This window comes from Carex rostrata, chromosome 27 (assembly GCF_964058835.1).
Source record: "Carex rostrata chromosome 27, lpCarRost1.2, whole genome shotgun sequence".
NCBI classification, from domain to species: Eukaryota; Viridiplantae; Streptophyta; class Magnoliopsida; order Poales; family Cyperaceae; genus Carex; species Carex rostrata.
The window spans coordinates 2,844,176-2,916,264 of record NC_135944.1 but is presented as its reverse complement, the minus strand read 5'-3'; the positions used below and the strand labels follow the sequence as shown (position 1 = coordinate 2,916,264).

At 31.0% G+C, this 72,089-nt stretch overlaps 4 protein-coding genes across 4 annotated transcripts; 1 reads left to right on the top strand and 3 right to left on the bottom strand.

Moving 5' to 3' along the window:
• Positions 1-1,342: 1,342 nt before the first annotated feature.
• On the bottom strand, positions 1,343-4,283 carry LOC144545351 (uncharacterized). The gene is made up of 4 exons (XM_078293945.1): positions 4,188-4,283; positions 2,344-2,445; positions 1,819-1,973; positions 1,343-1,517 (listed from the first exon to the last, which is right to left on the bottom strand). The coding sequence occupies exons 1-4, from the start codon at positions 4,270-4,272 to the stop codon at positions 1,392-1,394; spliced, it is 468 nt and encodes a 155-aa protein (XP_078150071.1). The 5' UTR covers positions 4,273-4,283; the 3' UTR covers positions 1,343-1,391.
• A 17,356-nt stretch (positions 4,284-21,639) lies between these two features.
• Positions 21,640-24,684, top strand: LOC144545101 (glucan endo-1,3-beta-glucosidase 8-like). The gene is made up of 3 exons (XM_078293679.1): positions 21,640-22,525; positions 22,895-23,409; positions 23,847-24,684. Exons 1-3 carry the CDS (start codon positions 22,197-22,199, stop codon positions 24,443-24,445), a joined length of 1,443 nt encoding a protein of 480 aa, XP_078149805.1. The 5' UTR covers positions 21,640-22,196; the 3' UTR covers positions 24,446-24,684.
• Positions 24,685-27,980: 3,296 nt separating this feature from the next.
• On the bottom strand, positions 27,981-44,325 carry LOC144544838 (BTB/POZ and MATH domain-containing protein 3-like). Its single transcript, XM_078293378.1, has 2 exons — positions 43,416-44,325; positions 27,981-28,192 (listed from the first exon to the last, which is right to left on the bottom strand). The coding sequence occupies exons 1-2, from the start codon at positions 44,323-44,325 to the stop codon at positions 27,981-27,983; spliced, it is 1,122 nt and encodes a 373-aa protein (XP_078149504.1).
• A 12,962-nt stretch (positions 44,326-57,287) lies between these two features.
• Positions 57,288-61,726, bottom strand: LOC144545150 (ATP-dependent 6-phosphofructokinase 6-like). The gene is made up of 14 exons (XM_078293736.1): positions 61,356-61,726; positions 60,665-60,711; positions 60,504-60,543; positions 60,285-60,347; positions 60,053-60,190; positions 59,625-59,783; positions 59,461-59,514; positions 59,274-59,342; positions 59,061-59,190; positions 58,804-58,844; positions 58,441-58,662; positions 58,053-58,101; positions 57,811-57,965; positions 57,288-57,630 (listed from the first exon to the last, which is right to left on the bottom strand). The coding sequence occupies exons 1-14, from the start codon at positions 61,692-61,694 to the stop codon at positions 57,433-57,435; spliced, it is 1,704 nt and encodes a 567-aa protein (XP_078149862.1). The 5' UTR covers positions 61,695-61,726; the 3' UTR covers positions 57,288-57,432.
• Positions 61,727-72,089: the final 10,363 nt, after the last annotated feature.

The following is a 72,089-nucleotide window of genomic DNA, read 5'->3' as shown; positions in this document are numbered from 1 at the left end:
TTAATCTCCAGTTCTAGAAATCGGAAATTTAATCGAACTGCTTAGAACCAAAAATTTTATTTGCAGAAATTTTGTATGAAACCGGAGATTTAATCTCCGGATTGGACAAATTTCGAAATCCAGCACACCAATGTATAGATCTGTAAGTTATTTATTAATTTTGAATATTTATAAAAATTTCGGAACAATTTATAAAGAGGATGACAAAAAAGTGAATATCAATTTCTTTCGTCTTATCCTCGGTTGCAACTAGTTCTGATGTGTTTCAAACAAAGTCAATAAACTATAAGTTTCAGCTGGTACAAAATGTACCGTACCTAACTAGTAATGTATCACTCTGGTCCATAGACAGAGAGTAAATAAAAACTTTTTTGTCGCATATTTGGATATTAAATTTCTTAAATTAATTTTCACAAACAGCAGAGCTAACATTTATCCGCCAAGTACCAATCCTACCTTCCCCTCCAAAGAAAATTATAATAATAAAATGAAAAAAAAGGCACAGACGCACACAAGCAATAATCAAGTAAACATGCAGGCACACAATGTTGCAGACCGATCGAGTCTTAGATATTTATGAGCAGTGGTATGACAAAATATGCAGTGTGTAGAATATGTGTTGAGATAAGTTGAATCACTATCTAAGAATATGTTTCGAACTATGTTACCACCTTGCTGTTTACTGTTAACCACTCAAAGTTTAACACACCTTGACATTTCACCAGATAATTTGCAGTTGCTTTTAACATGACCAACTCAACTGTATGCGTTTCTTTCTCCGATTATTTGGAGATTGGAAGCAAACACTATTATGATTTCGAATGAAATCGGTGGGTGACCACTTTTTCAAAAAAAAAAAAAACATGACCAACTCAACTAAATTGGAAAATAACAAATCCTGCCTTAAATTATTTCCAGCATATGTAAATTCAAGGTGGTAACATAATTTGAATTTTGAAACATATTGTTAGACAGTGATTAAACTTATAACCATAGTAGAAATTATCGGTATTGGGATCGGGATCAGTCCCGGCCGATACCGATACGGGATCGGAGTATCGGCTCAAGATTAGCTCAGGCTTGGCTCAGGATCGGAGTTTTTTTTTTTATGATTTGTTACGTGAGGATCGGCTCAGGATCGGATCGGATCGGACTCGGCCGATACCGATACGTATCAGCCGATCCGTATCGGTATCAGTCGATATTTCCTACTACGCTTATAACAACACATATTATACAAACTGCTTATATATATTTTATTTTTTTGGAAAAATAGGCATAAGCCCTTCCATTAGAATAAGATGCAAAGTACAAAAGAGTCAACAGCAGAGAAGTACTGATACGCGCAAGGAATGACAGTAAAACTTCAACACTACTACAAGATTTAATAATTAATACAAAGCAGAAGATTGTATATCTTTAGCAATCAGCGAGAAATAGATATGGAAGTCAAAGGTGATGCATGTCAGTTTCTTCCCGTCTTCTCCAACCATTGTCATTACATTCTTGTATGTGCCCTGTAGAAAGAACATTATAATGAAAATATGCCAAACTATTATAAAATAATATGGAATACAATGATATCATATGGCATATACAAGTATAAAACAACTCTTGGTATCACTAGTGTACTCCTGCACAATGAATTAGTATTATATATTTATATCCCTGATGTAATCAGAGTATCAGACATACTGTAATCCAGTTGAAACCTCATGAGACTGCTATTACTGTACACCTAACAGAAAAAATAATATGGGTCCCCTTAAGGGAGTAGACAAAAATGGTAATCTACAGAATATTCCAAACAATTCTTACAGGAGGGCTGAGAATAGGTAATGATTCCTTGTGAACTAGTACAAAATTGCCGGTGGCTGGGCACGAAGTCTCTTTACAAAGGTCTATAGTCTGTTGAATATGGATGCCTAAGATTTCGACATCCATCAGCAGCTTCCCATTTGTTATGTTCTCAGCTGCAATAGGAAATAGAATTATCACAGTAACAAATTGGGAGAAGCAAGTGACAAAAATGTATCATTTATTAGTAAATGCATCTGAAACAGACGCAGCAGCTAGCAATAGGTTTGAGTGAAATAGCAATGATTTTAAGCATTTCTTTAGTGACCTGTGTCCGATTACTGTAATACTGAACCATACAAAAAGAACAGGTGCAACCTCACACAACACACTAGCACAAGACATCTTGCTTTGCCCAACTTCTAGCAAAGAAAAAATTGCAACATAAAAGCTGCTTTTGTTCCCTTATACGTCAGCTAGTGCGTGCCAATATCACAATTGCCAAGCTGGTATGCAAACTGATAACTTATTTATAATTTTTTGTACCAGTAGAAGCTGAGATGGTGAAGGTTGTCTCCCTGCCAGGTTTGACTGGAAATGGGTTGATCCCAAGTCCATTGACTTTAACAGCATAATCCGCATTATTATCTGTAGTATTGAACAAATATTTGAGTCAGAGAAAAATTTTAGGGGACCAAAAAGTGTACCGAATGTTCATATCTTTGTACTTTAAAAAGTGTACTGAAAAGAGAAAACAAAACGAGGGCCTATTAAATAGAGAAGTTGCTAGTAGATGATTTCGGCCCATAATAACCATTTTACACTGCAAGCCCAACAATAGCAATCCTATTAGATAGAGAAGTTGCTAGTATATAAATGTATGTACTGTATTTGCTTTCCATGTGGGACTAAGTAAATTGAGCCTCTTTCAACGATTTTTTTTCCTTTATATATATATATATATATATAGAGAGAGAGATGGACTTGGGTGAGACGCGGTGTATACGCGTTTATACTTCACGCCGTATTTTCATTTTGAAAGTCCAAACGACCGATCCGAACCGTTAGATGTTTAATCCATATTGAAATGTGCTTGGAAACTAAATTTTACATTTTTTGGAAATTTTTTACTATTTATTAAGCATTTTTGAAAGTCTGAAAATCCGGGTGAACAGTAAAAAACAGTAAAAATTTCTGAACCACCGGATCAGCGATTTTCAAAGTGGCTTAATAAATAGTAAAAAAATTTCAAAAAATGTAAAATTTGGTCTCCAAGCACATTTCAATATGGAGATCGTGTTGAGCGGTTCGGGTCGGTTGTTTGAATTTTCAAAATGGCTAAACTGTACCATGGAGCACCAAACGCGTATACTCCACGTCTCACCCAAGTCCATCTCTCTCTCTATATATATATATATTTGCATTACTAAATAAAGAGGATACAAGTAGATTATAATATATAAGTGGATAATTTTAATGTAATATTTTGTCTTGATATTATTTATTGACAAATTAATATATTTTCGATTTTTATCATATTTGACTGATTCGGATTTTTATCTATATATAGGCCAAGAATTCTGATTAATCATTATAATTAAAATTAAAATATTTTTTTGAATTCTAATTGGTAATTAGAATTAGAAGTTAGAGCATTGAACAAAATAAATTAGAGTATTATTTTTTATCTAGTGCTCGATTAGCTAATGGGTTTGAATTAGACTAGTTATTTAAATCCGACTCACAAGTGTCTTGTCTACTAGACAAAAATCATGGATCTGCCCCTAGTGACAAATTCCGAGTCCGATTTTGATTTTGCGATGGATGATGCAAATGTAAAACTAATATACAGATACTCACATAAACAAACAAAAAGTTCTTTAATTCATCCGATAATACTGATAAAAATTGTGTATCATTGGTAAAATTCGTAAAATACATGCGTAATACAGGTATCAGACAAATTACTTGCTAACAGCCTGTTACTTCGTTTATTCGTTCAGGAAGGTGTTAAAAAATTAATACGGTTATAATATGGATATTAATTTGGGACCTCCTTGTTATATGCTTTGAATATATATATAGGCCAGCCTCTTGCCAGACTGAGTGCCAAAATAAAATATGATTGAAATTCTATTAATTGCTCTTTAAACCGTTAAGTTATACATTGTAAGATATAAGATTGCTTGAGTTCAAATTTGACTTAATTAAATAGGACGGAATCATTTCCACATTGTTCAAAGAGTTACACTTATAAACCAAAGAATAAATTAGCTTTCAAGAGGACTTTGCAATATTAAATTTTTTATTTTAATCCTATCCTAACCAAAATATCTGGTAATATACCAAATCAAAACAAATCAGAGAGAGAGATCTAAAAAATAACTTACTGCAGTAGCTGACATCGATATATACAGTAGAAGAGACAAGGCTTGAAGCCAGAAGAACCAACGAGAGAATCAGAAGTTTCGTCATTTTCCTGTTCTTTATTATTCTGAAAGGAGAAAGATGAGAAGCGGAGAGTTATAATTGGGTATAGAAGATATGCTACTTAAATATAAAGAGGAGAACTAGGGTGTTCTTAAGTTTATCAAGTTTTGTGGTGAATTCAAGCCTAAAACTTATGAAATTAACTCCAAATAATGAATTCAAACCGTTTGAAACCTGTCTACCTTAAGAGTTATAAGTCTACATGTAAAAATTAATAATTTTAAAATTAATTTTGCATAGAGTCAAAAGATCAAAAAACATTTAAAAAATGAATGCATTAAAAATAATTTATTAACCTTCTAATTTTGACTGCTTAACTTTATACTAAATTAATTTGAATGATTAAAATTTTCACATGTAGACGCATCACTCGTAAAGTAGACGGATTTCAACAGTTCGAATTTATCATTTGAAGACGATTTGACGGCTTTTAGACTTAAATTCATCAAATAACTTAGTGAACTTAAGAACACTCTAGTTCTATTCAAATATAAATATTTTATATCTTAAATATCAACACTGTATTTATAGGTATCAACATGCTTTATACTAAATTAATTCGAATGTTTAAAATTTTCACATATAGACGCATCACTCGTAAAGTAGACGAATTTCAACAATTCGAATTTATTATTTGAAGACAATTTGATGGCTTTTAGACTTAAATTTATCAAAGAACTTAGTGAACTTAAGAACAATCTAGTTCTATTCAAATATAAATACTTTATATATTAAATATCAACACTGTGTTTATAGGTATCAACATGCGTAACGCGTGGCAATCGTTAAATTGTTCAGATAAATTTACAGAGAGGACTATTATCATGTTTGTTTATTTTAATGGGGGCTTCTGCAACTTTTCCTCTAAAGAGTCATTACGGAAATATAATTTATTTATTTATTATTATTATTTTTTTATTCTTACATGGCCCGTAGGCCTACAATCCATCAAACAGCTAGATTCAATTGTGAATCCGCTGAAATACCTCTATTTAATCTACCCCTATTAAATTTCTGTGCAGATCACATGGTGTGTGAAGAGATATGGATAAATGTTAAATTTCTGTGCAGATCACATGGTGTGTGCAGAGATATTATGGATAAATGACAACATCGTGCCACATGCAGTGAAAATATAATATTTTTTATTAGCTCATGTGTAACACTACAAATTAGCAGAACTACGAGTGTCTTTTTGGAAAATTGCAACCGTTTAATTACGTTGTGTATCAATCTTAAAGCACAAATAATACCGGTGCCTGCGCTATCTTAAATAGGCACCTTACACGTCAGTCATGCAAAAGTTGATATATCTCAAAGAATATGAGTTGGATTTTCTTCATAAACTTATTGAGTACAAGTACGGATAAATTAAAAAAAAAAAAGATCAATTATGCAAAAATTGATATATACGTGTACGATAATATATAGTAGGTAAGAATAAGATATGAAAAAGAACAATTTGTAATGAGTACGGGTATGAAAATGCTTCTACCCGATTCTTATCGTACCCGTTGACACCCGTAACTCGAACACTACCGGAATATTTTAATTTTGATTAACCTAAAAATAAACGTCAATTTGATGTGTACTGGACATTTCACAGACCTGACATTTAATTGACAACCTGTTGATTCCAAAGTGGCTGTGTTATGCTTGCTACAACAAATTTGGGGTTGATATTGATTTTAACTTCAGGGGGATAGCTCAATGAAGGAATTTTCTTCATATTTTATTTTGTAGGGGGTGTCTATGCAACTTTTCCACATTTGGTTACTTCCATGAAAGATTCATTACGGAAATATAAAATTTCTGTACAGAGATCACGGAACATTTTTTAAAAATATAAAATTTGCATGTGCAACTCATAAGCCAGTTTTTTTAATTCTATTCCGAATCTGCTAATTAATTCAATGAACTAGAATTTGCATTTGAGTACTCATTTTTTTTTTAATAAAATATAGATTCCCACATCACTCGTGTTTAGTATTCTCACATCATGTCTGAATCTGATACAATTATGATACATCAACCATACTTAATCTTTTCGGCAACAACAACAGCTTCAAACTTCAGCACCTATTAACAGGCGCAGTTTTACAGTTTTACCCCTTATTTTTCGAAGTATTTCCTTTACTGTCTTTACTGTTTTTAAATTGCAACAGCTCAAATGTTTGAGCTTTTTCTTTGTGTTTATTTACTGGTAGTTACTACCCTTATGTAACTGAACCTGATTTCAATACAAATGAGGGCATGACCCTGATTTTTATTCAATACTTAATCTGACGCATGCAGCCATCTTTTATTTATGGATATCACAAGGTCCAAACCACCGATCATCAATATATAATTTGGTGATTTATTAATATCTTTATTTCTAAATCATACCTATCAATACCTTTTGTGGTCGACATCGTGAGCCAGCTCTGATTTATCAATATATAATTTTGTGATTTATTAATATATAATTGTTCCCCAGCTCTGAGCTCGGATCCGTATCCTCCGAGGTACCTGACTCAACACAATTGCAAACGGACGGTCTAGATTTATTCTCAGCCAGTGCTTGCTCGGAATGGCTCAGGGGGAGTATTATTTGTGCTTTGAGATTTGTGTCAAGTTAAAAAATAAATAATAAATAAATAAAAAACAATTTTCCGATTCAATTGTACTCAGTCTCGTAACATGAGGGGATTTGAATTCTCTGAGCACTCCCCAACCTTTTATGCATAGCACTGAAAATTTATATAAAATTAGGAGTAGAACTAGGGTGCTCTTAAGCTCACCAAAATTTTGGTGAGCTTAACTCTAACTCATCAAATCGATTTCAAATGATAAATCTGAACCGTTGAAACCCGCCTATCTTACGTGTGATGCATTTACATGTGAAATTTTTAAACATTCGAATTAATTTAGTATAAAGTCAAGCGGTCAAAATTAGAAGGTTAATAAATTAATTTTAGTGTATTCATTTTTTGAACGTTTTTGACCGCTTGACTTTATATTAAATTAATTCGAATATTTTAAAATTTCACATGTAAATGCATCACACGTAAGATAGGCGGGTTTCAACGGTTCAGATTTATCATTTGAAATCGATTTGATGAGTTAGAGTTAAGCTCACCAAAATTTTGGTGAGCTTAAGAGCACCCTAGTTCTACTCTAAAATTAGTACTATTTTCTAATTAATTTTCTTAAAAAAAAAAAAAGCAAAACCGGAATGAAATTATACGACCATCTGGCTGTGACAAAACTTATCGCTCAACATGATCTTCATATTAAAATATGTTTAAAGACCAAAATTTATATTTTTTGAAATTTGTTTACTATTTTTTTAGATAGACACAAAATCATTGTCTAAATGATAATGGATCATCCAAAATAAGAGTTACATGTCTCATGGTGGTTCCTAAGTCAGAAAGTGAAGACTAATTAAATACTTCGCATGATCTAATACTTAAAGACAGAGTATTTTGTGTAGGAAGTTATAAGTTTGAAAGCAATAGTGTCATGAGTATTAAAAGGTGAGCAACTTAAATACTTCTCATCTTTATATTAAAATTAGTTAGATGGCAATGCACAAATCTCTATATCATATATGATGACTTAATTTACCTCAACGTTCCTAGAAAAATATCTGATAACTAATGAAGGGCCCAGACCAACCTATTTTTAGCAACCTATATATGTTAGCGGATCGCTATCACAAGAGAATTTAATATCAGTTTTGAACTCATAAATCTAGCTAGTGTACTAATGCTCCATAATACTGATATCATGTTAATTAAAAAAAAAACCTATATCTTTAGTATTGTTAATTATTTTGCGTAATATAATTCCACATTTCAGCAATACATTTTGCAACATAAATGGTATATATATCCAACAACGGACCGAACACAAGTAATTAATGAAATGGGATTTATAAGGGCCTCAATCTAATGATGAAGAAAAGAGGGAAATATGGTTTAATTTATAGCAGAGATTGGCGTAGTTTGATTTCGGCTAAAAATGCAGCCGACAAGGAAATGATTTTTGGGCCAAGTAGATTTAAAGATGTGACATGTACTGCATATCCCTATTGAAATAATTTTCAGCCCAAGTAGCGGAAGATACCGAAGGAAATGATTTTTGGGCCAACTTGATTCTGAGAGTGTGCGTATCTCATAAATTTGTATGGAATGTCTCAGATACACATATTTTTAGAAGTAGAGTTAGTTTTTTGAATTATATATGGTGGTCAAATAAAAAGTTCATAACTTCATATTGAGAAGGGAATCAATTTACAATATTTATGATATTTAATTTTACTCTAAATTATATAAAATAATATATAAATACAAAAATAATAAAAATGAATATTAATTGATCCCATTCAATGTTCTTATTTAATTCTTTTTTTTTTAAATGCAAAATGCCTATTCCATTGATCGGAATATGAATTATTACACCATCACATTCACATTTGTCCCAAGACTAGAGTCAATGCATGATCTCTTTAATGTTCTTATTTAATTCTACCAATTGAACTGTTGGAATCGGAGCCGGTTGGTACTGCCACCCTGATTATTTCAAAGATATTAATTTAATGGCACCAGTATAAACCCTAAACCAGTATAATCCTCAGGCCTTAATTAAATGACATTAATTAAATTCTAGAATGAGAGAGAGAGAGAGTTTGAACCTTTAATTCTGGTACTATCATACGAAATAACCATCCTCCACTTATAACAAATAAAATTGCAAATTTGCAATTCTGAAAAAAAAAAATTAGGCTTACGTAAGACTTGACGGCCTCCTGAGCGCATTAATTGATTTAAAACATCTGAATACCAAATCCTTTCTAATAGATACTACTTCCAATACATCTCTCAGATGCCAAACAAAAGGAATGCTACTAAATTTTGGAAGGAACCAAAGTTATGTCCGTGACCTTTGTATAAAATTTATATGCATTAAATCTGTACAAAGAGTCCTTCACAGAAAATGCCAAACCTTAGTACAAAGTGAAGATAGAGATTTTGCTCTTCTCACCAACGAAGTTCCCTTCCATGTTCAGTGGTCTCCTCTCCTGAGCGGAGCCCGAGCCGGCAGCGACAACAAGTCGGAATCGAGAGAGAACAACGGCGATTATGTTTTTCTTCTTGTTGTGAAGAAGGGATCGGAATCAAGAGAGAACAACATCGTGTTGGTCTCATCGGAGAACAGCGGAGAGAGGATGTCGGGGAGGTAGAACAGCGGATCGACGGAGTCCTGTCTCCTCCTCTCTCGCTCGCTCTAGGGTTTTTCCTTTTTTTGGAAGAAGGGAGCGGGGAAGGGATCGGGGAAGGAGATGGGACAAACAAAAAAAATTGTTGGAGAAAGAGGCGCAGCTCTAGCGAAAAGAATTGCATATCTGAGATTCAATCTGCACGATTTTTGATTCAGATCCAACGGTGCAGAATAAAAATATTTGTGACAAGATGTGTGGCTATACATGTAGCGGGTCTTATTTGAACTAAATTTAGATTTCTACACATATAAAAGATGTATTTAATCAAAGGAAGGCTAATTATTTGTTTAGATGGCTCAGATTCAATCCGAATTTAGATCAATAAATCTCAGCCGCACGACTTTCTGTCATCCATTTCAATTTAAGGTGCATAATATAGAGGAGAGATGCTAGAAGACAAAATTTTATATTTTTTGAAATTAATTTACTATTTTTTAGATAGGTAAAATAAATCACTGTTTTGGGTGGTCCATAATCTTCTAAAAATATTGATTTTGTACCTGTTACATTCTGAAATTTTAAAACTTGATTAAATTGATAAATCGATCAATTGACTTAAATAAAAAGTTTAATTAACTTAACGATCGTTCAGAAATTTTCTGACCGACTAAAACGGAACTAAAATTTCGTAATATAAATAATGTATGAAATTATGTATAACAAAATTTAGAGATTTAGAAATAAAATAAAATATAGCACTAGGAATAAAATTATAATTATTCGGTAAATTAGAAACTCAGAAAATCCGTGACAAATTTCTTTAAGTTGTTAGAAAAAGAAGAAATTTATTTAATTAGATTCGTGTGAATAAATAAATAATTTAATTCTAAGTAAGAATATAATTATACGAAATCATTCGTACGAGATAAATTATATAAAAGTTACCGATTTCGTTTATTTGAGAATTTTAAGAATTTGATTTGATATGTATATATATAGACATAGATACTATCCGATATCGATTTATTCGAATTCTAAAATTGAATATATATAATTATATAAAAGGAAAAATCAAATTATTCGAATCTTAAATTGAGAAATAAATATACGAATTTTATGTGCGAACATAGTTACAAATTTACAAAACTTGAATTCGAAGTTATACAAGAGAATAATTCATAATTAACATTCAGGAATGACTTTGCACCATATACATTTATGTATATATATTTGTTTTTCTTGGAAAATCTCAAACGTTCATTTTTCATCTAGCACCAATCTCAAGGTTTGTTTTATATTAAAGAATTGGAATTAACCAAATCAAATTTTGAGTTCGGGTCCACCCTCAAATTAATTCACCTCCGAGATATCTCATATTTGCGTGACTTTTTGGAAAATCTCAAGCCGTTTAGATATGTTCAGCACGAATCTTAAAGCAGTCCAAATAATAAAACCTTTCTCTCTTTCTCTCCTCTCCCTCCCTGTCCGTGAGACCCCCTCCCCTCTCCTCTCTTCTACGCCAAAGAAAGAAAACAGAGGGGCTCCGCCCCCCCCTCTCCGCCCCCTCTTCCGTCGTCGGCGAACCCCACCGGACCCGCCTCTGATCTCTCCTCTCTTCCTCTCTGCCCGTGAGAGCCACGGCCCGCCCCCTCTCTCTCTTGGTTTCTGCCCCCCTCCCCTCCCATGAAACCCTAGTTTCTAGGGTTGAGGATATGGGCTGCCTCGGTTTGATTGGTGCTGTCCCGGTGCTCACTTGGTGCCGTGTTGGTGTTGGCGTGGTGCTGCCTTGGTGCTTTTTTGGAGCCGTGCTGGTGTTGGCGTGGTGCTGCCTCGGGGTTGGCTTGGTGCCATGCTGGTGTTGGCTTGGTGCTGTCTCGGTGCTTGATTGGTGCTATTCTGATGCTTGGTTGGTGCTGAGCCGTGTTAATTGCGGGTTGTTATTGCTCCGGTGTCGATTCCCCTTTCCCCTTTGCTCTCTCCATACCAGGCTAGCTCTAATCGGATAAATTATCGAGCATCTTGTTCAATTGATTGTATTTTGTTGAGGGAATTGTAGTTAATTACACCTTTTTGCTCGGGTTGTTGATTTTCCCGGCAAAGGTGCTGACTTGTGGCTTGTGCCTTGTGAGATGTTTCTGTTTTACTGGTTGGTGCTGATCTGATTCTGGTTTGTCTGTCTGGTTTCGCTGGTGAATGTGGTGCCTTGTATCTGACCTATGCTTGTCTCTGTTTTGCTGGTTTTATTGTGCATGGCTGTGTTGTGTTGTATGAATGGCGAAGTGCTGGTACCAGTGGTACCAGCCCAGTATACTACTGGTATGGTGCTGAATTTAGCATGATTACCAGCATTTGACCTGACAGGGACCATATTTCAATTATTGCAAAACTTTGGTTGATTATGTGAGAAACCAGCCCTTGTAGAAATTTATTTAGGAGAGAAACTTGACAGGGACCATATTTCAATTATTGCAATTATTGCAAAACTTTGGTTGATTATTTCAATTAAATACAAAACTGTTATGCCTTGTGGATGAATTGATTAAATGAATTGGGGGCCTTTGTTTATGTATGCATTGGACTAAATTAAATAAGTAGGCCATTGGATTAAAATGTATGACATGCATGACAATTTTATACATGGGCTTTGAAAGTGAAAATAGTTATAATGAACCTGAAATGAATTGTAAATTTTAAATAGGAGGCTTAAACCTTTACTAAATTATGGGTCTTTAATTAAATTGAATTGGAATAAAATAATTGATACGTCCAATGGACCAAAGTGTAATAAGGTGAAAGTTTATATAAGGGCCGACCACATATATATAATTTTGGAATTGGACTTGAATTAAAATGATTATAAATGAGTCGAAAGGTATAAAAGAATTGACGAATTGAAAGACGGCTTTTGGAATTTAAGTTTTGAGAATGTAACCGAACTAAACCAAGTAATCGTATAATATAGGTGTAGGCTCAGTCGAGCAAGATATCGCGAGGTAATTCGAGACGCCTGATCCGTAACTAAGCGGTACGCTCCTCATAATAAGGTGCGGGATTCTTGGACTTGTTTGATACTTTATTTTCAGGAATTAAACTGTGTTTTCGTTTGTCATGTTGAATATCATTGATTGCATCATTGAATTGTGTATAGCATTTGCATAGCCCAATCAAATTAAACTCGAATTGATGTGACTTGAGTGATTTGCATGCTGGTATGGTTGTAGGTTGTGTCGATCTATTATGATCTGATTTGATTGAAAGTCACCACGATTTGATTTGTTTTGATATGTATGTGAATGGATTTACGAAGTTAAGCACTTGGATCCAATGAATTTGCCAAGTCGGGCTGTATGCTGACTTGGATTCCCAAGATCCTAAATGGCCTTAGGTGAACGGCCCTCGATATTCCCAGTACCGGTTGGGACGAGGGAGGGTGATTATGTGATGATATGAGATATGTTATGATATGTGATTGGAAATCGTGGGTGACTTGTGTAACGTCTATGGCTCGGTGGCATTCTCCTACGTGTTAATGCATTTGAAAGGTCAATTTAATATTACGACTATTGGAATGATTCCAGAGAGGATTTTCTTTATATGATTCAAGCCAGACCTTAATAAACTGTTAAGCCAAGCGATTGCAGATGGGTGTCAGATAAAGGGTCCAGCGGTTGGCCATCTGTAGGTGTCAGTAACCCTACAGATGTGGGTTTGATAATGGTTCAGCTCGAAAGAACATCTGTAATTGCTACAAGCCCTATTGAATTGAGTTAAGCCAAAATATATGTTGTGTTTGAAATTCATCTTGGAAATTCCGTAAACTGTGTTTCAGGTTGATTAAATTGTTGTCGAGCATTGGCATTCTGTTATTTATGATTATATATATATCTGTTTGAACTGTTATTGTTTGGGTTTCATTTTTGAATATAGAGTCTGATTGCAAGTCCAATAGTCTAAACTGTGGCAAAATTCGCACTGAGAATTTATTCTCACCCCCACTCCCGATTATTTTCAGGTTTATTTCGGATCTTGAAGCGAATGAGGATACTGGTAATGCATATAAAAGATCCACTGCCTTGCGTGTATATGTGACGCTTGATTTATACACGCGGCAGGCTGTCAGACCCGCGGGATTTGGGGTGTGACAGTACCTATTTAAAAAAAATAGTAATCAAATTTAAAAAAATATAAAATTTGGTCTCCAAACACATCTTAATACAAAGATTATGGTGAACGGTTCGAATTAACTGTTCGGTTTTTGAAAATGAAGATAAAGATGTGGAGCATAATTGGAGCACAAAACCAATAATGAATTTGAACCGTACTATGATAAATATTAATTTGTAGAAATAATATTATAATTTTCATTAAAAGAATTCCAACTCCGACATGTAAATCCTTGTTTTATTCCCAATAAAAATACCATTTTTCTAATATTTAGAATAACTTAAAACAGTCACCTTATTTTTCCTATTCCACCTCAAACACTGTTTTTGGAATGAGAATAATTAAATTAGTGGTCCAATTTCCAAATTTAGTCAGATGTGTCATTCAAAAGTAACTGTGGAATTATTAAAGGGTGATATTCCAATTTGGTTCTTCCTTGTAATTTGCTAGCCGACATGTTGTGCAAATTTCTGTAATATGCTGTTGCATGTTTTAATCATTTTAAAAACTATGGAGAGAAAACGATGTCATGAAAATGGACATGTAGCAATTTGTTTGTTTTTACGTGTGATTGTACTTTGTTTGAACTTTCAAACTAAAATCAATCTTATCAATCAACTTTATTTTTTAATGATTTGAACAACTAAATCTGACACAAAAATTTTGTTCATCAACAATATCAAGATATAAAAAAAATGGAATTCATTATTTGAAGGTGATAAAAATGAACAAGTCATAATTGAAAATATATGGAATATTAAAACAAGTCATAATTTTATTTTATTTTAAATCTATGAAATATCACAAGATTGAAAATATACCATGATAATATAACTATGTAAAATAAAAACAAAAGATCAAGAGTGACTACTTGTAAGGATAATATTATCTTCAATTGTTAGCTTAATAATATTTCTTTATTTGTGGACTTGAATCAGAAAATTATATTAATTAATTTGTAGATCAATAATCTACATTGACAACGAACAAATAAAGTATTATTTGATAATGTATAAAAAAAAAATTAATTTTAAATGATCGGCAGCATTATCACAAAAATATATATATCTCACTAACATAAATGCATTTGACATTTCTTGGTGCAAAATACCCCACCATACATGTATTATATGTGTTGCTAGGACCATTGTCAATCATTTGAACCAGCACTATCACAAACTAAAACTTCGATGATATACAATGGATGAACCGAAAAATAACTAACTAATCAACTGTGATTGTCAGTTTGGCATTCAAAACAATTACATTTCATTCTATTTAAGTATCAAAATAAGAGGTCCCTCTAAATCCAATAACTCCATATAAAAAAAAAGAGTAGGGTTAAAATGCAGTATTGGTCTTGTACTTCAATCATACACCGTTTCTCTATATCTGTTTTTCAAAGTTCAAATATTCCATTTAAACCACTCAACATAATATCTATACTAAAATGTACTTAGAGACAAATTATATATATTTTTAAATTATTTAATATTTTTTTAAATAGGTACAAAATCACAGTTTTTGAATAGTCCAAAAACAGTGTTTTTTTGGAAATTGTTCGGATCGACTGTTTGAACTTTGAAAATAGAGATAAAGTTGTAGGGTATAATTGTACTACAAAACCAATAATGCATTTTAACTCTATGATGAAAAACAATTACTATTGACTAAAGTATTAAGTGTTATTGAGATTGTAAGACACTTATTGTAGAATGTAGATAATAAGAGACATAGAGAGTAGCAGTTAATCAGCCCTTCAATCTTTAATAATTTAAGAAAATATAATTTAATTTTTTTTCTAATAACAAACTGACTAAATTCTTAATATGGATTTTTTTTCAAAATTAATCAGAGAATGTTTGGATCAAAATTCCAAATTGTATAAAACTTAATTTTGAACATGTATATCCAATTGTTCTTATTTTAAATAATATTTTAAAGGGTAAATTTCGCTGGAGGTCACTAAACTTTGTTATTTGTCACGAATTGGTCACTCAACTTTGATTTGTCCCTTTTGAGTCACTCAACTTTGTTATTTGTTCCAATCAAGTCACTCAACGTTTTCCATCCAAATTTTTAACGGAATATGCTAATTCCGTTAGTTTTTTGGATGGAATATGCTAATTCCGTTAAAATTTTGGATGGAATGGGTATATTCCGTTAATTTTTTGGACGGAATAGGAATATTCCGTTAAAAATTTGGATGGAAAACGTTGAGTGACTTGATTGGGACAAATAACAAAGTTGAGTGACTCAAAAGGGACAAATCAAAGTTGAGTGACCAATTCGTGACAAATAACAAAGTTTAGTGACCTCCAGCGAAATTTACCCTATTTTAAATAATATTATGTTATTATTATGCTGATTATTTAGTTAATTATTTAAATTTTAAAAAAATATCATTTAAAAGATACTAGAATGTAGTAGTCCCTTTACTAAACAATAATTAAATATAGTCGAATAATTTATGTTGGTAGCACATTGTTCATCCAGATTCAATTCACCGCTATATTTTATGAGAAAAGGTAACGTCCCCCTTCTATCAATCCCCGGAAAATCCCCGGTTGTTTTGGATAAGCTTTTAACTGCCTTTTAACGGTTGATCCGTCTACCTTCCTTTATAACCCCAATTTATCTCTTCTACGAAAACGAATATTTCCCGTCACTCTCTCCGATCCTGGACCTAGGCTCGATCGATTAAATTTCTTGATACTCCCTATCTACGCCTCGATCCTTCGATCGATCAATAATCAATCGCCATTGCTCCGATAGAACCATGGCGACGGAGGAGGTGACAAGGCAATTGCTCTGGCGATGGAGGCGACTGAGGATAAAGCAAAGAGATCAATGGTGGGAGTCAGTGCTCCTCCTCCTCCCATGGACAAGAAAGCAAAGTGAACTCGGTATCTGCTGAATTTACTGCGCAAAGGTCTAGAAATGGACGGGAATCGGAAAACTGGTGCCTCCGACGTCACTGTCGCAGATGTGGCCAGGAATCGGAAACATGATTTTGTGCATTTCTCCTCCTCAATCACTCCCTCCGACGCCTTCCTCTGGTAACTCCTCTCTTTCTCCTTAAGTCGTTAGCTTCCTCTCTCGCAGCACAACTATTTGTTGAAATGCCCCAGAGAGATATGGTACACATCTCCTGAGATCCGTGGCACATTTACAAATTGAGACAATTTTAAATTTGGATTTCTTTCAAATAAAATAGCATGGTCAGTTAAAAGGAGTGCTGCTATTTTACTTCAATCATAGCAAATTAGTAATTACAATCCCAATTGCGTTTGCAGTTCTGATTATCTGCCAAGATCTACATTTTACTTCGATCAATGGAGCAAGATCCAAACTCCAACTGATGAAGTGGTTGAGCCTTATGACACCCTTGCGTCTACTATATAAGGTTTGATTTGAGAATTACTCTCAATAATAGCTTGCGATTATTAATTATTTTTCCTATTATATATTTTTGTTCCTTAATATGTTTGTAATTACTTGAGCAAATCATACTGACGAAGCAACAATTTAGCTCTCAAATAACCTTGAGCAACAGTTTAAATTTTGGCTGATACATGTTGTTACAGTTTCTGTCAACTATAAGAGTATGCAATGCTGTAGATCTTTGTATTTGTATGAAACTTGAAACCGGTATCATTCTGTACCAGTGCCTATACTCAGTTTTGTTACAATCCATTGTTCTTGGGTTTAATTTGCAAAATGACCTAAGTTAAAAATTTGCACATGTCAGAGGTAATAAAATGCATAATAGTGCTTGTTTTTTTATCAATAGGGGAGGAGATGATAAATCAAGCAACAGGAGGTGAAACGTCTTCCTGGTTGCAAGATAAAGTACAACATTTATTATACAGCTACTAACATGGTAATATGGTTTTCTTTAGGTTCAATGATTTACTGACTAACTTAACTATTTTTTTTGTTTTGCGTCATACAAATGTTAAAATTGATATGTCAAATTCGATATAATCTTACCAAATAAAATTATTTCTCATGTCTGCAGTAGTATATATAGTATGTTCGGAGCACTTTATAAACATGTGCAAGTTCAAGGAATCAACATGCGCAAGTTCAAGGAAGATGTCAGGAGATGTAAAAAGTGTATGGGTTTATAGAATTCGTGTATTATGTTTATAGAATTTCTTGATGGCTATCTGGAGGTGATGGTGGTGATGCCAGAGGGGCGGAAGTGTATCACCTTCATCGGTCACTCCATCTTAGAATCAAAGAGGGAGAAAATTTGAAAACATTTATGTTTTATAAGTAGTGTTATGTTATACTTCATGTTTGCTTTGATTTGTATGAAATGTTATGTTTGGTGGAAAACATTTATGTTATTTATTGGTAATTTATTTTGTTTAGTGATAAGAATGATGTCTCATTGGTAGATCTAATAGCATGTGTGTTTTGAGATTAGTTGTTATGTTTCCAGTATTCAACAACACTTTCTATAGAGTGATATGATAAGATGTACATAATTCAAAACAATTAAAAGTAGTATCTATATGCAAATTTAAAAAAAAAATTGGAAAAATATTAAAATTTGAATTTTTTTTAGCGGTTTACAGTATTCAACGAAATTGTCTACAGAGTTATGTGATCATGTTTACAGAATTCAAAATAATTAAAAGTAGTATATAGAAGGAGATTTGAAAAAAAAAATTGGAAAAAAAAATTTGAATTTTTTGTTTACCGGTTTACAGGATCAAATGAAACTATTTACAGAGTTATGTGATAAGGTTTACAGAATTCAAAATAATTAAAAGTAGTATTTAGAAGAAAATTTGAAAAAAAAAATTTGAAAAAAAAATTTGAAAAAAAAAAATCGATTTTTTTTTACATTTAAAAAAAAAAAATTTTGAAAAAAATTAAAATTTGAATTTTTTTGTTTACCGGTTTACAGGATTCAACGAAACTATCCACAGAGTTATGTGATAAGGTTTATAGAATTTAAAATAATTGAAAGTAGCATCTAGAAGGATATTTGAAAAAAAAAGTTGAAAAAAAGTTTTGAAATTTTTTTTTTGAAGTTTATGTTTTATGTTGACAGGATTCGTTGAATTAGTTTACAGAATTTAGTATTGAAGTTTATCGAATTTGCTCCATTAGTTTACAGGATCTTTGAAAATATCTGGGGGATTTTTGGAGGACTGGAGTTGGGGGATCTTTGAAAGGTAACGTCCCCCGGGCTACAGTCCTCCGAAAATCCCCGTGTATAAAAGCCTTCCCTTTTTAGCTTAGTTCTGACGCGCTTTCAACTGCCATAATTTCAATTGCCATAATTTCAAGTACAATATGTATGTTCACAGGATAATATGTGTATTTTTACAGGATAATATGTGTATGTTTACAGGATAATATGTGTATGTTTACATGATACTATGTGTATGTTCACAGGATAATATGTGTATGTTTACAGGATAATATGTGTACATTGACATGATACTATGTGTATGTTCACAGGATAATATGTGTATGTTTACAGGATAATATGTGTATGTTCACAGGATAATATGTGTATGTTTACAGGATACTATGTGTATCTAGAAGGAGATTTGAAAAAAAAATTTGAAACAAAAATTCGAATTCTTTTTTACATTTTAAAAAAATAAAATTTGAAAAATAAAATAAAATATTGAAAAAAATTTAAAAATTGAATTTTTTTTTACCGGTTTATAGGATTAAATGAAACTATTTACAGAGTTATGTAGTAAGGTTTACAAAATTCAAAATAATTAAAAATAGTATCACAAAATAATTTTGAAAAAAGTTTTGAAAAAAAAAATTTGAAAAAAAAATTTGAAAAAAAATTTGAAAAAAAATTTGAAATAAAAATTTTGAAAATAAATTTTGGAAAATAAAAATTCCGAATAAAAAGTTCGAATATAAAGTTTTGAAAAAAAAAATTTGAAAAAAAAAATTTGAAAAGAAATTTGAAAAAAAAAATCGAATATTTTTTACATATTTTTGTTTACAAAGTTTTAATGTAGTCATGGTTAGTTTTTAGTTTTAAAAAGTTGTTAGAGATCTTCTAAATGTGGTCCTGGCTAAAGGTTTAAAAGTGGTCCCAATCAAAGTAGTTAAAGTGGTTAAAGTGGTGGTTAAAGTGGTAGTTAAAGTGGAAGTTATTGGAGACCACACAGAATTGAAAGTTTTATGTTGACAGAATTTGTTGAATTAGTTTACAGGATTTAGCATTGATGTTTACAGGATTTAGTATTGATGTTTACAGAATTAGTTGGGGGATTTTTGGGGGACTGGAGTTGGGGGACTGTTAGCTGCTTCCATATTTTATTGGAAAGGAATTTTGAGCAAGTTGATAAAAACAATTGAACAACAATCAATGTGCCATCGGGTGCACATGTTGCGTACACCAAGGATTTACGATATGTCGATTCATGTCGACCGCCGCCCAGAGAGAATGCGTACAAGAAGACAAAGCTACTTTCGCCAATATTCGTGCCAACTTTGAGTGACAACTGAGAATAACAAACTTGTACCTAAAGAATCCTTGCAAATTTACTATAATGCCCCTTGGTTCAGCCCAATCCGAAAAATATTCGCCACCTGTTTACAATTAATATCCAATTACTATGTTAAAATATCAGAATATTATTTGTGATCTAGAGGAATTATCAATTATTTTTCTATAATATTTCTTTTTGTAAAAAAGGTAAAAACGGAGCGAATTCGGAGCGGATAATATTAATATCAAATTTGTATTTTCATTTAGAAGATAAGAATACAAATATAAATAATAAACCGATGTCAAAATTTAAAACCATTTTTTTCTTAAACCAATACTAATACGGAGCGAATAATCTACGAATACTAATTTAGATATATATGAGGAGGGATCCACTTACATCTTTTTTTGGTGATACCGAATTACACCCAACATTTTTAAACATTTCAAAGTTCAAACAGTTGATCCAAACCATTCAATATGATGAATATATTAAAATGTGCTTGCAAATCAAATTTTATATATTTTTTTAATTTATTAAGTAATTTACAAAATCGTTATTTTCAGATCATTAATTTTTTTTTAAAGATAGTAAAAAAATTCAAAAAAAAATATAAAATTTAATTTGCAAACACATTTTAATATATGCATCATGTTGAACGGTTTGAATTGACTGTTTAAACTTTGAAAATGTAGAATGTAATCCGTTGTCACCAAAAAAGAGTATAATTTGATTCCTCTTCTATCTATATATATATATATATTTTTTTTTTTTGAATAATTGAGTCATATAAAATTTAAGATACGGGTAATGATTAAAAATATATATATAAAAAATCATCTATTGAAATAAATTTAACCGTATTTATATGCGGATATTTTTTCATATTAGATAAATATCTGAATTCAGATCTGAAGCGAATTTGAACAGATAAATCCAAATATTTCTTTTATTGAAACAAAAAGAATTTGTATTATTCTTACCTCTAACAAAATAATATAAATTTAAGAATTTATATTATTGGCTTCAAAACGTACACCTCTGTTGTAAAGATATTGACAAAGCAATTTTTGCTTCATGCAAGCAAGAATCTTATGCAATACAGTGAGCTGACCTTATTTTCTGCGCTGCATGACGTAAAACTTGTTCTGTCAATATGTTTACCCATGCATGGGTTTCCTTGGTCAAACTTCCAACGGAAAAGAAATGGAAAAGAAATAATGCTGATAGTTGGTTCGGACGCGGGTATTGTAAATCAGACCCAAACCCGATAACAGCAGTAATGCTCATTTATCTCCACGTTGCTCTCACACGTGTATCTAGCTTAAGCGAGCCATGTCAGCTCCTAATCTTGTGAGATATTATTTTGGTATGATACAGGCATGATAGTATCTGGCAAAATTACAAAAATACCCTTCACAATTTGTCTCCTTTCAGCTTTCACACGTACTACTAATGCTTTCTCCATGCTTCTTCGATTCTATCCAAATTGTTATTCTTCTTCTTCCTTTGCAAGAAATTAAAAAGAAAGAGAAATATCCCACACTTGTTTTTCTTTGAAAGGTTTCAACTTTTTCTAAATTAAATTGGTTTTGGTTGAGTGGTTCTTTCAGCTGAGCTAATTCAAAATTTCAGCTGAGCTAAACATCAAATTTTTCATATTTAATCTGACTTTTGAGCTGCTTTTTTTGTTTATCTATTTGTTGTTTACCTATTAATTGCTATCATTTTCTTTTTTATTACTACAAACATCACATCAAGTACACTTCTACCAATAGAAGAATATATTGAAACCAAGTTTATTTTCAAAAGATTGCATCATTTTCTTTGTTTACTTTCATTTACACATCAGTGTTATCTCTCTATCCTGTCACTTTCTTCACCTTATACAGAGACATTAAAACACTTCACAGATATTCATATTCCCACCATAATAGTCTCTTTCTCTCTCTCTCTCTATCAACTTTATTACAAAGAATCCAATTCACAAATTGACCAATTTTGCTCATAAAACCAGACCTCTGCACCTATTCCCACTTGAAAAATTAAACATGGGAACTCTCAAAGTTTTGATTTTGGTTATGATTTTGGGGTGTTTCGAACCGATTGCCGATGGATTGGGGGTGAATTGGGGCACCTTGGCAAGCCATCCCTTGCCTTCTAAAGCTGTGGTGCAATTATTGAAGGATAATGGGATAAAGAAGGTGAAATTGTTTGATGCCGATTCTGGTCCAATGAATGCTTTAGCCGGTAGTGGTTTAGAGGTGATGGTTGCTATACCGAATAATTTGCTCGGCGTGATGACGGATTATGCTATGGCGAAAAAATGGGTCAATAGAAATGTCACCGGTTATAATTTTAATGGTGGGGTAAACATCAAGTGAGTGTAATCAATTCTCTGTTCTTTTTTCAATTTATAATTAGCAATCCATTTCCTGTATTATTTTCATTTCATTTTGGTTTCAATTTATTCTCTGTTTTGATTATAAATTTATAATTAGTAAACTTCAGCTAATGGAAATGAGTCCTTTCTCTCATCCTATAACGGGTCATTTCTAAATGTTACCTTACCCGCTTTAGAATGGTACCATTCTGTTAATACCGGGTTTTGGGATACCCCAATTAATTAGTGTCAATTAGAATCAATTTTATTATAAGTTTGGATTATTAAATTTGTAATTTGTAAACTTCAGCTATGTTCAAATTAACTACCAAATTAAGTGTTCTTCTTGATTTTTTCCATATGTAGATATGTAGCAGTTGGAAATGAGCCCTTTCTCTCGTCCTATAACGGGTCATTTCTAAATGTTACCCTGCCCGCTTTACAAAACATCCAGAAAGCACTGAATGAAGCTGGTGTGGGGTCCACAATCAAGGCCACTGTACCTTTGAACGCTGATGTGTATGAAGGTGACGTACCATCCGCCGGCAAATTTCGTACCGACATCTCTGACCTCATGACACAAATCGTCACTTTTTTAAATCAATCCGGAGCTCCATTTATGGTTAACATATACCCGTTTCTGAGCTTGTATGATAGTGCGACCTTCCCATTTGAATATGCATTTTTTGACAATAACGGTAGCACAGTAACTGATAATGGGATTGTTTATACCAATGTTTTTGATGCTAATTTTGACACGTTGGTATCGGCTCTGAAGACGATTAATTTTGGGAGTATGGAAATAATTGTGGGAGAGGTGGGATGGCCGACAGATGGAGATATAAATGCAAAAGCGGCCAATGCACAGCGATTTTATGCTGGTACGCGTTAATTTCTTTTTGTATTGGTTTTGTACCAGTATATCATTAATGGTAGTAGATTATTTTCAAATTTCTTTGGTTTTTAATTAATCTCTGGTTTCAAATCCTTTGTGTACCGGTACTGGTACTAACACCAGGTGGAACCTTTGTTTTTGTTCTGTACCAGTATTCATCATTAACTGTAACAGAAGTAAAACAGACAAGACCACATGTGCAACCAAATAACCTTTAATGCACCACACATTTGACAAAACAAGAAAGATAAAAGGTCCCTTTCAACAATAAGCAAAGCCTAAATCAGATTAGTCAATTAATGCTTACAAATTAATTTATTTTAAACATGGTCCATATAACCCCCCCAACAATAAAAAGCTATTTAGACATGGTTCACATAAACCATTACTATAACTGTCTCACACAATGCCACATATACCCAGGACTCATGAAGAAACTGGCAGCAAACACTGGTACACCGCTCCGGTCGAACCAATACATTGAAATGTACCTCTTCGGTCTAATAGATGAGGATGCGAAAACCGTCGCACCAGGAAATTTCGAGCGGCACTGGGGCGTTTTAAAATATGACGGCCAACCAAAATTTAACATGGATCTCACGGGCCAAGGCCGGAGCGTGACACTTGTACCAGCAAAAGGCGTGGAGTACCAGCCAAAGACATGGTGCTTACTGAACCCGAAAGCGCAAAATAACATGACAGCTCTCACAAACAATATCAACTATGCTTGTACATATGCAGATTGTACTTCTCTCGGGTACGGGTCAACGTGTAATGGGTTGGATTCTAGCGGGAATGCCTCTTATGCATTTAATGCATATTTTCAGGTTCAAAGTCAGATCGATGGTAGTTGCAATTTTGATGGACTTGCAACTGTGACTACACAGGATCCGTCTACAAATGGTTGTAATTTTACAATTCAGATTGTGTTAGATGATTCGTTTGGGTTACGGGTTACAGTACCAGTACAGGTGGTTCTTTTACATGTTTTGGTCTCGGTTTTCTTAGTGATGGTTTGGTGAACAGACAATTTTACAGGAAAGAAATTTGTTTTTCTTTTTCTTTTTTTAATTCTTGATTTGTTTGATTTATTTAGTGATTTGTTCCATTTTGAGATGGTTCTATTACTGTAAATCATGCATGTAGTTAATATACTGGTTAGATATATATAAATGACATCAGACTGTTTATCATTCATTTTATTTCTTTAGTAAACAAGATGGATGGATTTTGTTGCTTTTATTTGCTACTGATACAATTTAGAATTTGATGTGATTGCAAATATTGTTTTATTATGTAGCTGATCAGACTTTTCTTTTCATCTGACTTTGGTTACTTCCTTTTACATTTTCCCAATTTTTTTTTCATAAGGTAAATTGTAGAAAACAAAATTATAAAACAGGAAATATGTAATTAATTAATTAAGATTCATGTCTTTTGTGAATGCAATCCTTCTCAAGCAAAGTCTTAGAATTAACTAAGAGTATGTATTAGGTAATTAATTAATTGACAACAAAAAATATCAATAAAACTTGGAAAAATCAACTAAACAAAAAATCATACCCAAACCCATCACAAAAGATCAGGCCTCAATCATTTTTTTAATAGAAGAAAAGACTAGAAAATAATAATAATGGGGTTGCAACTAGTCTTGAGTGGCATTTAAAAAAGGTGTGTCCTTTTTATGATATATCATATAGGCAAACATGGACCACACACATACACACTATATATATAATATCAAATGTTTGGTTTTTGAATAGAGACATCCACTTTAACTATAAACAGCAATTAGTTAAGCCTCCTAATATGCTCTTATATATGTTGCTGTTTGATCAATGCTATTTTTATTGAACAATGTGTGATATATTGTTTATATGACTTTTTATATTTTTTCCATTGATATTATTATATAAACAATTTTTTTTTGATATTTTTGTGGATCTCCCAAATCATTTTGTGTTCAATTAATTTGGATCCGATAGGTTCAACATTCGTCCAATCTGCTTTAAAATCTGTGTGAACATCACTTCAATAATTAATTGTATGTATTTGTTTTAATATTTATGATGATCTAGTACATACAAATCTTAAAGCATATCGGACGTGAAACCCATAAGTTTCGAATCAAATTTGATTCCAAATTTAATTTTAATTTTTAATATTAATTTTATTTAAAATTTAATCTAAAATTTTAATTTTTATAATATTTAAGTTTTTTTGAAATGGTTCAAGGTGAAAATGACATTGAAGTCCATTTCAAAAAAAGAAAATGACATCGAAGTCCAAGTGGTGATTTGGTATTGATTTACGTTTCAAATTAGAAAACTGTTAATAGCTCCTTTCGGAAAGAGGACAGATAAGGTGAAATAATTGACATGACACGTGGCAAGACATTAGCCACCTGCTTCTGGACTTCCTTTTATTTATTTATTTATTTATTAATTGTTTCTTGAAACTGCTTCTGACCTTTTGTCAAGATCATGCAATATAAACAAATTTGAGTCATCTGATTGTGATGCTTAATTTATAATTAACAATTAATTGTACAATCATTTCATACAAGTTGCAAACTTCAACAAGGAAGCATCTAATATATATACATAATTATGATGAGGTGCTACCAAACATGTTTAAAAAATAGAAACCAAAAATTAATTATTTATTCAAACTCAATTTCTCTATTTTGAGAAAAGACTTTATATACAAGCATGAAAAGGACCGTCCGAAGGAACTAATTTTTTAAAACACAAAATAAAATTCTTTGAGTGTTAATCAGTAATCACTTTTTTTACTAATTTAAGTACCTTTATTAGCAAAAATCAGTATAAAAGTCCTTCAACTGGAAACATCTATTTGTACTTGACATGCACATCACATGAGATAGTGACTTGAACTTCTATATCACTTATGCTTCCACAAAAAGAAGAATAATATCCAGTTCCCCCAAAAAAAAAAAAAACTTTTGTTAGGTCTAAATACTTCCATTTGTTTATCTCTTCATTATGTGTTTAATATGCTTTTTTTTTTTAAATTTTGAATAACTTAAAATTTGAAACTTAAATATAAGTTAAGCATCTCCAATGGCTTGCAAACTTAAATGTGTTTAATATGCTTTTTATTTTTATATGTTTATATAGAGAAAATAATATCGATTATATTTTGACATATAAATTTTACAATTTTGTTATTTAAAATTTCCAATTGAAAACATGACGGAGACACGAAACAATAAAGGCTATTGCACCCTTATCTTGCTCTGTAACCATGTATGAATTTTCATAAGCCTTATGGGCCTATTTAAGTTGTCTATCACATGATAAATATTAGTTTTCATAAGCCTTACTGTATTGTTGTAATTAATTAATTGATTGATAAGTGTTGTATTAAGAATATGAACTTTACAAGTACATAGGTAAATTATAAATTAGAAGGAACAGCTAATACAAAAAGGAGGGGGGGGGGGGGGGGGGGGGGGGGGGGGTTTGGTTCTTTGTTTAGATTTTTAATGTCGGATGTGATCCTTAAAAACAAATCTTAGCCCATGAAAGCTTCATTTAATCCCTTTGTAAGTGTAATTGAGCCTTCAAAATCAGCCCATGAAAGCAATGTTGTAAAAAACGTTCATTTAGACCGATTATTCCTGATTAATTGCTTGACAGTATTCTGTCCGTCCGACGACCGCATACCGTTATTTAGAACACTGCATGAAAGTTATCATGAATATATGATGACAATTGCACAGGTAAAGGCCTAACAAAAATCCGATGTAAGATATGGGCCACCTGATGTACTTGAAGGGTTAAGCAAACATCGTTATTGGGCCACCAATCAAGGCCCATAATAATTGTAAAGGTAAAATTAAACTATAAAAATTTCAAATAGACCTATATTTAAAAATACAGATATACATGTCACAGTGAAAAAAATATTTGAATTGATACCTGTAAACAATATCATATATGATCAATGAAAAGGGGAATCATATTATTCTTCCAAAACTAAAAGGAAATAGTTACATTACCAAACGATCGAGAATTAGAAAAAAGCATAATATAAACTACGAACATGATCAAGACAAAATGATTATTCAGATTCAAAAAATTAAATTATAGGTGTTCATAATTAATTATTTAATCATATACCACAAATCACACTAGTTCTTCAGTTTTGCGCCTACAGTTGAGATTAATTTTTGGTTAATGGCAACATACAATCTCCAGCATTCAACAGTGCCCTACAACCCAAGTTTGCATATGCACGTAAAAAGCAAGGAATACAAAATATACAAAGCTTGGTAATATTTTTTTTCCACCTGTTGTGCTTAATATACAAAGCTTGGCAACACTGAGATCTCTCAAAAAAGAAAGAGGATTACAAAAGAATAATGTTGGAGAAAGTAGCGGCAGCCCAAGTAACCAACGGCTAAGGAAATAACCGGCCAAAGGACTGAGGTCGTACAAAAGACTGAGAACAACAACGGGGCTGGGAACAACAATGGATCCGAAAACACCAGCTCTGACCCAGCGACAGACCAGCCGGTTACTAGCTCATAGCTTACGAACTGGTAACCGACTGATCTGTTTCTGGGTCAGAGCTGGTGTTTCTGGACGCATTGTTGTTCTCAGTCCCTTGGCCGCTCCTACTTCCTTGGCTGCCCAAAATCGGACAGCAAAACTCAACTGGTGGTACAGAGTTGCTGCGATAAAGCACAATCGGTTCGCCGTGGTAACGCAAATCCTCAAATTTCACTGGTCTACAGGATGCAGCTAAGACGCATCAGAAGATGACACACTCCCTTTGCTGCTGCCACTTTCTCCAAACCTCATTCTTTTGGCCTTGGTAATCTTAATGCTCTTTCCTTTATCGAGAGACCGCTGTGTTGCTGGAAGACATACGTTGGCTTGATTGGAAGACAGAGAAAAATGAAGTTTGAAAGAGTGAAGAATATGTATCACTTGGCTCATGATATATTTATAGGAGGTGACTTGGGGCGGGGTGGGGTTTGTGACTGGCGCTAGCTATAGCTGCTATTTCTTGGGTTTTAAATCGGACTAGCGCTATATGTTTTGTTTATGAAATGCAATCAAAGTTTTTAATTTAGTTTTCAAATAATATCTATTATATTTATCTTCCACCTATGTACTTGTAAAGTTCATTTTCTTAATACAACACTTGTCAATCGATTAATTATCAGAGTTGTAAAAAAAATCTGTTTAATTAGACTGATTAATCGGCCAATTAGTCATTGACGGTGATCAAACCATCAAAGAATTTTCCAATTAATCGGCTGATTTTTTTCCGATTATGATTGATTATTCTTGATTAATCACTTGGCGATATCCTATTTGTCCGACAAGCACATACTGTTATTTACAACATTGTTAATTACATTAATACAATTCCACAAGCTGCAACAATTAACGTCTCCACGAATTGTCATAAATTGAAGACCACATTTAGTTTTTATTATAACACTTTTTTATTTTAGAAAAAAAATATAAAAGTACATGAATCATTTTGACAGAATAATAATAATGTATAAAAGTCTCTCTCTAACATATAATCAATAAAGATATATATTAAATAAAGAAAGTTGACATCTCAGAATAATTGAGCAAAACAAAAATGTGTAAGAGGTTAAATTAAAGTTATTTTAATAAATATTTAATAAATTAACTCGGAAAACATGAATCCAAGAGACCCTTCAATTCTAACAGACATTTTATTTGGGTGATATTATAATATAATACTTGCAAGATTCAACAAACTAAAACATTGATAATTCAGCAATAATTCAACAAAATTCATATATTTAGATGATTCAATAAATGATATGGAAGAAGTCTTAAAGAAGTAATAAAATTTTGACAATATTAATTTTTTGTAATATCAAGTATTTTGAATTATACATCAAAGTTCAAGAATAATAACGATTCAATAATATGAAAAAAATGATGAACTTGTAGTTAACTAATTAAACTAATATCCAAAACTTCTTTAACTAATTTTACAAAATATATGAAGCGACATGCATATACACAAACTTTGAGCTATATACTACGACTTACAGATTTGAAAATAATATCGCTGTAATATTTATAAAAAACTATTTGATGAATCAACCAATATAAGTAAAATCTCATTCTAAAAAGCATTCACTAATTTCTAACTTTTAAACAGGAATGATTGATAAAAAAAATGATAATAATATAGAAACAGATTTTTTTTTAAATGATGTCTACGAAAATAATAAAATGTATAGGTCTTAAACAAAGAAATAAATAATTAAATTTCGAGAAGCTTACAAAATATTTTTAAATAAATTCAATATAGGATTCATTTTACTGATAAAGATTAGAGAAATAATATGAACAAAAAACTTTAACTTTATTAGATGTTCATAATATACAAGATATGCATTTAATAATACATTTAAATAATACTAAATGCATTTAATAATTCATGAAAAGTGGAAAAATTTAAAACGATTCAGTAATGTAGAAATGATGAATCTATAGTTGAGCTATATATATATATGAGTTAGGCTAATATGACACTAGTGTTATATGAAACTAAATAACACCACATCTTAAACCCTTAGATCTGCTTTAAGATTCGTACTATCCGCTTTTACTGTTCAAGCACTTCATTTTGTACGAATCTTAAAACAGATCTAAGGGTTTAAGATGTGGTGTTATTTAGTTTCATATAACACTAGTGTCATATTAGCCTAACTCTATATATATATATATAAAGAAAGGCTAATACACAAACGTTTGTTTCTGGACTTAGGAACAAACGGTTCGATTATTTAATTTTCGAAGTCCAAACAGTCGATCCAAACTGTTAGATATTCAATCTATATTAAAATGTGCTTGGAGACCAAATTTTATATTTTTTGAAATTTTTTTACTATTTATTAAGCTGGTTTGAAAATCGCTATTTTTATTAAAATTCTGCACCATTTAAAAACAACAATTTTCAAACCAGCTAAATAAATAAAAAATTTCCAAAAAATATAAAATTAGATCTCCAAGCACATTTTAATATAGATTTAAAAAAAAATATACAAGACATAAATTTAGACATTTTAATCAAAGCAATAAGAAAAATAACATTAAAAAAAGAACTTTATTAGATGTCCCTAATAGAAAATATACATGTTTAATGTCACTATAACATGGCAAAATGCCAAAATGCACATGTCACGGCCTCACGGGTAAAAATGACAAAACCAGAAAAAAAAACGGGGAATTTTATAGAATACCCCTCTCTCTAAAATTTTCAAATAAAATACCCTCCAATAAAAAATATTGACAAAATACCCTTGTGAGCCCTACTTTCTCCTTAAGACCTCTGACCTCCCTCATGGATTCTACCCCTCCATCTATCCACCATGGTCAGTCCCTAAGGGATTCAAGCTGCGATGGGTTGAAGCTTCGACGAGTGGGATGGAGCTAGTTGATAGGTACAAGCTAGTTTGAGTAAACAGGCAAGTTCATCTGCACGGAGTTGCTCAGCAAGTCTTGATCTCCCGTTTTAAAAAAGTTTGAAGACACACCATTGAGAATCGAAAGAAATAGATCAAACATGCAAGTTGCTTTATTTAAATTAATGCTTTTTCATTAAAATATAACATGTTGAGGTATTCTATGATTTTGATTTCTTTAATCTGCACGGAGTTGACTACTGACATGTTTGCAAAGTATCTTAGGGAAATTAATACAAATTGAAAATACAGTAGGATTTGTTATATAGACGATTCTTGGAAGGAAAAAAACAAGGACGAGTTGGATTTGTTTTTATGAAAGCGGACATGCTACAGTGGTAGGTCAGTCCTTTGATAGTTTTAATTAGAAAGTGAAGTATTCTATAAAATTTCCCGAAAAAAAACCTTCTCATCTTTTCTCTATCATTTGCAAAAGATAATAAAGCTAAGCTTGTGGACCCCGCTTCAGAAAAAAAATTTGACCTAGCTAGCTACCTTAAAATTAATTTTGATATCAAAAAATATTTATTTTTGTATTCAACAGGTGGGAAGCGCTACATGCAAAAAAGTATTATCAAGCTTTGTATATTTTTGTATTCCTTGCTATTTACGGGCATATGCAAACTTGGGTTGTACTTCACAATTTATTGTATTAATGCTAATTAATCAATGTTTTTGTTTAATGTATCTTTTAAGTATAATATAAGTGTTCAAAATATATATACGTGCTTTATTATTTACAGAAATTGTTTTATTATTCAGCTTAAATCTATTAATTTTCAATCCATGTGCTTTTTTGTTCAATTTCAACTCTTCTTATTCAATTATGAGATTTTTTGAATGTTCGGTAAAATTCAAACTGTTCAATTATCCAATCATTCAATTCAATCCACACAGAGAAATAAAAAAAAAACTAAATATAAATTAAGTGTCATACAAAAATAACCAAAAATGATGTACCAGAATAAATAGTTGTGACTAAACTAAATAAGTAGATATAATGAAAGTTTCTCATATAACAAAAAAGTGGAAATTGTAACTATCCCAACTAAAAAAAGAAAAATGTTCATACTAAAACAAATAGAACTAAGTAGCACGAATACCGAAAACCAACGTAGTTGTGACTAAATTCACACTGAAAAATAAAAGCCAACATACTGGAGTTAATGTAATGAACAAGTAGCTAGCTATTTAATACATTAAGTTCATAATTAATTAAGAAAAAACAAATATGATTTTGATTTTCTCTAATGCCCAATATTTAAATATTATATACGGTCTTTTAAATTCATAATTGATTAATTTTTCTCACATGATATATATTTATAGTAGTTAAGTTAGTTACATAACGAAAGGCATGCAAAGAAATACAATATGGATGAAGGATGACAAGAGATGAATGATTTTACATTTTAAAATGTATGACAAATAATCTTTTTTTATTAAATGCACTTAAGACGAAATATATAATTTTGTATCGGAAGTATGCTTCCTACTAACATGATATCAGTTGTGATATCAATTGTGAAGTATGCTTTCTACTAACACTGATCCAGAAATATATCACTAAATTTTAGACTCTGTTCAATGTAATTTAATGGTAGCGTATCGTGTGGCAGCACATGTGATGAGTATGTTTTTAACTAAATTTAGATTTCTATACATAAAACATATGCATTTAATCAAAAGAAGACAAATTATGTAATTGAAGGGCTGAGATTAAATCCGAAGTTTCATCTTTCAATCATAACCGTTGGCGGATCGGACACCCAACGTGCTTAATAATGGAATGGAGATATTTAGTTAGGAGCTTTAACTTAAAAGTTACTATACAAAAAACTATAATAAAAACAGACAACAAGAACTCGAAAAACTTTTCAATTATAAAATAAATTTATTTGGGTGATATTATATTATGGTTAAAATATGTTTGAAACAAAAACAATGATAAGTTACCATTAATACAACAAAATTAATATATTTTGACGATCTAAAAAAGGATATAGAAGAAGCCTCAAAGAAACTAGCTATAAAATGTTGACAATATATAAATAATATTAAAAGCATTTAATAATACATGAAAAGTGGAAAAATTTAAAACGATTCAGTAATGTAGAAATGATCAATTTATAGTTGAGCTATATATATACGACATTAGTTTAGACATTTTAAACTCAAAGCAATTTGAAAAATAACATGAAAAAAAACCTTTATTGTCCATAATAGAAAATAAAATGTTTTAAAATACGGTTTTGTTCATGCATGCAGAAGGCCACTGCATACCGCATTAGCAGTATGTGGACAAATATGAGGATTTTAATGCGGATTTATATATATACGGATTTTAAAATAAAAATTCATGTATATATATATATTCATATTCATATAGTTGAATTTATTTTATAACTAACATGAAGTGTGCCTTATTGTATATAAAAAAATACAATAATTTGGGATGAGATAGTAAAATTCCGCATAATGCATATGAACTTTTAATTACATGTGCTGTATATTGCATTTTTAATCCGCATATGCGGCCGTATGCTCAAAATTACATGGGAGGGACTGTATGACATTCTGAACACGGCTACTGACTACATAAGCACATGGGGCCGCATTTTAAAACACCAGAAAATATACATGTTTAATTAATGTCACAGGAAGGAATAAATAACATGACAAAATGCCAAAATGCTTTATGTCACGGGTAAAAATGACGGATACAAATCTGCTGTGAGTCTTTGAATCACAGGATCCTGCTATTCTAAATCTATCCATTCATATATTTAGAGATTCATGCATGAAAAATAAGTGTTTTTGAGATTCCTGCATTCTAAAAAATGAAGGGGTGGATTTAGAATCACAGATCCTGCGATTCTTTTAGAATCACAGCAGATTTATTTCAAAAAATGACAAACCCAACGCTACTTAATTTTTTAAACCCCAAAACAGCTCGTACACAAACCTATCCTGTGAAAAGATACGACCCAGAGGAAGTAAAGGAAATAAACAAAATTTGAGATGTCCTATTTGAACCCAAAGAAAGAGTGACCGTCACAATTAATAGGAGAGATTCCTGTAGTATGTCAAAACCTACTGATTATATTACGCTCTATACAGAGTCTTATGCAGGAAGCAGGCACATACAATGTGAGCGGCTCAAGGGAAGCCAAATAAGTAGTACAGGGCTGCAGAACCACAACACACAAAAAAGTACAGTGTACAGCCTGACATGTGGACCACGAAAACAGCTAGTCTACAGAAAACCCGATCTCCACCACTATCCATAAACCATTCGTATTCATACCACCTTTTTACATACAGAAAGAAAGATATAGAAACAAAACAAGAAAGGAGATGCAGCTTTAACCCACAAACACCTGCAACACATGCAGTTATGGTTTTTGTACTTTTTAGGTATTGAGCCATGGTCTTTGGTTTTTGTACTTGTAGGTATTGTGCCAAGGTTTTTCTACTTGTAGCTTATGAGAATTCATTTACACGAAAATAAAAAATAAGATACTGCAAATGCAACTTATTAAAACATCGGTCCACGTACAAGCCAATTTGATTGAAACATACATAAAATTTTAAAATATCCAGACTATCCAATTAAGATTAGAGGCGCAATTGAGCTATCGGATTTAGATCAAACACATGGAAATATTAAAAAAAAAAAAATTCTGACTCATGATAACTTTCATGGGCTGAGATTATAAATGAGGTTTTTATTGGCTAAGATTTGTTTTTTAAGACCAAATTAACCCGACATTAAAAATCTGAAAGTCCTTTTTTTTTGTATTAGCTATTCCTTCCAATTTATAACTTAATTACCTTTGTGCTTGTAAAGTTCATATTCTTAATACAATACTTATCAATCGATTAATTACAATAATACAATTGTTATATGGCTGAGTATTTATGCAAGTGAAAAACAACTTAAATTAAATAGGCCCATAAGGCTTATGGAAACTCATATTTGGTTACAGATCAGCAACATGAGTGTGCAATAGCTTTTATTGTTTTGTGTCTCCATCATATTTTCAATTTAAATTTTTTAATAACAAAATTAATTTCTCTAGATAAACATATAAAAATCTCACTTTTTAATTTTATTTGTTTTTATAAATTAATAGTGTATATTTACATGTCCTTGATAACAATAAAATAAAGTTGATATATCGATCATTTTAATTACATTGAGATAATAACATATATCATATCTAACTGACATTTAAGTTTTAAATTTGAAGTTATTGAAAATTTTAAAATAAAAAAGCACATTAAAGACATAAATACATAATAAATAGATAAACAAATGAAAGTATTTAGACCATACAAAAGTTCTGTTTTTGTGGAACTGGATATTATTCTTTTTTGTGGTAGCATAAGCAATATAGAAGTTCAAGTCACTATCTCATGTGATGTGTCAAATAGTATATTATTATTAGCATTAATTGATAATATTCTTGGTTTTCAGGAACTTGCACATTCTCTTAAGAAAAAAAAGGTAATGTCTCCAGGGCTACAGTCCTCCGAAAATCTCTTTGTATAAAAGCCTTTCCTTTTTAGTTTAGTTCTGACGCGCTTTCAACTGCCACAACTGCCATAATTTCAAGTACAATATGTATGTTTACAGGATAATATGTGTATGTTTACAGGATAATGTGTATGTTCATAGGATAATATGTGTATGTTTATAGAATACTATGTGTATGTTCACAGAAGGTGGTCCCCAACAGCTGTCACGCGTTTTCAACAGCTGTCACGCGTTTTCAACAGCTGTCACGCGTTTTTAACAGCTTTCACGCGTTTTCATCTGGGACCCGCGGTTTCATCTACAGAACATCCATTGAACTTGTTTATAGGATTGTTGTCATAGTATTACAGGATCTAATGAACTTGTTTATAGAATTAGTGTAAAAAGTCTTAAGATTTTCGGGGAACTGAGAGCCGGAGACTGTTAGCTGCTTCCTTCTCTTAATACTATATACTAGATATTCAATCCATTTAGAAATTCGATTGATAATCTATTTGTCATAGATTAAAGGCAACATTCTGTTTGGCAAGAAGTTCGACCCCCATTGGTAGCTTGACTGTTTAGTATTATTTAATTAAAGGCATTCAACTTTTTTTTTTCTTTACTAAAGGATCAATCTGAAATTTGAAAATGGTAAGAAGTTTATGATATAAATATAGTTTCTTTAAAACTTCAATTTATTGTGAAATTTTTCCTGTTTCGTTCTGAGTTCTTTATAATTTTTTAAATTATCTAAATATACACAATTTATTGTATTAATGCTAATTTATCAATGTTTTTGTTTGATGCATCTTTTAAGTATAATATAAGTGTTCAAAATATATATTTGTGCTTTATTATTTACAGAAATTGTTTTATTATTCAGCTTAAATCTATTAATGTTCAATCCATGTGCTTTTCTATTCAATTTAAACGCTTCCTATTCAATTATGAGATTTTTTTGAATGTTCAGTAAAATTTAACGTATTCAATAATCCAATCAGTCAATTCAATCCACACAGAGAAATAAAAAAAAAACTAAATATAAACTAAGTGTCATACAAAAATAACTAAAAAGGATGTACCAAAACAAATAGTTGTGACTAAACTGAATAAGTACATAACTAGATATAATGAAAGTTCTCATATAGCAAAAAAGTTTCTATTAAAACAAATAGAACCCAGGAGTACGAACACCGAAAACCAACATAGTTGTGACTCAATTTACACTGAGAAATAAAAACCAACATATATGCTGGAGCTCATAATTAATTAAGAAAAAACAAATGTGATTTTGATTTTCTCTAATGCCCAATATTTAAAAATTATATAAGGTCCTTAAAATTCATAAATTATTCAATTTTAGAATAAAATGACTTTTAAATTCATGATTGATTAATTTTTCTCACATGATATATATTTATAGTAGTTAAGTTATTAGTTACATAACGAAAGGCATGCAAAGAAATACAATATTGATGAAGGATGACAAGAAATGAATGATTTTTCATTTTAAAATGTATAACAAATAATCTTTTTTTATTAAATGCACTTAAGACGAAATATATAATTTTGTATCGGAAGCATGCTTCCTACTGACATGATATCAATTGTGAAGTATGCTTCCTACTAACACTGATCCAATTAATTCTCCTATCCAATAAGGATTCTGATCCAATTCAAGATTCCCTCATTCCTCTACTACTCTCTCTTTCCCCCAAGTCTGTATTTGAGCATGATATATATATCTCAAGCGCCATTTCTCTCCATTGAGGATGTCGAGGATAATGAAAATTTTGTAATTTTTGCAACAAGATCACTCGTTCAACCTCTTTCAAGAGAGATTGGGGAGCCATTTCGTAGAAAATTGGAGGAAGTTATCAGCCAACAATTGATTTCTAGTATTACCAAAAATTTGCGAGAAATCGAGCTTAAAGATGGAACATCTTTGATGATTCAATTGTCTTGTATAATTGACTTGTCATCTATTTAAAAAAAAAAAAATCACTTGTATTGGCTATTGGGTGTATCTAGAATTGATGTTTAATAGGTCAGTGATCACTATCTAATTGGTATTAATGTGATTGAATTGGATATGCAGGCAATTAATAAATTGTCTTTCAAGCTACAAGATGCAATCTTGAAGTGAACATATGTTTTAAATTATACTATAGTTGGCATTTAATAAATAAATACATGAAATGAACATTTATAGAAACAAGTGAAGAAGACGATTTGGTATATTTTGAGATCTGACGGTGGAATAATACTGAATTTGATATCACCTAGTATATTTCTTGATTACTCAATTTTGATGCTAGAACTAATTAATGGAGAGGTCGGATTCTAAATAAACCGTGTATATAAAATACAATCAAGAGCACTTAATTAGAGAAATAATGTGAACGAAAAACATATATAACTCTATTAGATTTTCATAATACAAGATATGCATCATCAAGTATATATCTAAATCTACTTGTACAAATTAAATTTTACAAGTTTGAGAACTTTTAAGGTTAAACGAAAAAACTGTAAGACTACCAAAAATAGGTCAAGTACTGATAGAAAATTTATTCTCATGATTAAAATCTAGCCATTTGCATGTATAATAAAATTAGATATATTAGAAAACCTGCATGCACACTTAGACTATTTTTTTTTTAAATTAAAAAAATCAATTAAAGCAAACGGGAGTCACTTAACTTAAATATTATCCTACAAATTTTATTTAGAAATGTAAACTTCCGATATATAATTATATTTCTGTATTCAATTTATACAATATAATATATCTTCAGTGCATTAAGGAAAATAATTATTTTATCACACATTTACAATGTTAAATCACTCATTTACTTGCCTCCTCCACCTGCATTTCTTTGCATGTCTTTTGTTACCTTCTAAATGGCATTCTTATATTAATTATATTTTGCATAAAAATTAACAAGGCAGCGTTATTAGTTAACTAGTATAAAGAAAACAAAAATTATAGTTCTGGGGATTGAATTTATACCCGGGATACAATTATTATATTGTAGATAAACTGTAGAAATAAAAACTGGATATTGATAAAGAGCCACTGATGTGACTATATATTAGGCCATTTTGAGATACATAACACTATATATTTAATTAGGAGCTTTAACTTAAAAATGTCTAAGAGTTTTAACTTAAAAGTTACTATACAAAAACTGTAATATACAAAGTCAACAAGAACTCGAAATACTTTTCAATTATATAAGAAAATTATTTGGGTAATATATTATATTATTGTTAAAAGATGCTTGAAACAAAAACAATGATAATTAAGTTAGCATTAATACAACAAAATTAATATATTTTGACGATCTAAAAAATGATATAGAAGAAGTCTCAAAGAAGCTAGCTATAAAATGTTAACAATATATAAATAATATTAAGTGTATTTAATATGGACAAATTAAAACGGTTCAGTAATGTAAAAATGATGAATTTATAGTTGAGCTATATATATATACGACATTAATTTAGACATTTTAAACTCACAGCAATTTGAATAACATGAAAAGAGAACTTGATTAGATGTCCATAATAGAAAATACAAAATGCCAAAATGCTTTATGTCACGGGTAAAAATGACAAAACCAGAAAAAAAAACCTTCTCATCTTTTCTCTGTAATTTGCAAAAGATAATAGCTGAGCTTGTGGACCCCGCTTCAGAAATAACAAAAAAGAAAGAGAAAAACGAACTAGCTACCTTGAAATTTTGATATAAAAAAAATATTTCCAAGCTTTTTATATTCAACAGGTGGGAAGCGCTACATGAAAAAAAGTATTACCAAGCTTTGTATTTTTTTGTATTCCTTGTTTTTTACGTGCATATGCAAAAAGATAAAAAATAATATATATCATTTAATATGTTATTTAATATGTTATTTTACGTGTTGATGTTCTTTGAAAAATATTATTTATTATTTAGTCTAATTTCTTTTAGGAGGCGTCTAATTGTCCACAGCCTTTTGTCCACCATTTGTCCACAGCTTTGACTTGCGCGAATACTGTAAAACTACTTCTACATTCTGTATAATTATACAATATATCACATAAAATATATCACTTAATCACAAAACATCCAGCAACTATTTGAAGTGGTCCCATGATAGTTAGAAAAAGATTGCAACTTGCACAACAGGACAAAATAAATGTACTTTCAAACTGTACTTTCGGAAATTACAGTTATAGGAAGTTATTGGCAGTTAGAGTTAGTTATTAGCGGTTATTAGCACTGGGTTGAATCTTGTATACTGTAAAATTGAATATTGTATACTGTAAAATTGAATATTGTATAATGTAAAATTGAATCTTGTATACTGTAAAATTGAATCTTCTACACAGTAAAATTTACAATTGAATCTTGTATACTGTAAAATTGAATTAGCAGAACTGTAAAATTGAATCTTGTATACAGTAGAATTTTCAATTGAATATTGTTCGGATGAGTAAGAAGCCTTTCTATCATCTTTTTCTTCCAGATTTTCACAAGATGAATACTGTAAAATTACAATATGAATACTGTAAAATTACAATATGAATACTGTAAAATTACAAGATAAATACTGTAAAATTAACAAATCAATACTCCATATCGCCTTTCTATCATCTCTTTTCTCCAGATTTTCACAAGATGAATACTATAAAATGATAAGATAAATACTGTAAAATTAACGGAGCAATACTATAAAATTAACAGATCAATACTCCATATCGCCTCTCTATCATATCTTTCTTCCAGATTTCCACAAGATGAATACTGTAAAATGACAAGATGAATACTGTAAAATTAACAAGGAAATACTGTAAAAAAAAATAGTACATGTTCTTGCATTTGGAAACAACCATTTCACTGCTTGATGCATGATTCAAATACAAAACCATATTCAATATATAGTAATCTAACATAAATTCAGCAAACTATATATATTTTTTCAATCTAAATGCATTATTTTTACTGTTGACCTGAAGAACAAATCCCCTCACGTTGTCACCAACTACTAGACTCCAAAATTTTCCTTTTATCAACAGGAGATACTGCAATTTTGCGCACCTTCCACAGGATTAGCGGATTAGCGGAGACCAGTCGCTCACCTTCCACAGGATTAGCGGATTAACGAGAACGCAAGTAATATCTCTCACCTTCCACAGGATTAGCGGAGACCAGTCGCTCCTTTTTCGCTGCGCGCCTGGAATCGATTCTCCAGATTCGATTCGAGTTTTTAATAATTTTGTTACACGCAAAGGTACAGGTGTAGATTAGAAGAGAACAAAACGAAAAGAGAGAGAGTTCATTGGATTTGATTTCTCTTATTATCAGATCAGAAGATAAATTTTGATGAACGAAAGAAAAGAGATGTAGATTTATCGGAGCAGAGAATTTGATGAAAGAGGAGATTAATCGGAAAAATTGAGAAGAGAAAAAAGAACGGAGAAAGAAAGAGATCGGAAAGTTATTAAATAAGGTAGTTTGAAAGCGTAGTTGGAAGTCTGTTGGTGGATAGTGCTGTGGACAAATGGTGGACAAAACCTAGTGGATAGAAACCTTTTCTCTTTCTTTTATAAAAATAAGTCATTTTGTATGAGATTTTTTTTGGTTCTCTTATAATATATTTTGTTGCAATGCACAAGCACCATATTAGCTAGTACTTTAAATTATCACAATTTGATATAATAATACTCCTGTTTGTTGAGGAAGAAAGAAAGTGAGGAATGAAAAGATTTTTTTTTTTTTTTTGGAAAGGAAGGAGAGTATAAGAAAGCATAATAGTATAATACCATATACAAATTACATTTAGAAAATTTTAAATACTTCAATTATATAAAAATTATTACCCAAGCATAATAAGTTATGAAGTCAGTAAGATCCTCTATATATGCATATCTTTCTTCTGACCGAAGATCTTTTTTGTTAATGATGTTATCTTTCTTCTGATGTCTCAATTGATAGCTAGACACATGTTTTGCTCAGTTACTTTTTGCTTTTAAGTGTCATTTGTTTTTTGCAGAATTGATATAGGTCTTCTTTGCCAATGAAAAAGTAAATACATTTTTACTTGTTATATAGAACTAATTAATGCACCACATGCACTTTAACTTAGTACCTATAAAGAATAGTTTTGACCATCTCTTAGAATTCATTCGTACTCTCTTTAATTAAAGAGCTCAGAGGTCACTACTTTTAATGTGATATATATATATATATATATATATATATAGAGGAGGGATCTGACACCCTTTTTTGGTGACATCGGATAATACGTGCATTTTCAAAGTTCAAACAGTCGATCCAAACCGTTCAACTTGATGGATATGTTAAAATGTGCTTGCAGATCAAATTTTACATTTTTCTAAATTTTTTTACTATTTATTAAGATGGGTACAAAAATTCAACGGTCTGAATATAGCGATTTTGTTAAATACTTCATAAATAGTATAAAAAATTCCAAAAAATGTAAAATTTGACCTGCAAGCACATTTTAACATATCTATTATGTTGAATGGTTTGGATCGACTGTTTAGACTTTAAAAACTTTGAAAATGCACGATGTTATTCAATGTGATCAAAAAAGGGTGTCATCATTAGACAAATATTTTTAAAAACTTTGAAAATGCACGATGTTAAAATAATAAAATAAATATATACAATATAGTTTAATATATATTATGAACAAATTTATGTTGTTCATCATTATAAATAGCAGATATATGTATCGGTATGTGTTTAATATGATCGGATAGTATACGTGTAATATCCATATCCGTATTTGAAAAATATTTGTCTAACCATATTACAAAAATGTTGGAGAGAAATTGTCTAAGTGCTAAGCTTAATTCAATAAGCGCTGGTTTTAATTTGACTTCATCAACTACAGCAAAGGTAGGATTATAATTTGACTCATTTTTTATGTATTGATATTTCCGTTTAGTATGTGATATTAAAAAGTCACGTGGTTCCAAAAAATATTTCATTTGCAATATTAAATATTTTTCAGTAATAGAAAAATTAAAATAATTCGATGATTCAAAAATGCAGAATTTGTAGTTAATTAAACTAATTCGGAAAAAAATATTTAACAAATCATAGAAAACAAATTTACTTTACCTTTGTAAGTAGTTAATTAAAATAATTCGATGATTAAAAAATGCTGAATTTGTAGTATGTGACATTATAACTTCTATTTTCAGAGTAGCCATTTTAATATTAAATTATTGTTCTCTGTGTCTTTAATTTACTTTACCTTTGTAAGAAGTCAGATGGTTTATTTAAAGAAAACAAAAAGATGTAGAAGGAGAACAACTATAAGGGAGAAATATAGAAAGAAAGAAAATACTAAAATTCTGCTTCAATATATAGATTGTTCTTTTGAAAAAAAACTGAAATTAGGAATTTAAATCAAGTATACGAATTATATCCGTATTCGTATTCGTATCTGTGAAATATATATATGATCCGGATCTGTATCCGTTTGTACCCCTATTCCCGCTAGCTGAACTTCAAAAGTTTTATTTTCCAGGAATGAAGGCAAACTTAACATATGATGAAAAAACATTACAGTAACAGCTAACTAAATAATTAATTAAACCATTTTTGTAAATTTGTATGAATGCAAACATTAATTTGATTCGGAAGGAAGGCATCAATGAAAAAGATGAAACACAGGTTCAAAACACGGAATTTAAGACCATATATACAATCTCTTACTAAAAAAAAACGAAAAAAAATGAAATTTAAGACCACATACAATCTCTTCAATCTATAATTATGATAATTATTCGACACTAATAGTTCATACTAAAACCCTTCAAATATGTAGATTTTCTACCTGTTTTGAAATTTGCACTAAATCTAATTTTTCTGCCCGATCGTTAAGCTCAGCCAAAAGAGAGGGGCAATTTTGTATTAGTTGAATATATCCTTCAGTAAGCAGTAAGGATACGAAATTACCTTCATCAACAACTAATCGGAGACATTGTTCCTTGAGCTCTTCACAATTGTGTATCTCAGCTATTTCCAGAGTAGAAAGAACAGTGTTCAAAGAGATCTTCTCAATTAATTTATGTTCACATGCAACTTTTAGCCTCAGCACCTCATAACGGTCTGCTGCCACTACCAAATGTTGAAGGAATGCAGTAGACGATATCGACACTTTATAATCGTTAATGCAGATACAACAATTGTACATAAAATCAAGCATTGCCTCGAAAACTGAAGGTATCATCTCATTTATCTTTATGATGCAATCCATATTAGATTCTATCATCGAGCCAAAGAATTCTGCTCTAAATACTGGTGAATGAGCTGCCAGTATTAGTCTATGGGCAACAAAATTCTTGCCGTCAACATCAAAAGTGACATCAGTATGTACATTATCCTTTCTGAACTTGTGAATGCTTTCATACGGGAAACCCAAGGAACTAATTATATTACTATCTTGACCTACGCTGATTGAAACACGGAGCACAAAACATTCATCTTTGATATATGATTGTTCTAATTTGGTCTTTTCAAAACAGTCATATAAACCAGCGGATTTTTCCTTGGATGTAAATGTGTGATGTAACAATATGAAAGTGGTTGGTGAAACAATATTTGCATGCTTATCCAGCAGTTGAAAACTAAAATCTGCTGGGACATCTACAGATTCTCTTTGAAGCCCTAGAAAGACCGACACATATTTGCCATTGTAATCCTTGTTATTAATACCTTGAGGGTAGTAATAAATGACCCAATCATGTTGACCAAATCGGAATTTTGGTGAGGTGATCTTCTTACCGATGCTCATGTCTTTAGTTTCTGAGTAATTGATTTTAAACTGATAGCATCCTGAAGCGGCCATCATGCTTAAAGATTCCATGACCTGAATACAAAAAGAATTAGTGAGATATGATGAGCATAAAAAAATGACATGTTAGGTATATCACAAATATTATGCATTGCTTATGTAAGCAAATTGAAACTTTTAGTAGACATTACTCAAGAATATTAATTATATGATGGATAAACACAAAGCCTATAGGCAGAGTTGAGAGATATATATATAAAAAAATAATGAATGAATTCAGAATTAATAGAGTATTACAGAAGTCTTGGAGAATAAATGAAAAATTAATCCTTAATAAAAACAGAAATAGAGAGATAATAATCAGTAAAAACTTGTACGAAATTATCAATATATCAATGAGTTATTATATTGATACCTTCGGAATGAGATGGGAAAGGAGAAAGAGAGAGAATAGCAGTCACTGCCGATTATTTGTAAAAAATAAAAGAGAGAAATAGATGATCCAAATGGAAGAAACTGGATTCAGACTCCAAAAAGGCAAAGCATTCTTTTTGTATTTTTCTAAATTTCGAACTCTATTAATGGGCACTTTTTAAGTGTTTGTATTATATTTTTGTTGTCTAAATTTAATAATGGCATAAAAAATAGTCAATTTTTTTATACCTTTTTTTTTGTAAATTTATGAGCTTCTTATTCTTAAGAATTCAATATTTTCGCATTTTTAATTTGGATTTTTCTAATTATATTTTTTTTGCTCACAATGATCAAACATTTTCACTATTGTTACTTAAATTTAAAAAAAGAGAAAATCAAATATGCAAAAGAATAAATTTGGGTGAATTTGGAAACAAAACATATTAATGTATTAACTATTAAGTAAACGGTAAATTTGTCGTTAAAAATTCAAAGAGGTGTCATGAGAAGAAAGGACGCACGCTGTCAAAGGAGCGCAACCTATTAATATCCTTGGCTTCCTATTTTTTGAAACCTATAGAAATATATGGAATTACTCATATTAGGGAGGAAAAATTTTATATTTTAAAATTCCACAAATAACAAGAAATAAGGAAGAATCGGGTTTATCTTAAGAGAGCAAATAAAATTTAAGGATTTTATCTTCTAAAATGTACATGTTATTACAAAAAATAGATTGATACTAACTGCATCATCAAACTAATTTTTTTCCTATCCAAGCATACTTGAAGTACAAAATAAATCCGTATATTTGTGTGTGTGTCTATATAGACACACACACACAGATTTTTTCTATACTTCTAGTATGCTTGGAGATCAAATTTTATATTTTTTACAATTTTTTTACTGTCTTTTTAAAAAAATTTAAAATTGTTGTTTTTATTCGCTTAAAATTGTTTTTCAAAAATTCTAAAAAAAACTAACAATTTCCAAAAAATGTGAAATTTGATCTCCATATACATTTTAATATGGATATCAAATTGAACGGTTTCAATCAGTTGCTTTGAAGTCAATAACAACGATTTATTACAATGATCAATCTAATTTTCATTATCTTCGACATCCTCAATGGAGAAAAATGGCACTTGAGGTATATGGTCATGCTCCAATATAGACTTAGGAGAAAGAAACAGTAGAAGAGGAATGAGGGAATCTTGAATTGGATCAGTGTTGCTAGCCTTCCTAGCCTCAAAACTACACTATCATAAGTTCATAACTTGCACAGACCTTTTATGGAAAACTTTGTAAATAGATACCCAAAACCAGGCTTTTATTTTTTGGGCTTCATGGGCCTATGGGCCGCTCAGGTAATATTTCCCAATTGAAGATAACTAAAGGCTACACAAATTACTTCACAATTGATATCATGTTAGTAGGAAGCACACTTCCGATATAAAACTATATAGTTCTTGTCTTTAAGTGCATTAAATTAAAAGAGATTATTTGTCATACATTTTAAAATGTAAAATCATTCATTTCGTGTCATCCTTCATCCATTTTCTATTTCTCTGTATGCCTTTCGTTATGTAACTAACTTAACTACTATAAATATATATCCTGCGAGAAAAATTAATCAATTATGAATTTAAAAGTCATTCTATTCCAAAATTGAATTATTTATGAGTTTGAAAGACGACACTATATAATATATAAATGATTTCGTAATGAAACACGTGGATATTACCACTTTTGTAATATATATATATATATATATATATATAGAGAGAGAGAGAGAATGGCTAAGCTCAAATCGTTTGTTCCTGGGCTCAGGAACAAACGATTGGGTTCTCCAATTTCCGAAGTTCAAACGGCCGATCAAAACCGTTAGATGTTTAATCTATATTAAAATGTGCTTGGAGACAAAATTTCATATTTTTTGGAATTTTTTTACTATTTATTAAGAGGGTTTGAAAGTTGCTGTTTTTATTAAAATTCTGCACCATAAAAAAACAGCGACTTTCAAACTCTCTTAATAAATAGTAAAAAAATTCCAAAAAATATGAAATTTTGTCTCCAAGCACATTTTAATATAGATTAAACATCTAACGGTTTGGATCAGCCGTTTGAACTTCGGAAATTGGAGAACCCAATCGTTTGTTCCTGAGCCCAGGAACAAACGATTTGAGCTTAGCCATTCTCTCTCTCTCTCTATATATATATATATATATATAATATTTAAATATTAGGCATTAGAGAAAATCAAAATCACATTTGTTAAGATTTATAAATATATATACAAGGCTTAATTTGTGGTGATCTGGTGTTGGTCGTAGCTGGTGGTTCTATGCCTTGAGTCGCACCTGGTGGTGTTAACCCATTACTGTTTTGAGATTCTTAATTGGCGACGCTCAAATAATGGACCGCACGGAATTATACAGCAAGGCCAAACTAATTTGCTGCCGCTAATTTGGACTTTCGGCCATCACTATTCTTTGGGCTAAAGATGACCTCAGTCCCTTGGCTCACCACTTTGCTGCCGCTAATTTCTACAACGTCATTTTTTTGGCCAAAATCGGTTATCTCAATGTTGGTGAAAGACATAATTGTGGGATTAATTGGAAGACAAAGAAAAACGAAGTTTGAAAGAGTAAAGAAGAGTTATGTATCACTAGGTAAATCTTAATATTTATAGTTGGCTAGCTATTTGTTGAGTTTTAAATCAGATAGTTATGATCGAACTGATTTATATATATCTTGGTGTGCTATCTATTATGTTTATAAAATGCAATATCAAAGATTTTAATTTTGTTTTCAAATAATATCTATTATATTTATCTTTGACCTCTGTAATTGTGAATTTCATTTTCTTAATACAACACTTATTATTCAATTAATTATCAGTGTTGTAAAAAATGTCCGTTTAGGCCAATCGGCCAATTAGTCATTGGCAGTGACCAAACTATTAAGAAATTTCCCGATTAATCAGCTGATTTTTTCTGATTATGACTGAATATTCTCAATTATTCTTGATTAATCGCTTGATGATACTATGTCCATCCGACGAATGCATAACGTTATTTACTACACTATTTGTTACATTAATTCAATTTCCAATGTGCAAGAATTGACGTCTCCACGAATTGTCATAAATTTAAGACCGCATTTAGTTTTATTATAACACTTTTTTTTATTTTAGCAGTAAAAATATAAAACTGCATGAATCATTTTGACAGAAAAACAATAATGTATACAAATCTCTCTCTAATATATATAATCCTTAAAGATATTAAATAAACAAAGTTGCCATCACAGAATAATTGAGCAAACAAAATGTGTAAGAGCTTAACTTAAAGTTATTATAAAAAAAAATATTTAATAAACACCGACAACAAGAGTCCAAAAGACTCTTCAATTCTAAAGGACATTCATTTGGGTGATTTTATAATATAATACATACAAGATTCCACAAAAAAAAAAACATTGAAAATTTAGCAATAATTCAACAAAATTCGTATATTTAGATGATTCAAAAAATGATATGGAAGAAGTCCCGAAGAAGTAATTAAATTTTGACAATATTTTTTGTAATATCAAGTATTTTTCATTATGCATTAAATTTCAAGAATAATAATGGTTCAATTATATAAAGAATGATGAACTTATATTTAACTAATTAAACTAATATCGAAAACCTTTTTAACAATTTTACAAATATACGAAGCGACATACAAACTTTGAGCTATATACTACAACATACAGATTTGAAAAGAATATCGCTGTATTATTTATAAAAAAAACTATTTGATGAAACAACCAATATAAGTAAAATCTCATTGTAAAGAATAACATTCATTAATTTATAACTTTTAAACAGGGAAAAGATTGATAAAAAAATGATAATAATACAGAAACAGAGTTTTTTAAATGATGTCTACGAAAATAATTAAATGTATAGGTCTACGAAAATAAGGAAGACTCGGGTTTATCTTAAGAGAGCAAATAAAATTTAAGGTTTTTACCTTCTTTTTTTTTTAAAACCTAAGGTTTTTACCTTCTAAAATGTACATGTTATTACAAAAAATAGATTGATACTAACTGCATCATCAACCTAAGGTTTTTTGGAAATTGTTAGTTATTTATTTAGAATTTTAGAAAAACAATGTTTTTCTATGGTTAAGAAATTTATGAAAAACAACGATTTTAAAATTTTTAAAAAGACAGTAAAAAAATTCTAAAAAATATAAAATTTGATCTCCAAGCATACTTGAAGTACAAAATAAATCCGTATATTTGTGTGTGTCTATATAGACACACAGATTTATTCTATACTTCTAGTATGTTTGGAGATCAAATTTTATATTTTTTAGAATTTTTTTACTGTCTTTTTAAAAATTTTAAAATCGTTGTTTTTCATAAATTTCTTAACCATAGAAAAACATTGTTTTTCAAAAATTCTAAATAAATAACTAACAATTTCCAAAAAATGTGAAATTTGATCTCCACATACATTTTAATATGGATATCAAATTGAACGGTTTCAATCAGTTGCTTTCAAGTCAATAACAATGATTTATTACAATGATAAAACTAATTTTCATTATCCTCGACATCCTCAATGGAGAAAAATGGCACCTGAGGTATATGGTCATGTTCCAATACAGACTTGGGGGAAAGAGAGAGTAGAAGAGGAATGAGGGAATCTTGAATTGGATCAGTGTTGCTAGCCTTCCTAGCCTCAAAACTACACTATCATAGCTTGCACGTACAGACCTTTTATCGAAAACTTTGTAAATAGATACCCAAAACCAGGCTTTTATTTTTTGGGCTTCATGGGCCTATGGGCCGCTCAGGTAATATTTTCCAATTGAAGATAACTAAAGGCTACACAAATTACTTCACAATTGATATCATGTTAGTAGGAAGCATACTGCCGATACAAAACTATATAGTTCTTGTCTTTAAATGCATTAAATTGAAAGAGATTATTTGTCATACATTTTAAAATGTAAAATCATTCATTTCTTGTCATCCTTCCATCCATTTTGTATTTATCTGCATGCCTTTCGTTATGTAACTAACTTAACTCCTATAAATATATATCCTGTGAGAAAAATTAATCAATTATGAATTTAAAAGTCATTCTATTCCGAAATTGAATCATTTATGAGTTTGAAAGACCTTATATAATATTTAAATAATAGGCATTAGAGAAAATCAAAATCACATTTGTTTTTTCATGAAAATCAAAATCAAAAATCAAAATCAAACTCATATAAATATTTAAATATTAGACATTTGTTTATATAATGTATATGTATATTTATGTATATGTGCACCTGGTGTTGCCCCTGCTATCTGTCACCTGTTACTGTTCTGAGAACCTCAGCAGCACTCAAACAAAAGGCTGCACGGAATAATATATTAAGGCCCAACTACTCATGAATCATAAGTGGGTGGATTTTTTCCTGATGGTGCTTTCCGATCATTATATTCACTGATTTAATGAGTCACCTTCTTGTCCTTAGTTGATTGGCTACCGCTACTTTCGCCAATCTCAAACTCGGTGCAGTCCGTTGGTTAAGCCTCCTCATCACAATTCTCTTTCATTTTTAATCGGACGACATAGGTTGGGCAGCTGCTGGTGATATGGTGTCGGTCGCAGCTGATGGATTGTTAGAAATAAAATAAAAAGTTTACAAATAATTCTCCAACTTTTAATGTTTTATAAGTTATAACTTGCGGGTAGTTTTAGATGTATTTGTTTTTTAAATTAGGTTACTTTTAACTTAATTTACAATATTATCTCCTTTGAAATATTTAATTGTGTTACCAGTATATATTTTAAATATTTATTTGCTCTTCCAATAGCATATTTATAACATTATACAAAATTCGACATGTGAAAACAAAAATATAGCAATTGTAATATTATGTTACATACAAAATTACTATTTAAAAATAAATGAGTACAAAATTTGTATTTATTGTATGAGGAGTTAATTGCATGGGCCGTCAAAAATTAGCTCATTCAGAAGAGGTTTGCGCATCCATGCAATTGATTAACTGCATGGGTCCCATTCCAATAAGAGTCATGACCATGAAGGTCAACTGTATGAACTCATTTGCATGGGATGCCAATACAATTGACATCAACTGCATGGTTACCTCATGCAAATGAGCATTTTTTGTTCCATACAAATAATCCAAATTCTAGTAGTGTATTCTAAAAAACTTATATCTGTTGTAACAACCAATACCAGTATCTATTATGATACGTGTGCATGATTTTCATGTATTCCTTCAAATTTTCAAAATGTCACTCAACAGCCAAATGAGGTAAATGAGAAAAAAAAACATGAATTATGTTTCTAGTTTTTAAATGCTAAAAATAGACAAGAAAGACTTAAATAAAATACGGATATGATGTGCTTCAGCTAGCTCAAGAAATGAAACAAAAAACATTAAGTTGGTAATTTGTTGCTAAGAAAACAACATTCTGAAGGATTAAATAAAATAAAATAAAAGTTTAACGAGGAATTGTGTAACACTGTGAACTTTTAAAATTCAGATTTTATTTAAAATAATAAGTGGTTAAATCGAATAATATATATATACGTATATACGAAATTAGTGACGTGGATGGTGAACAATAATTATACGATTAATTGTGTTAAGAAAGAGGAACAATAGGTGTTATATAAATCATTTAAACAATATCGAACAAGTGGAGGGTTTATTTTGCAAAAAGACCACTTACAAGTGGGGGCCCCTTGTCATACCTTCCTCTTTCCCCCTCCTTCCTTTCTTTCCCTGCACCCCATCTCTTTTCTCTTTTCTCCTTCCTTTCCGCCAAGAGAGAGACAACGAGAGAGTGAGAGAGAGAGAGACAACCCCGGTAACCGAATTGCCCGAAAACGGAGATTTAGGAAGAGGAGCTCAAATCTCGCACATCCATCCGTTCCATTGGTGATTCCCCTTTCTATTTCTCGCTCATTTCTTGATTCCTTGTTTTTAGGGTTTCGGTGAAAACCCGTAGAATTGTACCAAATTGATTATTCCGTGCCTTTGTTGTTTCTAAAGTATAAATTGATTGATTTCGTGTTCCAAAGTGCAACCAAATTTCCAATTTACGGATTTTCCCAAATTTCTCGATTCCGTGTTTTTAGGGTTTCGGTGAAAACCCGTAGAATCGTACCAAACTGATTATTCCGTGCCTTTGTTGTTTCTATAGTGTAAATTGACTGATTCCATGTTCCAAAGTGCAACAAAATTTCCAATTTACGGATTTTCCCAAAAATTGATTAGGGTTTAAATTGTAAAAGTGCCGGACTTTAATAAATTGACCTATGTATAGATCCTAACGAGCACGGCTAGCGGGATTGACGAGCTTACCGAGTCGCGAGATCGCGGACCCTCTACGTGCCCTACGTAACCAGGTGCGGGGGTTCACGGGATCTGTTTTGGGGTTTATTCGTAGAACTAAATAACGGTGCATATTATTATATTATGTTGATTGCTTGATTTAAATAAATTGTGCATAGCATGTTGAATCTCTGATTGAAAGCATTTGTTGCCGCATTGCATTAATTGTGATATTAGTGAAATTGAACTGTATAACTGTTATGATTCTCATGTTGGTACGGTTTATCGATTGTTGATCTGTCGTTTTGAATAAGTGAGTGGAACCACAGTATGACTTGGATTGATTGTGTGAAGTGAACAGTGTATCATAGTGGAAAGTCTAGCTAGCTACTAGACTTTCATCCAGGACCCTTATGCGCATCTGGAGAATGGCCCTAGTGAACCCAGTACCGGTTGGGTAAGGGAAGTGCAGTGTAATTTTAGGTAGAACTGTGGTTCAGTGGTTCAGTGATTCAGTGAAAGTATCAGTGATTTCTTTTTGAGAAAAGTGATATTCTGTTGCATATTCGCGGAATATGCCCGTGTATATTTTAAGTGATGAATTGATGAGATTGTATGACTTGAAACCAGAAAATAGAACTGTCAAGCTGGAGGTGATCGATAGTTGATATCTGTACCTCATAACCAGACTGATATATATTATATCTGTAAAACCAAATCTTTCTGGAAATTCGTTGATTGATGTTGATTTTTGTGAATTGAAATCCGTTTGAATCTATTCCCGGTACATGTGCATTTATTATTATTGGTGAATAAGTAAATAGATGCCCTATTGCTAGTGTATTTAGTTCTGGTGATGGATTTCTCACAAATCCAGTAGCCCTTTAAATTCCGCACTGAGAAAACGGATGACAGGTTTTCTCACCCCCTCCCCTCGGGGAATTTTTCCCCTTTGAATTGATATGTGCAGGTAAACGCGAGTGAAGTGGGACTCGGGCTCGACGCGTGAGTTTAGGCCGAGCTAATAGGTTATGCCAAACCCTTTATGTCCATTTTGAATGTGTAGTTGAACCCGTAGTCGGTTATTTTGATGTATAGGTTATTATCGAACCGTATTATGTTATAAAACCCTAACGGTATGTTTTAAATTGTTGTTATGACTTAAATGTTGAAATTGCATATTAAATGTCATTAAAATTGCTAGTGAATGGGGAATAATTGTTTAATTATACGGGGATTTGATCGGGTTTGAAAACGGGGTGAAATTTCACGAAAATGGGCAAAGGAATGAAAAACAGTACCCTTATTGCGGGCCGCAATAACCCTATTGCGGGCCGCAATGAGAGTAGACAGAGAAAAATTCGCAGCCTAAAAAGCCAACCAGGTCATTGCGGGCCGCAATAAATTCATTGCGGGCCGCAATGAATGGAGGCAGAAGTGCTGTGCAGAGGCTGGGAATTTTGGAATTTGTTGCGGGCCGCAATGAATGGAGACAGAGGCAAATTTTAAAGGCTGGAAATTTTGGGAAGTGTTGCGGGCCGCAACAGCCCTATTGCGGGCCGCAATGGGTTCTAAAAAATGCTGTTTTGAGTATAACTTAGCCAAATTAAATCGGATTTGAACCAAACTTGTTTTAAATCAAATCATATGATAATTTGACTAATCTGGACCGTCGGTTAAAGGTGCTTCGTAACCTCAGACAACGCTCGCAGGGGGCTGCCGCCCCCCTGCCACCCCCCGCATACTCCTAGAAGTGGGCCCACCCACATAATAATATAATAATATCAATATAAATCCGCATACATGAACAAAACCGCATTTTAAAACAAAACTGCGCGACCCCCTGTTCCGGGGTGTGACAAATTGTCAAATAAGTACGAACTTAATAAGCACCAAATATACCATCCATATTTTTTTTTTTTTTTTACTTCATCCAATAAATAACCTAGCATATTTTTATACACATTTCAAATATGGCAGAACAGAAAATAAAAACAAGAATATAGTAAGTATCTTACATAAGATAAACCAAATCGTATTTAAATGTTTTAACTTCTCTAAAAAGAAAAGTTGGTCAGAGTGTAAGTGATATATATTCAAGAAGTAACATTTTAATTAACAAAACTTTAATAAAATGACAGAGTTTAAAAACAAACAAAAACAGAAATTTTTAAACGAGCTATTCAAGTTACTTGTATCTTTGTAGGCTTTTTAAGTAATTGTGTTACTAAGATAGTAAATAAAAATAGATAGCAAGATGATAGTTCGCTATGAAGATACGAATGGAAAAACAAGTTTTTTTTTATGTAAATCTAGTTCATAATAACATTACAGATTGGCTTAAAAAAAATAGCACAAAACATCATTGTGAATATATTTGAAGGTTAACTACTAATTACCAAATAATGTTGGATTATACAATTGTCTCTCTTTATTGCAGATAAAAACTTTTTGAATCAACAACAATGAATAATATTTCAAGAAAAAGAAGGAAATAACAATGGACAATGGTTTAGACACAAAAATGAAATAAAGAAAAGAAAAAGAAAACAACAACAACAACGGTGACTACCTTTAAATGAAAAAGAAATCGAATATCTATTTAAAATATGAGTGAGGCTATGGTACCATGCACCGCACATTGGTCTGTAATTTGTATCAATATCTTTGTTTTGAAAGTCCAAACAGTTGATACGAATCATTCAACATGATCTCCATATGAAAATATACTTACATAAAAACTAAACTTTTACATTTTCAAATTTTCTTTATTATTTTTTCATCAGTAGAAAATCATTTGTTATCAATGGTGTAGATTTTTTACATCATGTGATTTTCTATCTATCTAAAATTTTAGAAAGTAAAAATATTAAGAAAATATATCAAATTTTATCTAGAAGTATATTTTAATATAAAGATCATATTGAGAGGTATCATTTTTAAATGAAAAAAGAAAAAACTAGCATCTTTAGGATGAGTAAGTGTTTTAATTATGCATGAATTCACATTTTTATTTTTAAAATTCAAATAGTTTATTTGAATCGCTCAACATGATTGTCAAATGAATATGTTCTTACATAACAAATTTCACATTTAAAAAATATATTACTTTAGATAGAAAGACCAACTTCGGATGGCCCACAATCTTTAGATCATGTGAACGCGCATAATAACAATCCGATATTAAATATCAGAAATAACATCTTTTTACACAAAATTTGAATCCAAATAATCACTTGACTTATTCAATAAATAATTTGAACTTATTCCATATATAGTCATTATCAAAACTTTAAAACAATCCACACTTGTCTAAAAATAAATAGATATCTTTATGAATCATTTTTTTTTTCTTTTATTTTGAACTTTCGACCTCAAAGTTCCAACTTTTTAAAAATGCAAAGTTTATTCGAGGAATGAAACGAACAACTCGTTTAAAACATATGAAATAGAGATATTTGAAGGACATATAATTACTAATTGCTAAATAAGGATTTATTATACAGCCTTCTCTACTTAGTTGCAGATTGAAACTGTTTTTATAAACAACTATGAATTAATATTTCAAAAAAATAAAGATTGACACAACAATGGTTTGGACAAAAAAAATGGTATACTACCAAAAATAAGTCAATTAGTTATATAAAATTTATTTATTTTCCTAATGATTAAAATCTAGCCAAATTTATTTATTTTTCTAACTGTTTCTGTATATTTTATTTATTTTTTAACAAAGAAAATAAACAAGCTTCAAATCAAACACGAGACACTTCACTAAAATATAATGCTACACATTTTAATTATAAATGCATATTTCAAATACAAAACTATGTATTTCTTGCAATCAATTTATACATGGTTGTTATCTTCAGTAAATTAAGCAAAAAAAAAAAAAAAAAAAATTGTTTATCACACATTTACAATGTAAAATCACTCATTTACTTTCTGCCTTCATCCATTTTTTATTTTTTTGCATGCATTTCGCTACCTTCTATGTAACTAACCGAACTACTATATATAAATATCATTAAATATCATGTGAAATAAAAATCAATTATAAAGATCAAGTCTTTTCTATTAAAAAATTGAATCACTTATGAGTTTAGACCTTATACAATATTTAAATATTGGACATTAGAGAAAATCAAAAGCATATGTTTTTATTTTGTTAAAAATTATTGTTACTATTATAAATTAATTTTTTTAATCACAATTAATAATTTATTAGTTTAAACCTTGAATTATGGTTTAGATGGCAAGTGTTTTCTATTTGTTTTTTTTGGTAGCCTTACTATGTATAAACAGTATTTACTTTAAATATTCAAATATGTTTGTTTTTTTAATAAAATGTAAATAATTAAAACAATCAATCTAATTTAATTTCAAATGTGTTACTTTCAATATTCAAATATATATTTTGTTTCTATCATGTTTTCTCTTATTATACTGGGTAGAATATTTGGTGAGGTTAAGAAATGTTTGGTTTTCTTGTAATTCTTATTAAATAATATAATTATTTATTGTTTATTTGGAAAGAATAATATGGTTTTTCTTTTCATTAATCATATATGATATTGTTTTTAGGTATCAATCCAAATATTTTTTGATGTGGTATGTATATCTGTATTTTTAAATTTTACTAGTCGTTGAAACTTTTGTAGTTTTACCTTCACAATTGTCATGCGATAAATGTGGAAATCATGGGTCCAATAACGGTATTTGTTTAAGCCTTGAAGCATTTTATTTTGTAATCGCCTTTTTCATGGTTGTACATAGCCTTGCTTGAAATAGAAAAATCAAGAAATATGTTTAAAAGAAATATATTTGCGTGATTTTATATTATACTTAAAAGATGCAACAAACAAAAACATTGATAAGTTAGCATTATTCCAACAAAATTCATAGATTTAGACGTTTTAAAAATTGATATGGAACAAGTCCCAAAAAAGAATAAAATTTAGATAATATATTTGTAATATTTAATATTTTTCAGTTATAAATTAAAGTGCAAAAATTAAAATGATTAAATAATATAATAAAATTATTTTTTGAAACGGGTTAAGTCAGATTAAATGGATGGATCGGTTAAGCGGGTTATTTGTCTGTTACTAGAATCCTTTTATTTGGAGAAAATGTAATGTCCCCCGGGCTACAGTCCCCCAAAAATATTTTGGGTCATATATGATAAGTTGCAGACGGAATCCCGATCCTGAAAGCACAAAATAAAGATGTTGCTTTCACAAAAGAATTTTCCGGGGTACGATAATAAAACCTCTTTATCTTTGCTATAATTGAAGCTTTTACAATGTAAAAAATATATACCTTGATGAGAACAAACCAAAAAACCAACTACTGCTAAAAATCAACTCATTCCCTCAAAATTTATCACACAATGCAGCTCCCTTACATATTTGTTATTGCATCAGTAAGGGAACCGTTACACAGTGTATATTCATTGTCGAAATGATAATGCTCCTCCAGGTCAATTTCTTCACCTTTGATAAATTCGTGGCTGAGAAAGCTCGGTTGATTGGTTGAAGATAGGAGTCTTGCCCACATACGGTCTGTTATGACTACTTTCTTTTGCTTCTCAGTGATCCTCTGAAAATATATAAAAAGGAAAATAACAAAGTTAAAAATTGTGTCGGGAACAATTTTATCAAAATCTCCTCTGTTTGGGTTTCACTATTTACCCCTTTCTTCCATTATTGATCCTCATTTTACTGAATTAATGGACTGTAAGAAATATGCAAATAAAAGAGAAAATTTAACAGAACTTACATAATATGGAATATATGCGTGCCTTCCGTTGACTGGCCCCACAGTGAAACCTGTGTATCCGGCCATGGCACCATGAACAGCGCTTTGTGCCAACAAGGTACTATAGATATTGTCCGATGCATTGCTAGGAACTGCGCGAATCATGTAAGTAGGATCTAGAAGAAATGAAAAAGAAAAACACTTTGTCAACAAATTAAAATAATCCAAGACTTGTCATAGAAGTCAAAAGTAAAGTTTATTACCTATGTACTTGAGATTTACACGCATTCTCTTCTTTCCTGAGAAGTGTTCCTACACGAGACAATATATGGTTACATTAGCCTCAGAACATAATTTACTCTATACATCTATCTTGAATGGCTTTAATTTTAAATCTGTGTGAAAAAATTGTTGGGCTTTATGTATTATCTGCAAAAAAAATCTGCTCAGATTATTCAGATATACGATATAATTAATATCCTTAAGCAATTATTGTTATAATCAAATCATTAACATGAAAAAGATTTACCTAGCCAGAAAGATGTCAATCAACTATAGCATAATGAATCATAGTAAATTGTAGTATTTTAGTGGCGTGCATGTACTAACCCTCTCATATGCATAAACATTAAGAAAACAGTATAAACAAACCTTTATCTTCTGAGAGAGCCACAAACCAACATCAAGCAATACTTTGTTTCCTGATGCATCATGATCCGTGTTGCGCAAACTATCTGCTATCAAATCCTGGCCAGCTCCTTCAGCAGCAACAATTACCATATGCCCATTCTCTTTTAGCCGTTTCTCAATGAATTCTAATAGGCCTCCCTCCCCTTCTAGGTAGAATGGCGATTCAGGAATTAGGCAACAATCCTAAAGAAAGACAAGGAAATATTGAACAGAATAAGTTTCTCGCATTTGAGATTTGCAACTGCATTGTGAAACATTTGGAAATGTAATCCACTGAATATGAAAGATATGCGATCAAAATTTCAAGAAAGCTAGCTAGCTTACCACGTCTCGGCTTGCAAGAGTAGCATACATTGCTATGAAACCTGCAGTAGTGAAAGGTAAAGAGCTATTAAGATAAAATAGTAAAGTTGTGCATAAGGCTCAGATCACCTGAAGAAAACCATAAAAAGAAATATTCCTGAAAATAACAAACAAAAAGGACTAAGAATACAAAATAAAAATCATAACAAAAAAATATTAACACCAATGTACTAAATCTTTTAGTCTAAGATAAATCATGGTCATACAACTATACATACCACTGTTGCGGCCCATTAATTTGACAAGGCCAATGCCATTTTCGTGGCTTTCGGCCTCCACATGTGCAGCATAGATTGCTTTTTGAGCCTCCTCCACCGCAGTATCAAAACCAAATGACTTGTCTATAACCTAGATTTCCAACAAAAGAAGCTGTTAAATAATTCTGAACTAACGAGGTGGTTGAATCTATTGCAAGTACAAACTACAATTACCTCTATGTCATTGTCTATGGTTTTGGGAATGCCAACAACTGCTACTTTGAGGCCCCTCCTTTGAATTTCCTACAAATTCCAAATTTTGGAAATAAAAAATGTTATTGACTGTTATCTGTTAACAGTTTAATAGAAAGTCAGGAACAATTTTTGTTAATAAATTGCATTAAATTGTCATAACATGTACCTCATATATGATGGAGGCCCCTTTCTGAGTTCCGTCACCTCCGATGATGTACACCTGTGGATTAATTTATAATACAATCAATGAGTAATTGGCTACTATGACCTTCAATGTTATGTTGGATATACATGCCAAAATTCTTCTTTCAAATTAAATAAGATTCCTACTTGGTTAATCCCCCGATCCTGAATTGCATCAACTATTTTGACAGTGTCATGGCCTCCACGAGATGTACCGAGAATGGTGCCTCCTCTTTTATGAATATCATTGACCAGTTTAGGTGTCAACTCAATGGTATTGCAAGAGTAGAAGCCTTTATAACCTCCCTAAAGAAAAAAAAAAAACATATATATTAGCAGTAGGCACATAACTGCCATCGAGTAAACTACCAGTCAGGAACTGTTCTTACCTAGATTTTACTAGTACAAGTCACAAACTAGTTATGGAAATAATATTTTTAACTAAAGCATATATCAAATTTTTAATTGGTATGTAGTTAGGAAAATAAACTCTAGATTCTGACATAATCATACTGTATCATATCTGTCATGACTGGTAAGGTAATATTTCTCAGTGCTCAAAAGAAAAACCTTACCTTTATACCGAGGATTTTGGTGACACCATATATGCTGTACAAGGCACACACAAGCTCTCTCACCACTGTGTTAAGTCCCGGGCAGAGCCCTCCACAAGTCACAATGCAAGCTTTTACCTCATCAGACTCAAAATATACCTAACAATATAAAGAAAAAAAAAATACTGTCATCATTTTAGTTGAGATATTAGTAAGGACTAATTAAAAGGATGATGAAAAAAAAAAGTGCAACCTTTTGACGAGGGCCGGCACGCCTGAAATGTGTGCCCTTTTTACTGTTCTTTTGAACCACAATCTGAAGAAAATAAAAAGAATTTTAATTTTATATATCCCCACAAAAAGTTATATAGAAGAGATATTATCATGCATAACAATATAATTTAAACACAAAGCCTTGCTTCTAGTAGTATTACACAAGTTTATTATAAAAATTGTTGTAAAAATATAGTACCTTTTGTGCAACGGTATCATCGACATCAACAAAGTATTGCCTGAAAAGTGAATGCCATCACATGATATTAGCAAAGCCTAATAAACATATATTTTTTTGATAAAAAAACCTAATAATTATTAATTAATTAAAAAAAATTAACAAGAAAATTAAATTATTACTTGACAACGGAGTATGCAGGATTGTCTTGCAATGGGTTCGGGTGACTCTGCATATGATGAAACAAAAGACAGTAAGATAAAAGTACATTAGGCTAGTGAAAATTAGGTTATGCTAATAATTTAGTATGCTGTATAATAAATACCCTTTATTTGCTGATGCAAATGCAAGAAAGAATACTCCTTGTGAAAATTTCTAACACTTTTTAGGTGTTGAGTGTTGACCACAAAATTTTAAGAAAAACTTGTTCGTCAAAGAAAACACGTGGTCAAAAGTTCGCAAGTTTTCCGAGATTCCTTCATTTTCTTATAAAGAAAAGGAATAAACTTAATTAGAACAAAAGAACAATTTTGATTTCTCCTTTAGAATTTGGAAATGTACAAAAATGGAACTTTGGTTCGTTCTTCCTTAAAGGTTGCTGATTCATTTTATTTCTATTTATAACATCACGAAATATTCCTCGCCTGCATTAATATTTGATCTTTTGAAACTATCTTGTACAAAATATCAATATCTATTTAACCGTCCCTTTATTTATAAAGTAAATTTTAATCATGAACTCAGATAAATAACCAAATATACTGAACTTTGTTTGTAAACATGTATGTTGCGAAAATTCTTTGATTATTAACTTGGATGGGAAAAAAAAGAACAAATCCAGTGTGTGTGTATAGTAGAGAGAGAGAGAGGTACATGAAGGTCCGGTATGTAATCAGAGAAATGAGGCACATCCTCTAAGACATAGCCACCATCGCCAATTACAATTTTGGGTTTCATTTTCTCTGTGTTCTTGATCTTCCTCTTGGCGCTTTCTAACCTTGACATGCCACCACTAATTTTCTCGGCCAGTAAATTTCTCAAGACCTTTGAAGGAGAAACCCCGAGCTCAGATGCATGGCCGCTTGCGTTTGATTTTGAATTTGGGGTTGAATCAGAAGTCCCGAGAGAACCCATTTGTGATTTCTTGGTTTTTGTTTCGAGAAGTGTTAGCTTTTCAGTTTGTTGATGAGAGGGGAGAGGTTTATGTTTCATGGAGGCGAAATTGGAAAGAGATTATTTATAGGAAAGGGGGGGCGAGGATTTGCGCCAAAACAGGATTGTTTGCCTCAGAGCATCAACTAAAAAATAAGGGGGAATTTCATGTATACCCCTCAAAAACATCAATATTACGTATTTTCTCCTCTAAATTTTAAAATTATATATTTTCCCCTCTAAACTCCAAAAACTCACATATTTACCCATTTTATTATATTTTATATTAAAACACATTCTAAATTTATAAAATACCTATTTTACCTTTTTATTAAAAAAGCATAATACGCCCATCTGACTCCAATTTGAATCTGGAGGTTCCTCTACAGTCCGAATTACTTTAAGATCCGTGCGCACTACATCAACACGAATCTTGAAGCGAACACACACGGATATTGAAGCAATGTGCACATATTTTAATGTGTTGCATGCGGATTAAAATTGCTTTGAGATCTGTGCAGACTAGATTAGCACGAATCTTGAAGCGAACACGCAATAATCTTATTGCGATGCGCTCGGATCGGACAGTATAGAAACCCTTCATATTCAAATTTGAGTTTAATGGGGCATTTCATACTTTTAATGAAGGGTAAAGTAGGTATTTTATAAATTTAGAATTAGTTTTAATATAAAAGACAATAAAATAGGTAAATATGTGAGTTTTTGAAGTTTAGAGGGGAAAATACGTAATTTTCAAATTTAGAGGGGAGAAAACGTAATATTGAAGTTTTTGAGGGGTATACATAAAATTCCCCCCAAAAAATAAAACTTTTTTTTGGTCAAATATAGTATGCGGGGATTGCAAATTTAACCCTGATAAGTTTGGAAATTATAATTTTTTATATCTGTAAAATTATGAAGTTTTTGACACCTGTTTTTATTCGGAATTTTTTTTTTTTAATATTATCAGATTAGATACAAAGATTAAAAAAAATCATACTTTTAAGCAATTTTTATGATATTTATTTAATTTTTTCACTAGTCAACATTTTGCTCAAGAGAAGTTAAATCTTGATTCTAAGAAACATAGTAATGAGCACTTTTTTTAATTAATTAGTTAGAATAATTCTAAAACGATCTAAAAGACTAAAACATTAATAGTGAAAGAAATTGAAAAATATTAATCAAAGTAGCAAGTACTTATAAGAAATAAGAGATTCGTTATGACAAAGCGGATTCATCTTTTATTTTCGGGGGAATTTCATGTATACCCCTCAAAAACTTCAAAATTACGTATTTCCCCCTCTAAATTTTAAAATTACATATTTCCCCTCTAAACTTCAAAAACTTATAAATTTACTCATTTTATTGTCTTTTATAGTAAAACACATTCTAGATTTATAAAATGCCAATTTTACCCTTTCATTAAAGCATAAAACATCCATTTGACTCAAATTTGAATCTAAAGGGTTCCTCTGTCCGAATTGCTTTAAGATATGTACTCGCTAAATCAGCACGAATCTTGAAGCGGACACACACAGATGCTAAATCTCCTCCGTTGTTGAGTGCTCCTTTCGTACGTAAATTTGATGACCTCAAGTTTCCGGAAATTTAAATTTTTATTGTTTATTTTATTGTTGCAAAGTAATAGGCTGTCAAATTGTTTTACAATAAATTAAACGAAAAAGTACAATTATGGAGGAGGAGAAGTATTGAAAAGTTTTAATTGACAATCTGTTTTGTGAAGTATATATTCTAAAGAGGAGGGTTCAAATGCACCCAAATTTTTGTGCACCCAAATGCACCTTATCTTTCAAATTATTTTTCTCCATTTTCAAAGTCCGAATAGTCAATCCGAACCATTAGATGCGATCTATATATTAAAATGTGCTTGGAGACCAAATTTTACATTTTTTGGAATTTTTTTACTACTTATTAAGCCATTTTGAAAATCACTGATTTTACATTTTCTGGACCATTGGATCAGCGATTTTCAAAGTGGCTTAATAAATAGTAAAAAAATTCCAAAAAATATAAAATTTGGTCTCCAAGTACATCTTAATATATAGATCACATTTAACGGTTCGGATTGACTATTCGGACTTTGAAAATGGAGAAAAAGAATAGGGTGCATTTGGGTGCACAAAAATTTGAGTGCATTTGAACCCTCCTCATATTCTAAATTGTTTAACAAATTTTATTTGCAAAATATCGATTTGCCTAATTTTTTTTTTTATCCAAATGTCTCTTGAATTAAAACGAATGTAATGAAAGAATCGAATGCCGACCGATACAAAAAAAATGATATGAATATTTTTCTTAGAAAAAATATAAAAAAGTGTCACAAGTTTACATAGAGGTTAGGTTTAAAAAATATATTTAATTCGTCTACTGCCACGTGTTGATCCCAAGCTCTGTTTGCTTTCGCCTGGTTAACAACAAAACAATAGCAACTCATAGAAAAACGACAATTTATAAAGAATTATAAAACTGCCTTGAAAGATTATTTGACAAATTACGATACAGTACTAGAATAATATTATGTGAAAGGTAATTTGACAGAGTACTACAAAATAATCGAAGAATAAATATTTCGAATAATGTTTGAAACTTACAATATATTCCCATTTTTTTTTTTTTTTTTTTTGCTTAGGAGCCGTAGTCGTTCCGCCAACGTGCCACAAAAGAATAATAAAATATTACGCAACAAAATGCCAACGGTCAAAAGTCCGACATGGACCCCATGGTCATATTTTTGTCGTGTCAAAAACGATGGAATTGACCCAATTTGGGGTCGCTCGTAGCTACCAAATTACATGAATTCGTATCCTCTGAGATATCTCAAACTTTGCGTGACTTTATGAAAAATCCCAACCGTTTAAATACGTTCTGCACGAATCTCGAACCACACATAATACTGACCCCCTACATCACCCCGAATAGGCACCGGACACGTCGGTCAGGCAGGGGATCATTGGGATCTTATGTGACCAATACAATTTTGGAGAATTGTAGCCATTATGCTAGAAGCCTGGAACTACACCTAGTGATGCATAGTGGTTTGCAAACGGGACGGGTCAGGCAGACCGGGCAAAACCCGTGGTGGGCGATGGGTAGAACAGGCACGGGTACAACGGATACACGGGTACAACAGGCACATATTCACGGTTTTTTTTTTTCAAAAACCTTGCCCTGCCCGTTTCAAACTTGTGCCAGTCTTGTTTTTTAATTTTTAAAGTCCAAATGATCGATCCAAACTGTTAGATGTGATATCTATATTAAAATATGCTAGGAGACCAAATTTTAAATTTTTTTTGGAATTTTTTTACTATTTATTAAGCCACTTTGAAAATCGCTGATCCAACGATGGCTTAACCCAACAGTAAAATCAGAAGCTACCGTTGGATCAGCAATTTTCAAAGTGGCTTAATAAATAGTTAAAAATTTCCAAAAAATGTAAAATTTGGTCTCCTAGCACATTTTAATATGGAGATTACATTTAATGGTTTGGATCGATCACTTGGACTTTAAAAATCGGAAAACGACTTGGTTGCACGGGAGGCTAGGAACAATCGATTGTATATTAGCCTATCTTTTTAAAAATCGGAAAACGACTTGGTTGCACGAGAGTATGGCTAAATTGCTACCGGTAGCACTTCGACCTAAGTGCTTACGGGGTCATATTTTCGTATTTGATGTTCAAACAACAAATTCAAACCGTTAGATGTTCAATCTATATTAAAATATTCTTGGAGACCAAATTTTATATTTTTTAGAATTTGTTTACTATTTATTAAGATGGTTTGAAATCGCTGTTTTTTAATGGTGCAGAATTTTAATAAAAAAAAAGATTTTCAAACCATCTTAATAAATAGTAAAAAAAATTTCAAAAAATGTAAAATTTGATCTCCAAGCACATTTTAATATAGATTGAACATCTAACGGTTTGGATTGTTGTTTGAACATCAAATACTAAGATATGACCCCGTAAGCACTTAGATCGAAGTGCTACCGATAGCAATTTAGTCATACTCTCTCTATATAGAGAGAGAGAGAGAGTAGTGTAGCTCATCTCTCTCTATATATATATGGAAATTATGTTTAACGGTTCAGATTTCAGATCATCTGTTTAACTTTGAAATAAAGATATAGATCCATAGTATGAATCGGTCTGTAATATGCACATTATCGTAGCCTCGTGACCAAGTTGTATATCTGGCTTACAAAAAAGAAAAAAAAAAGAAAAAAAGAATACTGTTAGTTAACTGAATTATCAATTTTAAAAATCCAATGCATAAGGTTGTGTTTTGAGGCTTTTCAGAATATTTGCTTCTACATTTGAAATTTACATATACGTTCTTGCTAAAAATAAATTATTTATGGGACTCATTTATTTATTTGTTAAAATGAATAAATAATACTTGCTTAATGCTTACATTAGCGATATTTTGACCATTTGGCAAGGAGGTTAGGTATCTATTATTTTATTCAAAACCTACCACAGTCAAGGAATCAAGGGTGCATGTCAACATTCCCTTTTTCTTTTCCCCTCTTTTTCAGTTTTTCTTTTCCTCAGAATATAAAAAACTTGCAACCGCACGCCACTTCTCAGAGCCGATGTTTTTCTAATAGGCCACGTTAATTTATTTAATTTATGCATGGACCTAGTTGTTACAATAAAATAGTATTTGGCAATCAGCATCATACATTTCAATTGCGCTTCTAATTCTAATTAATTAGTACAACAATGTTAGGTTGTTGATCTATCATAATCCTTCAATTAAAATAGCTAGGCCAATACCCCCTTCAACACAATAAAATAAGATAAGGAAATTACTTTCAGCTGAAAAAATTAATAACAAAATAAAACATTGCAATCCAGCGTTCTTCATTTTATTAACAAAAAAAAAAAAAAAAACTTTCAAATCAACCTTCTAAGTTGCAATGTCAGCAAACAAAAAAAAGATGGGTTTTTCTAGCTTTCCAATATGTCAGCCTTATGCGTCGAATTAATTAGTCTTTCTTGCTACATAAATATTTAGACTGTCTTTGCATTCTAATTTCAAAAAATAAGATATATCTAGCGCAAGTAAATAATGTATATATTATCTTTCAAACCGAAGATTTTATGTTCAAATTTTGAGAACTTAACTTTTTATCTTATGCTTAAAAACAAACTTTTAATCTACTGATAAATGACAATATTCTCTGAGTATTTATCGGTTCAAATATCGAAAGCTAGTGATAAGTCACAATATTCACCGAGTATTTATCTTTCAAATATAGTAAAATATTTGGAGTGTCTCATATTTTACCAATTTCGAAAGACAAGAGTTTCAATATCTCATATTTTATATAGTCGTTTTTAAAGTTTAAATTGTTGATTCGAACTGCTCAACATGATATCCATACTAAAATATGTTTCGGAATGAAATTTTATAATTTTTGAAATTTTTTTAATATTAAGATAGGTACAAAATCATTATTTTTGGACTGTTAAAAAACAATAATTTTCTACCTATCTAAAAAGAGTATACGCGGTACTCACAGTTGCTAATTGTATAGTATTTTGTGTTGTTAGTTTGTTAGCACGAAAATAACTATTTTTTCAATTGCTACGTGAAACTTACACTATTTTCAGTTACAGTGGATCTCAAACCATGTAACGCTCCTGTCAGTACCACGTGGTTCACTCTCATGGACGCTGGAATTCGTCACCTCTGAGATATCTCAAACTTTGCGTGACTTTATGAAAAATCTCAACCGTTTAAATACGTTCTACACGAATCTCAAAGCAGACATAATACTGACCCCTACATCACCCCCGAATAGGCACCGGACACGTCCGTTACGCAAAAGTTGAGATATCTCAGAGGATTCGCACTCTGGATATATGCTGGCGACGAGGGATAAATTTTTTTCTTTTGAAGTCAGACGCGGGACTACACAGAAGAATCAAGCAAATAACTATTTGACCCGTTACTTTGATAAATTTGATTCACATCATAATCATCACATAAGATCTTCAACAAAATAATTAATCCAAGAAAATTAACAAATTCCGAAATACATATAGTTGAATTAGATCGAATGATGTTTGGAAACTTTAGCATTCGCTCTATTAATGACCAGTATTTCGAATTTTTTTTTATAAACCATAAATAATTAAATTATTTTTAGGGAACCAATATCATTATTTGTTTTTTTTTTAAAATCATAAGGACCGGACGGTCCGTCCGGTCTCAAAATTAAATGTCCTAGAAGGATCACAATATTTTCAAAAATAGATACAACTTAAAGTTTTTGAATAATAATCATTAAATAACTTAAAGTTTTTGTTTTTTTTCAAAAATAGATACAACCTTTTATAAATTAAATGTCATAGAAGGATCACAATATTTTCTGGATTACCTAGAAGTGACTTTTGAACCGGGATCAATAACTCAGAATCTAAGCATTTTTATTTTTTTTCTAATAACACATAAAGAAATATATTAATTTTTCTTACAGCCGCGAAAAATCCGATCTGAAAAATATTGATCCGGATTATTTGTTGCAGTCTTTCTAATAAATTAAATTATATTGTATTTCATCTATTTTCAAAGAAATATATTCAACATTTCTAATATTTTAATACAAAAAATAAAAAAAATTTCAAATTTTTCTGTTTTAAAAAAAAAGAAAAAAAGTGAGACCGGACGGATCGTCCGGTCTGGGGAAAAACTGATTTTGAGACCGGACGGACCGTCCGGTCCTTTTTCTAAAAAAAAAAGTAATCATATTGGTTCCCTAAAAATAATTTAATTATTTATGGTTTATAAAAAAAATTCTAGTATTTCAGTATTTTTAAATGCCGCTGCACGTACATGTATTTGTAGTCTGCACGTACAAGTAATTAAACTATTTAATATGTACAAAAAGTTTTTTTTAGTTTTAATTCTGCCACTTTTTATATACAGATCATTGTTTTTGTGACTAGATCAAAAGCTATCTCTTGTTCATTCAACTATTTAATTTATTTATTAAAAAAATATTCAAATTCATTCGGATTTGAATAATTTTATAAATAGAAACGAATCATATTTCGGATAATATGCGAAACCCAATCCAAATTCTGAACAGGATGGAGTCCAGCTAATTGATTTTTCAAGTTAACCAGCTATTTTTATAGATCTTTGACCTTTGACCTGTGAGTGACTTGGAATTGGATCACATGTTCCGGTGTGAGCAGAAAATATTTGTCTCTAACATTACTGATACGTGAATTTAGATTGAATTTTGTTATTTAAATATTAAATATAATTTTACTTCAAAACACGTCTGAATTCTACGTGTCTGTGACTTTAGGGAGGGAAAGGAGATTCGGTTACCTAAAGAAGTATACCAGATGTTCTAATTCATGAGGAGGGTTCAAATGCATCTAAATTTTTGTGCACCCAAATGCACTTTATCTTTTTTTTTTTTTTTCTGTTTTTAAAGTCCGAATAGTCAATCCGAATCGTTAGATGCGATCTATATATTAATATATGCTTGGAGACCAAATTTTATATTTTTTGGAATTTTTTTACTATTTATTAAGCCACTTTGAAAATCGCTGATCCAATGGTCCAGAAAATGTAAAATCAGCGATTTTCAAAGTGGCTTAATAAATAGTAAAAAAATTCCAAAAAATGTAAAATTTGGTCTCCAAGCATATCTTAATATATAGATCGCATCTAACGGTTCGGATTGACTATTAGGACTTTGAAAACGGAGAATTTATTTTTGAAAAATAGAGTGCATTTGGGTGCACAAAAATTTGGGTGCATTTGAACCCTCCTCCTAATTCATTTACCCTGGGGCCCACCCATAAAGTAATTTGACTTGGTCCTATCGCTTTGGATTCAACAGGCACTGCCTAAACACTATTAAGGCAACTTTTAATGATAATCCAATGAATCAAACAAAAATAAAATAAAATAAAAAGAATTATGACAATCCAAGTGGAAGGGAAATAATATTTGAATGCGGTTTTATGATTATGGGCCTTAGGACAATCCAACTTTTTAAATGAGATTTTATGATTTTGGGCCTAAGAACTACCTACTAATTATTTCTGGAGTGAGTCTATGGTACTATGCATATTACGATTTGGCACCGTGCTACGACTCTATATTCAAGTTTTCAAATTCTAACGGTCGATCCGAACCGTTCATCTTGTTCTCCATATTAATATGTGTTTGGAGACCAAATTTTACATTTTTTTTAAATTTTTTACTATTTTTTTAGATTTATTGAAAATCACTGTTTTTGGATGGTTCAGAATTTTCAGATCAAGTGATTTTCTAAATATCTAAAAAAATAGTAAAAAAAATTAAAAAAATGTAAAATTTGGTCTCCAAACACATATTAATATGGAGAACAAGATAAACGGTTCGGATCGACCGTTAGGATTTAAAAACTCGAATATAGAGCCGTAGCACGGTAACAACCCGTAATATGCATAGTACCATAGACTCACTCTTATTTCTGAACTTTTGACTTTGTAAGTTCTATGAAATGTTGCTAGCTATGTTCATAAGAATTAATTATTAAATGATTATTAAATTTTTGTGTTCAGTTTGATAACTCGTACTAACTCAATTATTCAAAATTTGATGTGTTATTATTTTTAGAGTTACCATTTCCATTTGTTATCCTATGTGCTCAATTATCCAACAACAATTAATTCCATATCCATATACATCTATATTTATAGGTTATTCTCAATTAAAATCTACATATACAATTGCATATATACCGTATATACAGTGACGTTCTGCATACATGAAAACCAAATTTGGAAAACATTGTTGATGATTTTAAGTAAAGTTGAACGCAAGATGGGCCTTGAGGGAAAGAAAAGAAAATGTTGAATCCCCGGCCCAAGAGCTTGTAAATTTTCGCTCTTTTTAAAAAGCTGTTGACTTCAAGCACTCAAAACAGTTCCTAAATCAAAATAAGCCAATGACTCTTTCAAAGAAGCAAGCTAGTTCTAAATAAATTGATGCTCTCCCTATCTCAGAACAGCAACTCTCTATTTCATAACAGGTCTAAACATGGTCCACAATAAATCATGTTATATTTTAAAGCAAAATTGTACATCATACATACGCTAAGTGTATTCAAAATTTTATAATGATGGAAAGTTCTTCTTTCTTTCTGAATAGTGACTCCTACAAATCCTTTCAACAGTCCTTGCAAAAATATAAAATCAGTCCGATTCAATTACCAAATCAATGTAGTTTTATTCTAGATACAAAAGAATGAGTGAAAATTCAGCCGATTGCTTTGATTTTAGCCCCACTTTTATCAATTTTCTGTTTATAAATCGAGAAAAAAATCAGATTGTCTCCAACCGAGTCAACTCGGACTCACCCAATTTTTCAAGCCATAATTAAGGATAAATAGATACCCAAAATCAAAATCAGGTTAGTTTTTTATTTTTTATTTATTTTTATTGAGACTCCTGCTGAGGTAATACATATAATTTTCAAATACTTCTCACTGAAAAGGCTATGTACTATACAATTATGACCCCATATAGGCCCAAGAAAGTGAGTAGAAGATAAATAAAGGCCACACAATTACTTTTATTATCAATAATACCGTACTCTCTTATAATTTTTGTACTCTCTTACAAATTATAAATGACAACATCTCAATTTATAGGCTACATGGTGCTCATTAAATATCTTCGAACATAAATATCATTAAACATGACACATATACCAAATGCATGAATTACACAAATTACACATTCAATATATCGAGAAAACTCAAATACAATAATCCAAATATTTGACTAATTTACCATTTAATTAATTTTACTATTTCCAACATCAGGTGGGACTAACACAGCCACACCATATGCACCTCATCACACACACAATTTTCAATTGCGCATTCACGTTTTCCATCAGATACCACATACTACAGTACTACATGTTTTGGAAACGCAAACATACTACATATATATCTTTGATATATAGTCACTACCAAATTTTCAAAAACAAGGAAGAAATAAACATATAAATTCTTGTATCTCTAAGAATTAGTCTTTGATATAGTAGCAAAGGTTTTATGTATAGGAGGTCGGATGTTCAAAATATAAATTGAAAAATATCTTATAAACATTAAATAGTTGGGTAATTTACACCAACATTTACTTAAAAAAAAACTTGTTAGAATTTAATATGATAATTTTTTATATCATATAGATAAAAAGTCGGCACGTCACGAGTAAACATATGAAAAATCATTATCTATGGATTAGCAAAACTATTGACTAGCCAAAGTCAACCGAAAACAAAACAAATTAGAGGTGTTGTGGTGGAGAAGCAAGTCGCTGGTTATCTTTCTATTTTTAATAGCAATTTATAAGATTTTGGTTATGTTGTTAATTTTTTTAGTTGCATCTTTCATCTTTTCATACAT

Excerpts from the sequence above, each read along its gene's own strand:
- LOC144544838 (XM_078293378.1), bottom strand. The coding sequence starts at position 44,325 with ATGGAATCTTTAAGCATGATGGCCGCTTCAGGATGCTATCAGTTTAAA. Across the intron at positions 28,193-43,415 it reads CCGATTAGTTGTTGATGAAG|CTGCATCCTGTAGACCAGTG; the intron begins GTAATTTCGTAT and ends GATGCGTCTTAG.
- LOC144545101 (XM_078293679.1), top strand. The coding sequence starts at position 22,197 with ATGGGAACTCTCAAAGTTTTGATTTTGGTTATGATTTTGGGGTGTTTC. Across the intron at positions 22,526-22,894 it reads AATGGTGGGGTAAACATCAA|ATATGTAGCAGTTGGAAATG; the intron begins GTGAGTGTAATC and ends TTCCATATGTAG. Across the intron at positions 23,410-23,846 it reads TGCACAGCGATTTTATGCTG|GACTCATGAAGAAACTGGCA; the intron begins GTACGCGTTAAT and ends ACATATACCCAG.
- LOC144545351 (XM_078293945.1), bottom strand. The coding sequence starts at position 4,272 with ATGACGAAACTTCTGATTCTCTCGTTGGTTCTTCTGGCTTCAAGCCTT. Across the intron at positions 2,446-4,187 it reads TATCGATGTCAGCTACTGCA|ATAATAATGCGGATTATGCT; the intron begins GTAAGTTATTTT and ends TCAATACTACAG. Across the intron at positions 1,974-2,343 it reads CACCATCTCAGCTTCTACTG|CTGAGAACATAACAAATGGG; the intron begins GTACAAAAAATT and ends TTCCTATTGCAG.
- LOC144545150 (XM_078293736.1), bottom strand. The coding sequence starts at position 61,694 with ATGAAACATAAACCTCTCCCCTCTCATCAACAAACTGAAAAGCTAACA. Across the intron at positions 60,191-60,284 it reads GTGCCGGCCCTCGTCAAAAG|GTATATTTTGAGTCTGATGA; the intron begins GTTGCACTTTTT and ends TTATATTGTTAG. Across the intron at positions 58,102-58,440 it reads GGCTCTCTCAGAAGATAAAG|GAACACTTCTCAGGAAAGAA; the intron begins GTTTGTTTATAC and ends TGTCTCGTGTAG.